Here is a 72,089-nt window from a genome sequence, read left to right on the forward strand (position 1 = left end):
GACACAGATTTCTAGGATGAATAATGAGGGAAATAAAATTTTCTAGTTTAGATTCTCTGTAGAAACATTAGTAACACAGGAAAGAAGCAAAGTAATAAGAACACCAACACACATACAAAAATATAATTCTCCATCTTTGGAGTTGGCAGGTGTTGCCACCACTCACCATATGCTCAGAGACACATGTTACCAAATTCTTCCAAGCTACACAGCAAGTGGATTGGACTGTGAAAGACCAACCCAAATTGTGTTTGCATTTTGACAACTTTGTAGGGCAGTACAATATCTCAGAGAGGAGTTCAGGTCTCCTGCTCCCCTGGCGCATTCACTATAGCTGCCCAATTTCCCTGCTTTTTAAAGTTTGGTAGAAATATCTGTGGGCTATAGGTACATTCTTAAACCGCAAGGTTTTTTGCCTATTAGTGAATAGTCCTTATCTCTCTTACCTGTCCTACCCCCTTCTAATATGTAATCCACCCTTTTCCACCCAGCTCACTCCTACAACACAACTTCCCTCCTTCCACTCCAAATTCCAACCACAAAAACTCCAAACTGTCAAAACCAACTCTCTTTTATTCAAACCTCCCTTAGAACCCTCACACACACCCTCCCACCTGGCAGTCTTACATCACTCATACTCCCAGGCATTCCATTAACTCCTTCAAACCATATTTAATAACAGTTCCCAACAAGTGGTTTCATTACAAGGGTTTATAAGTGTGTTTAACCAAATGCACTTAGAAGCCCCTTCGGACTTTATGCTCGACATGGGAAGGTCAGATGTTGAATGTGACTGGCTGGCACGTCCAGGGTTGTTGGGGCTGGGGTATACAGCCTGTGCCCCCAACTCATGTTGGAATTCCCTGTTCAGGCATAATACCTGGACAATTGCCTCTGTTGCATCCATAAGATATAAGGAAACCTGAGAACTGCAACTTAACTCTAGAAAGCTGGGCTCCTCATCCTTTCCCCCTCCAGTGCCATTTAACAACATTTTCTTGGCATCACGAGATTGTTCTGCTCTAAATTGAGGAAATCAAATTAACTGATGACAATAATTGCTTAGTTGTGTCTTTAATTTATTTGGCAATGCAAGCTCATTTCAGTAATTGCCCTTCTGTGTTCGCTTTCAATGGGAAGGCAAGAATCAAAACGGAATATATTTTCCTTGCCCACTGAGCAGTTTCTGATCATATTTGCATGAGATTTGCCACATGTGTATTGGATCTTTAATTTTGTTTTTCTTCTAATACTTTAGGCTTAAATCTCATGACATGTACCTGCGAGTCCTACTGAGCTCAAGTGGGATGTATGTTTGTGTAAGCACTCATAGGGTTAGGCTGATGGGCCAAGAATACTGAGCAAGAAAACCACACACATCAGTACTAGTATGTTAAGAGTCCAGATTTGGAACTAATGAAACAGAAAAATCAGATTATAAATGAAATTGCACTTCTGTCTATAAATGCTTATCTTATTGATTCACATTGCTCCTCAGTATTAATCATAGAATTATTCAGAATGTTTATTCCAGATCTTTAAGATCAGTTCTCTTGGATTGTTTTCCCCAAGGAGAGCACATGGCTAAAGGGGGAAAGCATAGGAGAGCCTGAATCAGCAGAATTCCCCGCTTTTTACTAATCTTGCTCCTACTCGATGGTTTTAACAGCAGCTCAACACCAAGAAATTAAGCAGGCAAAACATTTCCTCGGAGGTGGAGCTGAGGACGGCTTTTCCATCTGTTAAGGTCATAGGAGCAGTACAAAAGTTGGCAACCTCAGACCCAGTTTATATGTTCCCAAGGATCAAGTAGTACAACTTTTCCTGGACAATAATTCTCTGTGAATAAGTTAACATGTCAAGAAGAATGGTTTAAATGAGGAAGCAGTCAAATGTGCTTACCCCCTACCTGTAGCATGAAGTGGTACTGTCCAGGAACTTCCATAACTCTGCTGAATAGATGAACAGGCCTAAATGTCAAGGTAGGACTCATGCAGGTGACTAGCCTTGTGACAGCCACTGTAGAGACGACTTCCTGGTAACTGCAAATATGATCTGAAAGTCAACGTGGTGCTGTGGTTAGAGTATTGCACTGAAGTCCTGAGTTTAAATTGCCATTCAGCCATAAAGCTCACAGGGTAACTAAAGGCCAGGCATGAGCTCTCTGCTTAACCTATCTCCACCGGGTTGTTGTGAAGATAAACAAGGGGTGGAAGAACCATGTATGCTATCCTGAGCTCCTTGGCGGAAGGATGGGATGTAAATATAATTATTGGGTTGCTTAGAGTAAACCCACTGACTAGCTTAAGTTGCATTGATTTCAGTGGGTCTGAAAAAAACCGCTATTATCACCATTAATAATATAGTATCTTGGCCAGAGAACAACCATCATAAGCAAAAGAAAAACCCAGCCATAACAAGGAAAATGGCTGTGCTCAAGTCTTGGTCTCAAGAATTTTATATGTATTTGTAAGTACTCACTAGATTATTTACCAAAGGTGGATTCAGATGACCAGTTTGACATGTTAACCAAAGACCTAAAATTGATTTAAAAGCCAAAGCAAGCTTTAAAATCTGAGAAAATAAAGCCATCTTTATCTGGCACCCAAAGGATATCAAAGGTGGGCCTCCCTGGGGATGACATTTCATACTCAGTAGTGGCTGGTGGATTGGAGTGCAGCATTGTTTACCTGGTTCCCAATGGCAAGGTTGCTGCCAGTAGCCGAGAGGGGGAGGGGCAAGGCAGTGGGGAGACTGGTGCTGTGTGGCCGCATCCAGTGTTCCTGATGCTGTGCCTGCACCAAGCTCCCTGCTGCCTCCCCATCTCTCTTGGTTACTGGAAACAACCTCTGTGTTGGGAAGCCAGGTAAGCAACACCACCCCACCCCACCAGTTGCTACTGGTGCTACTACTGAAAAGGCCCTCTTACTTTAGCCCATCAAATTAATTGTAGGCTTCAATCCTACACTTACCTGGGGATAATTTCTATAGAACTCATTGTGGCTTGCTTCTGAGTAGACATGCAGAGGATAGCATGGTTAATCTAAAAATCTATTCTGAAAGATGCCTGAATGTCACTTATCTGCAGGGTAGGTATGAAACTCTGCAATTTGAATTTAAGGGCTGACAAGAAAGAATTTAGGAGGGAAATTGCAAAGGACTTGCTATTTCTTACTGGGATTGATTCCCTTTTCGGACTAGAGCTACCTGCCTATTTGCTTCCTACCTTCTCAACCTGTATATTTGCAAATATATATAAAATAGTAGAGTTGGAAGGGACCCATAAGGCCATGCAGTCCAACCCCCTGCTTAATGCTAAAACTCCACAAACAATCCCTCTTCATAAAGGGCGACTCTGAATTTTTTGAGGAGCTAGCAAGTAAAGCAAAACACAGCAATAATAAATGCCATTTGCAATCAGAGGTAAACGCTGAACTATTTCCTATACTAATCTTTTCTAGGACTCATCTGAGTGTCATCTTTTAAAAAAATTGTGAAATATAGATAATTTATGTTTTGTCCTTTTGCTCCTTGTTCTATTTCTCTTCTCTATCAGTTAGGATGATCAGGAAGCTGCTGGAATTCCCTTTACATCTCCCATTTATATGAGAACAATGGATCATCTTTAGGGCAAAACAACAGGAAGGCTTTGCAGAGCCTAGGAAAAGCTCATTCGGCTCTTGGTCAGCAGAAAAGGAGGATCCCCCAGGTCAAGGTGAAGATCATTGGCCAATTGTAATGGACCTCAAAGTTTGATGAATGGGGACTGAACATGGGGCAGTCTGAAATTGAACAGCAGAAGTGATTTATGTTATGTGAACACAAATAGTTACTGCTCGTGTAAATAAAACCCAGGTCATAAATTATTAAAAAGCAACACCAGCATAATTTCTGCAATTGTGCTATTCAATGTCTTCCCCATATGTATATAGTTTTCTGTTCAAAGACAGGCAATGATAAGGACAGGCATGCATCCTTTTGCAGAGAGAAATCCTCTATTTGAAGCGCTGTCAGAGGACAGTCCTCTCTTTGAAAGACATCTTCTGTTTGATAGACTGTGCTGTCCAAGTCTGGTTTTGAGTTAAAGAACCATAAGAAGGGAGAGCGAGGGCCCTGATGTTGTACATCAGCAGTTAGACCCAGACAGCAGGTTGAGCAAGCAGACAAGTCACCTAGCCCCTGTCTTCCCCATGCAGAGCATTTCTTTCTAAATTTTCCTTTATGCATATACAGTAGCCCATGCAAATGTTATGCAATTCCATGTTGTCCTTCCTTTTTTGGTGATGCATTTCCTCTTTTTGGGGTGATGCATAAATGGCCGTCCTAGCTGTGATCTAAAGCATCTTGGAGGGTATGGGGAGAATGGATTTCAGTCAGTTTAGAGTTAGAAAAAATGTATTTCTAAGGATACATTCACTTGAATGTAGTCAAACTACAACCTAGTTCTTAACAAAGGTGATAAATCTGCATCTGAGCTGAATCACTTCAGACTGCTCACATGAAAAAAGAATAAATCATTTACGTAAGCACTCCAGATGTTGTTGGACTATATCTCCGATCATCCCTCACCATTTGCCATGGTAGCTCGCATTGATAGGAGTTGGAGTCCAACAACATGTGGAGGACTACAGGTTGCTAAACCCTGATATAGGTGACATGATTGTACAGAAGAACAGTCCTATAAACCCCCATCTTCAGTGTGAAGGAATACAACCTAAACACAACCTCAATGAGAATTAGGCAGCATTAGTAAATTGAGCTTGTCACTCACAAACAGACCAAGATTCCCTGTTATAGAATGGAAAGAATAAGAAATTTCCTTCACAAGATGAGGTTTCTGTGCAGGGGGGGGGGATGACAAATGAAAAGTGCAGTATATTTGCTTGCGAAGAATCAGAAGCATGCTTAAAATGCACTCCCAATTCTTCCTTTAGCTGAGGCTTGAACTTTCCTATGCCTGCCATCAGCCCTGGGAAAGGTGGCAGTGGTCAATTGAAAATGGCCTGGTGGACCAGCCACTGAAGCCTGGCAGTCCTAATTACTAGGCCCGTGGGCTGGAGGTTCTCCTTCAATGCTCTAGAGCAGTGGTTCTCAATCTTTTTTGGTTCGCGGCACACTGTAAAACATATAAAAAATTTCTGGCGCACTTCGTGTACAAAATTAAAAATATTAATGTATTTTAAACTATGAATTAAAATATCTTAATAATAATAATATACTTTCATAATATTTGCGGCACACCTAGCCACCTCTTGCAGCGCACCAGTGTGCCCGGGTGCACTATTTGAGAATCACTGCTCTAGAGCCTCTGCCCAAGCCACCCAAAGGACTTGTTGAGCACCATGCCTGGCTGACAAATTGGAAATTAAAATTTTATTTCAATATTCAGCCCAATCAGAATGTGGTTTCTTTACATGAACCAAATGAAGAGACTGAGTGCCATCTAGATGCAATGCCATTTACATGATTAGCAATGGAACCAATGACATTTAAAAGGTTAATAGCAGGAGCTTGACTTCCAAGACCTTGCCATGATGTGTGTGTGTGGGGGGGGTAAGTTTTTGTTAAAAGCCTTGCCTCTAATTGTGATCCCAATTCCGATTGGTCTTGATCAGTCTTCCTGTGCCTCCTATTTGCATTGGAAGGAAGTTTCTAATTTTCTCCAATGGGAGCTTTTCTTTCAATGAAAATTAAGAGGCACAGGAAGACCCAGTTCGGAATAGGACTGCAGATTAGTTTGTTAACAATCCAATAACAAACTGACTGGATCAGATTGTTAATTGCGTGAGTGGTGTCTCACCTAGTTTGACCTGAGAGTTACAGTGGGCACTGTGAAAAGTAAGGAAGGTAATGCACTTTTTTTTAAGGTATTGTTTATAAATGACATAGGAAAGAGTAGGAAGAAAGATAGTAACATTGATTCTAAGAGATTTAGGTGGTCATCCATTAATTTAAGAACTTCAAGCAAGCCAAACACCAAACAACATTATGGCATGGTTTTTATATAACGGCTAATACAATAACATACTAAATACAGAAAAGAAAAAGTGAGCAGCCATGATTAACATGCAGCAATCATGCATGTGATGTGCACACACATACACACACATACTGAATAAACGTGAAAGAGCAGTAACATACAGATCAGATTGAATTTCTGAAACAGCCACTTCAGCTTAACCTTCTTTTGGTGGAGAAAAGTGCCAGGGAGTAAGACATGCTGCCCTGCCAACATAGGCTGCTGTCTGTCATTGATTGTTCCTGTGGCCTGTTTACTATTCTGTATGGAGCACCCATTCTCCCCATGTCTCCTTACAACATACTCATGATCAGTCAAGGAGAGAAAGGAAAGAAAGCCTTTGAATTTTGAACATGGAGTATATAAAAAAAAAGAAGAAAGAGAAAAATGCAGCATGGTATTAGAATGCTTTCTTTTTTAAAACACACACACACACCCCATCAACACAACAAAAAGTTTTTCTGCTTCCTTTGTATTGAAAAGCAAGTCTTAGAAGGCTAAAGCAAATGAAAAGTTGCATCTCTAAGAACCTTCCCCCCACACACACACACTTTCAGTCAACTCAACTTTCAGTGGAGTTGGAGTAAATGTATTTTATCCATGAATATTTGTTATTGGAAGTACTGAATAAAAGAACAGCCTTGGAGAAAAGAAACTGAATGCACAATAGGGGAGCAAGAGGGCATGTGTGATCCCACAACAAAAGACATACAAGAAGAAATTGTACTCAGTAAGACTCGGAATTCATACAACAGGCAGGTGGTTAAAAAACAAGAGTAAACTATATAGAGATTTATAAATGTAGGAAGACCTGCTATATCTCATATGTTCAAACCCTAGATGATCTTGCAGATCTGTGTGAAGGAGACAAGGCTCTACCATTTGTGAGTGTGAGTTTGGACTTTCACATAAAAATTTGCCCTTTTGACAAGGTGGAACTTTTTGTCAAATCACAAAGGAACTAATTGCAGAAGATTTAAAAAAATGTTTTTGCTCATTGCAGTTCCATAGTCAGTCCAAAAGGGGCAAAATCTCAGTTGCGACCCATGGGTGAAATAAGACACAGACACAATATGATGGGTTAAACAACGGGCCACTTTATTAAACCAAATTCATATTATGATAATGAACCTGCAAAGGGGAACATAAGTGCGGGATTCAACTGGTGAGTCAGGCAAAGCCTGCTTGCAGCTATTTGGGTGACCCAAACCCCTGTCGGGCAAAGGGGTGCAATCTGTCAACCCCTTGCCCTGACCACACTCCAATTGTGCGTAGGGAGGCCAAACTGCGTCACCACCCCCCGGTGCCCTGAAACTCCGGGTGGATGAGACCTGTTGGCCCCAAAGGTGACCTGTATCCTGCCCTCGGGCCGTAAAAACCGGAGCTGCAGGCCTCCAGAACCGCCTATCACCTCCAAAGGTGCCTAAAGGTGTCACCTAGCTGCCCTTCACCTTCAACCTTTCCCGCACTTCCTCGCCACAGAAAGGGGACAAACCTCTGTTTAGTCACCCTTTACCCCACATTCGAACAAGATGTCCTTCAAACCCCTCTGCAGCTCATCTAAAAGGGTATCATTACCTACATCGGTCATATGAACGCCATCTGACCGATATAGCTCAACCTTACTGCGCCTTATCTCTGGATGGTGAATAACAAAACCACCAGAGTCCAATAGAGCAAGACGGAGCTGCCTATTTACTTTTTTGCGGGTCCTATTTATCCCCCTAGGGTCACCCATACAATTCCATTGTCTACGGGGTAAAATATCGGACCAAATCAAGTGTACCCCCGGCCAACGCTGCATAATGGCCCGGAAGTCAGCAGTCGCCTGTTCAATAAGGGCTCTACCCTTCAACATACCAAGGTCATTTCCACCCAGGTGAATGACCAAAAACTGTGGGGCATTCCGAACTATTGCCGTCTGGAAGAGCGCTGGAAGGAGCCCGTCCCAGCGCATCCCACGGCGGCCCAACCATTGCACAGTAGCCCACCGGCTAAGCCCAAGCTGCGTGCCCCAACGTGACTTCGCCGCCCTGCGGCCTGCCCAAAAGACCATTCTATGGCCGCAGAGGAGGATGTGCACTCTTTCGTCTCCCTTCCAGCGGCCTGTCAAAACAAGCAATGAAAACTCATAACAGTGACAGAAACAAGTCACAAACTGGTTTTTGGAACCCCTCGAAAAGGCTGAATATAAGACCTATAGGCTGTGGAACGCCATCTGCCCAGGGACTGTAACTGGCCTTGGGAAAAACCCAAGCAGGCAGCCGTAGAGGCTGCACCAATACGAAAAGAATGTGTCCCAAACATGTTGAGATCGAGTCCCATATGTCCAAGGGCTGACCTAGTAACCGCCCAAAACTGAAATCTAGAAAGGGGGAGGCCGTCCTTATGTACAAATAAGTATCCAGGTTGTTGCCCACGGACTGTTAAGAACTTGGCCAATGCGGCTACAGGGCAAATTTTGAGCCGCTGTGAGGGGGAGAGCACCACCATACGTCCCCTCCTGTGCTGGTCCATCTTTGACCAGCGCAGCTGGAGGGTAGCCTGTCCCTCCCTCCAACTAAAGTCAGACAGCAAAAGGGCACGGGAGGATAGGTCAGTCCTAGACCCCGCCAGCACCTCACTGATCCGAAAAGCTCCGAAGAACAGTGTAAGTGCGGCTGCATGAAAAAACAGGGTCTCAAAAGACGATGAACATAAACGTTCAAATTGGGCCAAGAGCCCTGGCAAAAGTTCTGGGTGAATAGGGGAGCGAGGAACAGAAGTGGCGGGGTGTTCCCTTGCCCAGCCTTCCAACATCTTACGAAGTCGGAAGTCGTCAGAAAAATCCCGCAAACCCCGGGACTTGGCCAAAAAGGATAGGCCAGAGAGCTTACCTCGAATAGTCTTAACTGCAAGGCCCTTCCTCCAGCCTTCCACGCAAAACTCTATGAGGTGTTCCACCGGGATGGGCCACTGCTGTAAGTAACCCCTTTCTACCCTGAAAGGCAATAGCTCCCTACCTGCTCTCTGGTAGCTGGCCATAGTACTGGGCGCAATGGACAGGCTTATCGCTCTCTCCGACTCAACTTGCCAGTCTCCCACAGATCTGGCGGGACCACATCCGGCTGAGCCCTGGCCCACGGCGCCAGGTGGCGAAACCTCTCCATCTGGTTCCGTGACAGAGCATCAGCAATACTGTTATCAATACCCGGTACGTGGTGCGCCAGGAACAGAATGTTTATTTATTTATTATTTCAATTTATATACCGCCCTTAGCAAAATAGCTCTCAGGGCGGTGAACAAACAAGATAAAATACAATATATCATAATAAAATACAAAAACATATACAAACAAACAACAAAAAGCACAGCAAAAACAAAATAAATACTACAAAAATTAAAAATACAGATTAAAAGATTTAAAAAGATTAAGAAGATTAAAATGCCTGGGAGCATAAAAAGGTCTTTACCTGGCACCGAAAAGATGGAAGTGTAGGCGCCAGGCATACCTCTTCGGGGAGGCTGTTCCACAACTCAGGGGCCACCACAGAAAAGGCCCTAGATCTCGTAACCACCCTCCGGGCTTCCCGATGGGTTGGTACCCGGAGGAGGGCCTTAGATTCTGAACGAAGTGAGCGGGTAGGTTCATAGCGAAAGAATGTTAAAGTGGAGACATTGTAAAACAATGCGCGCACTAGGTGCATAACTCTGGGGTTCTTTGATGACAAGGAGTTAATAATGTGCACAGTGGACAGGTTGTCACACCAGAAGTGGACTGTGGAATCCCGTAGCCTGTCCGGCCAAAGATGCGCTGCCACCACGATGGGAAAAAATTCCAGGAGAGTTAAGTCCTTAGTCCAGCCCTCCTGAACCCAGGTCTGTGGCCAGCTGCCATGGCTCCAAGAGTCATTAAGGATGACACCGAAACCAAATGCCCCCGAGGCGTCGGAGTGCACCTGGAGTTCAGCCTCCAGGAGGCGGTCCCGCCTCCAAAAAGAAATCCCACTGAAGTCCTGTAAGAACTTAGCCCAGACCGACAGATCGTCTTTGAGTGCACCCGAGAGCCTAATGTGATAATGAGGATGGGACAAACCTGACATGGCATCATATACTCGTCTGAGGAAAGCCCGTCCCAGCACCACTACTCTGCAGGCGAAGTTCAATGAACCCGCCAGCTCCTGGAGGGTGCGCAGAGTTACACTCCTGGAAGTCCGAACCCGGGATAACTTTTCACGTAGCAGTTGTAATTTAGCCAGTGGGAGCCTACATGCCTGTGCTAAGGTGTCTATCTCGATCCCCAAGAATGTGATAATCGGGGACGGGCCCTCCGTTTTTACCACTGCCAGGGGAACTCCAAGTTCCCGTGACAGCTCCATAAATTGATCCATAAGATCTTTGCACTCCCCCGTGTGTGCCCTTCCCGCAAATAAAAAATCGTCCAAATAGTGGACAACAGAGCATGATCCAGACCGCCTCCTTGTCGCCCATTCCAGGAAAGAGCTAAAAAGCTCAAATACAGCGCAGGAAATGGAACAGCCCATGGGTAGTGCACGATCAATGTAATAATGATCTGCGAAAGCAAAACCCAATAGGTCAAAATCTCCTGGGTGGACGGGGAGGAGGCGGAATGCAGACTTTATGTCACACTTCCCCATGAGGGCACCCACACCACACTTCCTCACCATGTTCACTGCACAGTCGAAAGAGGTGTAGCACACCGAACATAAGTGAGGTGGAATAAAATCATTAACTGACTGCCCATGCGGATAGGAGAGGTGGTGAATGAGGCGGAACTCTCCAGGCGTCTTTTTAGGCACAATGCCCAGTGGAGAAACCCTAAGAGACGGAACAGGAGGGGAAGTGAAGGGGCCCAAAACTCAGCCCGCTTCCCTTTCTTTGTTAATCTTATCCAGAACGACCTGTCCCATGCTCAAGACAGACCTCAGGTTCCCAGACCGGAAGGCAGTCCGGGGCCCTGAATAAGGGATCCGAAAACCATTTGAAAAACCATCTAAGAGGCAACGAGCTTCTTGTGTTAAAGGGTAAAAACTTAATAAACTTTGCAAAGCTGATAACTTAATTGGGCTGGGGCCCTTTTCCCTGAGTTGTACCAGGGGGTCCTTGCCTACGCTGCCCCTGGAAGTCTCTATTGCCACCTCTATAAGGTCGGTTCCTAGGGCAGGCAGCGGGTGTGTGTTGGCCCCCGCATAGTGTACACTCATCCCTGTACTGGCAAGGGTTCCTACTACAGAAGCCACGGGAGCTAAAGTCCCAGCAGAGCAGGCGGGGTTGAAGCCCCTGCCCCGCTAGCCCGTGGGAAGGAACTTGTGTCAATTGCCTGGCCACGAGGTGGCCACTATCAGTCCTGTCTCCAGCAACAGAACATGAATGAGACATGAACTGTAACCACAGTTCAGCCTCCTTCCTATCCCATGGCAAGGAGGAGTCATATGCCGCTCTCATACGAAAAGCCTCATCGTAAGAGAGCGACGCAAACCCCATGAACTCTGTGTAAGCCCTATAGATAATGTCCAGATACTTAATCAGGACCAAACCGCGCTGTGGCTGCTTTTGTATGATAACTCCTATGTATGTAAGGTAGGCGGGAAGCCAATTAGCCCAAGTGCGCTCAATCCGACGCCTCTTGGGCCGCTCTACCTCCTTCTCGTCCCCTTTTTCCCTGTCCCTCTTAATTGGCTCCCTGTATAAAAGGGAAAAAAGGTCCATGTATTCCCCATTCCAGATTTTATCTTTTGTGGCTGGGAGCAAATGAAAACCTAAAGGGGCAGAAGTCTCGCTGAAAGGAATGGCACCCTCTTTAATATGCCCCATTGGGTCACTAACGCCCTGAGGGACCACTGAGACATCCAAAGAAACTGTGGGCTGGGGGGAGACGGTTGTCTCAACCACTGCACCCGCTCTAGAAGAAGCCCAAACACGTTCACAGGCCTCCAGCGAGGAGGGGGGGTGACTGTGCGTCACTTGTCTGGGCAGCTGTAAGAGCAGCCTGGGTGTCAAACTCAGTGTTATGTGGGAAAGAGAAAGGCCACACCTGCCCAGAGCCCCAATATGGGTATCCCCATGGGGGCCAGCCCCACGTAGGGGCCGTCCCAGGTGAGCTAGCCACTGCGTACTCACCTGATTTTCCATCCGCCACAGTCTCCATAGCCAACTGTTCATTAGTAGTAGCGCGCCGTTCCTGCATTGGAGCCTCCCTTATCGACCCGCTGGGACCCGCCTCAAGGGCATCCAGACGAGCTAGAATTAATTCCAACATTGATTGGTTAGGAACTGATGAAGGCGACCCCATAGCCACGTTGGACTGACTGACCCCGGATGAAGCTTGGGCTGCACTGGATGCCTTATTAGCCTGCCCCCTAGTGCGTTTTGCCTGGGGGATACTTGCCGCAGCGGCAGCCTCCCGTTCTGGCTGAGATCGGTGAGAGGAAGTTCCCTCCAAGGCTGTAAGACGGGCCAGTATAGCCGCCCATGGTGGCTCACCCACCCCCGCCCCAGAAACCCCCTGAGGAAGAGACCCAGTATTTTTTCTATGGGCCCTCCCTTTTCCTTTAGGCCCTCCCTGACCCTTTTTAGGTGCCATGACCAAGTTAAAGTATTTCTTTATTTACTTATTTAATTGCTATTATTGTGATTTATATGTATGTATGTGTGATCAGAGGCTACCCAACCGTGGGCCCGCTCCCTGAAGCTTTATTATTATTGTGTGTGTGTGGGGGGGGGGGTTGTCTCCACCCATTTTCTCCCAAAACCCTAAGGGAGAAACGAGTGTGAAAACTAGGCGCTACCGCGCCAAGACCTTCCTGGCCACTGTTAAGGCCGTAAGGGAAGAAAAGAGCGAATGAGAGGGGGGGTGAACTGTCAAGCCGCAAAGCAGCTGTCAGACCGCCAAACAGCTGATATGAAAGCCGCTCAACGCCGCCTCTCCAATCGCCGTGACCGTAAGAAGAAGAGGGGGGCGGGGGGGGCGATCTGTCAAGCCGCTGAGCCACGGCAAGCCGTTAGGCTGCGGTGAAGCCACCAAGGCTGCCAACATTGCCCGCCGCAAGTCGTCGAAGCTCTTCAAAATGGCGCCGTTGCAACTGTCTCCCGCTCTCAAATGGCGCCGCAGGCCACTCCAGAAGCGCAGGTACTCTGCTGCCAAAATTATGAAGAGGGAGAGGGGGCAGACAGCGCGAGCCTAAAAAAGCTCATACGCCCCGCCCCCTCTAGAAGTGCGCTGTGACAGCATCACGCCACCCCGGCGCGCTTGCCCCTTCCAAACATGGAGGCCGCAAACATGCCCCGCAACCCAGTAAGTCCCGGGTGCGAAGCGGGGATGTTTCTAAACCTTGCACAGTTAAAAGCCAGACAAACATGAGCAAACAGTTCATAAAGGATATTTGTTTTGTTTTATTTTATTTTATTTTTTTTATATTTTTACTCAGAAGTACAGGAGGAAATCAATCACACACCAAAACAGGATGTGCTGATAATTATGGGGCACTGGACTGCAAAAGTAGGGAACAGAGAAGAACTAGAAATTGTGGGGAAATGGGGCTTAGGAGATAGAATGAAGCAGGAGAGAGACTTACTGAATTCTGTGAAGCCAATAATTTGTTTCTCGCAAACACATTTTTTGAGCATCCAAAAAGATGACTGCACACATAGGCATCACCAAATGGTCAATATAGGAATCAAATTGATTATATAATTGGTAGCAGAAGATGGAGAAGTTCCATACTTTCTGTGAAAACAAGACCAGGAGCAGACTGCAGTACAGATCATGAACTGGTCGTATCGAAAATCAGAGTAAAGCTAAAGAACAACAACAAAGCAATCATAATGCCAAAATACAATTTAAATAACATCCCAGAAGAATATAAAGATCAAATAAGGAACAGATTTGAGGTTTTAACCTTAGTTGATAGAGAACCAGAAGAACTATGAAGTCAGAGACATTATATGGACTCTCCAGTATGGAGTTCCGCAGGGGTCAGTTCTGTCCCCCATGCTGCTCAACATCTACATGAAACCGTTGGGTGCAGTCATCCAGAGCTTTGGAGTGTGTTGCCATCAGTATGCTAATGACACACAGCTCTATTTCTCCTTGATAAGGAGATAGTCAGGAAATACCTAGTTAACCTAAATGAGTTCAAATCTCCAGGGCCAGATGTATTGAAGGAACTTGTGGATGTACTCTCGGAACCTCTTGCCATCATCTTTGAGAAATCCTGGAGAACGGGAGAGGTGCCGGAGGATTGGAGACAGGCAAACGTCATCCCGCTCTTTAAAAAGGGTAAAAAAGAAGATCCAGGGAATTACAGGCCGGTCTGTCTGACTTCAATACCGGGAAAGATATTAGAACAGATAATAAAAGAGTCCATTGGCAACTATCTAGATGACAATGCTTGATTAGTAGGAGCCAGCATGGGTTTGTCAAGAAAAAATCCTGTCAAACTAATTTCATCTCTCTTTTTGATCGGGTCACTAGCTTAGTAGATGGTGGAAATGCTGTAGATGTCATCTATCTAGATTTCAGCAAAGCGTTTGACAAAGTCCCCCACGACCTTTTGATTAGCAAACTGGTCAAATGCGGACTACATGGAAATACTGTCAGGTGGATTCACAACTGGTTGGAAAACCGTACTCAGAGTGGTCATCGGTGGCTCTGCTTCGGATTGGAAGGAGGTTTCGAGTGGAGTGCCACAGGGTTCTGTCCTGGGGCCGATACTCTTCAACATTTTTATCAATGACTTAGATGACGGGGTGGCGGAAAGCCTTATGAAGTTTGCGGATTATACGAAACTGGGAGGGATAGCTAACACAATGGAAGACAGGAATAAAATCCAAAGGGACCTGGATAGACTAGGAAATTGGGCTGAAATTAATAAAATGAAATTCAATAAAGACAAATGCAAGATTCTGCATTTAGGCCACAAAAACAAAATGCACGGGTACAGGATGGGAAATACCCGGCTTAGCAGTAGTGCGTGTGAGAAGGACCTTGGAATTGTAGTGGATCGCAAGTTGAACATGACCCAGCAGTGTGATGCTGCGGCAAAAAAGGCAAATGTGGTTTTGGGCTGCATAAACAGAGCTATAGTTTCCAGGTCGAGGGAAGTAATAGTCCCACTATATTCTGCATTAGTCAGGCTTCATCTGGAATACTGCGTTCAGTTCTGGGCGCCTCATTTTAAGAAAGATATAGACAAGTTGGAGCGGGTTCAGAAGAGGGCGACAAGGATGATAGCCGGTATGGAGAACAAGTCTTATGAGGAAAGGTTGAAGGGACTTGGCATGTTCAGTCTGGTGAAGAGAAGGCTTAGGGGTGACATGATTGCACTCTTTAAGTACCTGAAGGGCTGTCACATAGAGGAGGGTACAGATTTGTTCTCTGCTGCCCCAGAGGGTAGGACTAGGTCTAATGGTTTTAAGTTGCAGGAGCGTAGATTCAGATTGGACATTAGAAGGAACTTCTTGACAGTAAGGGCAGTTCGGCAATGGAACCGACTGCCTAAGGAGGTGGTGGGATCCCCTTCGCTGGATGTCTTCAAGCAGAGGCTGGACAGCTATCTGCGGGAGATGCTCAAGCTGTGGATTTCCTGCTGTGAGCAGGGGGTTGGACTCGATGGCCTACAAGGCGCCTTCCAACTCTATGATTCTATGATTCTATTATTTTCATCCTCTTCAGGTGAGGCTGTCAATGTGCTGAACCGGTGCCTGGCTGCGACAATGGACTGGATGAGGGCTAATAAACTGAGGCTCAATCCAGGAAAGACTAAGATGCTGCTAGTGGGTGGTTCTTCTCACCAGATGGTGGATGTCCAACCTGTCCTGGATGGGGTTGCACTCCCCCTGAAAGAGCAGGTTCGTAGCTTGGGGGTTCTCCTAGAATCATCTCTGTCACTTGAGGCTCAGGTAGCCTCAGTGGCACGGAGTGCCTTCTACCAACTTCGGTTGGTGGCCCAACTACGTCCCTATCTGGACAGGGATAAACTGGCTTCAGTTGTCCATGCTCTGGTAACCTCCAAATTAGATTAGTGCAATGCACTCTACGTGGGGCTGCCTTTGAAGACGGTTCGGAAACTGCAGCTTGTGCAAAATGCAGTGGCCAGTTTGGTAACAGGGACCAGACGGTCCGAACATATAAAACAGATTCTGGCCCGCTTGCACTGGCTGGCTGTATGTTTCCGAGCTCGATTCAAGGTGCTGGTTTTGACCTATAAAGCCTTACACGGCTTGGGACCGCAATACCTGATGGAACGCCTCTCCCGATACAAACCCACCCATACACTACGTTCAAGATCAAAGGCCCTCCTCCGGGTGCCTACTCCAAGGGAAACTTGGAGGATGGCAACAAGGGAGAGGGCCTTCTCAGTGGTGGCTCCCAAATTATGGAATGATCTTTCTGACGAGGTGCACCTGGCGCCAACACTTTTATCTTTTTGGCGCCAGGTCAAGACTTTCCTCTTCTCCCAGGCATTTTAGCATGTGTTTTATACTGTTTAAATTTTTAAATTGTTTTAAATTGTTTTTATAAGATCTGTTTTAAATTGTATTTGTTTTTAATGTTTTTAGTTACTGTAAACCACCCAGAGAGCTTCTGCTATGGGGCTGTATACAAGTATAATAAAAGTAATTAATTAATTAATTAATTAATTAGGGAAGAATGTAAAATGACAATATCTCTAATTAAAAAGAGACAAAAACCTCAATGGATGACTGATGAAACTCTTAAAATAGTTAAAGATAGAAGGAAAGCAAAAGCAAAAGGAGATGGAAACATGGTTAGAACCCTAAATGCAATTATACAGTGACTAGTACATAGGGACAAAGAGAACTATTACAATAGTTATTGTATAAAAATAGAAGAGGATAATAAAAAGGTAGGACAATAGCCCTATTCCAAAAGATTAGAGAAATGAAAGGGAAATTTAAACCAAGAATAGGGATGTTGAATAATCAACAGGGGAACACACTGACTGACCAAGATAAAATTAAAGGAAAACAGAAGCAATACACTGAAGAATTGTATAAGGATGACAGAAACATTCACAGAGGAATCTTGTGATGAAGAACCAGAAATTTTAGAATGTGAGGTGGAAGCTGCTCTTAAAATACTGGGAAGAAACAAATCACCAGGAATAGATGGCATACCAACAGAGTTGTTACAAGTTACTGAGACTGAATCTGTCCAAATTTTGACAAAAAATTGTCAACAAATATGGAAAATAAAACAATGGCCCACAGACTGGACTGGAATATACATTTCAATATACATCCCAATTCCAAAGAAAGGGGATCCCAGGGAATGCAGTAATTATCGAACTATTGTCTTAATATCCCATGCAAGTAAAGTGATGCTCGAGATTCTACAACAAAGGCTCTTACCATATATGGAGCGAGAAATGCCAGATGTCCAAGCTGGATTTAGAAAGGAAAGAGTACCAGAGATCATACTGCAAACATAATGGAACAGACCAAGGAATTTCAGAAGAAAATCACCCTGTGCTTTATAGATTACAGCAAAGCATTTGATTGTGTAGATCACGAAAAACTATGGAATGCTTTAAAAGAAATGGGGGTGTCACAGCATCTGATTGTCCTAATGCACAACCTATACTCTGGACAAGAGGTTACTGTAAGGAAAAAATATGGAGAAACCGGTTGGTTCCCAATCGGAAAGGGGGTGAGACAGGGGTGTATTTTATCACCCTATTTGTTTAATTTATATGCAGAACATATCATATGGAAAATGGGTTTGGACCAAGATGAAGGAGGTGTGAAAATTGGAGGGAGAAATATCAATAATTTAAGATATGCAGACGATAGCATACTACTAGCAGAAACCTGTAATTATTTGAAACGAATGCTGATGAAAGTTAAAGAGGAAAGCACAAAAGTAGGACTACAGCTGAACATCAAGAAGACTAAAGTAATGACAACAGAAGATTTATGTAACTTCAAAGTTGACAATGAGGACATTGAACTTGTCAAGGATTATCAATACCTTGGCACAGTCATTAACCAAAATGGAGACAATAGTCAAGAAATCAGAAGAAGATTGGGAATGGGGAGGGTAGCTATGAGAAAACTAGAAAAGGTCTTCAAATGCAGAGATGTATCACTGAACATTAAAGTCAGAATCATTCAGACCATGGTATTGTTCGACCCAGAGACAAAAGAACCAGGCTGAGATGAGATGTGATCTGTTTCTCATTTTATTACTGTGACGGTCACATCCAATGCGGTGCGCTTCATAAACCTGTCTACCCTATCTCATTACTTTCTGTAGCTATTCTATCTAAGCCGTCTCTGCAGCGTATGGGGAGAGTTGACTCAGCACTAGAGTCTTGGGAGGCACCTTCTTAAGTAGGGAAGGTCTTTGCGTGTAAACGATATGTGTGACGCCCTTCCCTGGTTCTCCCTGTCATGTTCCCACCTGCTTGTGGCTACTGCCTTTCACTAGGCACCACCAGGGACACCACCAGTCCGGACCGTCCTTTATATGGTTTCTCACTCCGCTCTAGCACAGATCTCACTAGATCCCACTGCTAGGCAACACCACCAGTCACGTCCTATAACCAATACTCCCAGAGACTTTGCCTGAGTCTCTCTCTAGCTGGTTACTTTTGTGACTGCGTGCTTATGCTGTTCCCAACCCCCTTGTATCTTTATATATAAAGCATACAACTCTGGGTTGCTCTGGATACTTGACTTGTTACTATTTCTCCCTTCACCGCTGCCACCATTAGATACTGCTTCTGTTCAGCCTTGGTAATTACCTTGCCCTCCCTTCTGGTCTGTATATTCCCCAGCCAAGGATCAGGCCTTTGGTAAACCAAATAAGTATTTATTTACTAATAACAGGAAATAACAAGATTACTTTAGGAATGTTTCACAAGCGTATGGTTTCATATATGGTTACTCTTTATGTTTCTGTTCATATATATCCTCTTTAAATATCAGCCAAATCCAATCCAAACTTCCCTCAGAACTCTGCCAACCAACTCAACAATCTCTCTCTAACCGACTCTCTCAGCCAATCATCATCTCTCAGCCACTCAGCCAATCATCATCCAGCACACTTCAGCTTCTCACCCATGTACTCCCCCTTTCTCTCTCAGTCAATTACCGTACATCACCCAATAGACCCACACTTACCATATTTACAGATGCTAACTTACAGGAACATCACAGATGCGTCCCTCTGAAAGTCTCACTTCTTGCACCTCCTCATGCGGGGCGAGGGGGCAAGCCTCTGATGGCCCATCTGACAGCGGGGCTTTGCTTGGTGACAGTGCGGACTCTGGAAGTGGAATGCTCATTGGTGGGGAAGCGTTTGAAGTGCCAGGCAGGAAATCCTGCATGGGCAGGGTTGGCACAAGTGAAGGGTCGCTTCCCAATGGTTCGGGTGGGGAACTTGCAGGTGGGGCTGGAACTGCCTCAATAGGGGTGCCGGCCATGGGAGTCGGTGGCCTGTCCGAGCCCTCACTTCCTCTGACGCCCCCAGGAACCTCGTCTTCATCTGACTCCTGTCCCTGATCTAACTCTCTCTGTATCTGGGGCACAACAGGTATTCCTGATTTCTATGTATGGATGTGAAAGTTCGATAGTGAAAAAAGTAGATGAGAAAAATCAACTGATGTTGATGTTGGAGAAGAGCTTTGCGGATACCATTGACTGCGAAAAAGACAAATAATTGGGTGTTAGAACAAATTAACCCAGAACTATCACTAGAAGCTACAGTAACACCCTTCTTAAAGGAACTGCACAGACTACCAATATACCACCAGGCCAAGCTTATTTCATTTCATTTCAGTTTGTTTCCAGTCACAATTCAAAGTGCTGGTTTTGACCTTTAAAGCCCTATATGGCCCAGGTCCAGGCTATCTGTCAGACTGTATCTCCCTATATGAGCCTGCCCGGGCCCTGAGATCTTCAGGAGAGGCCCTTCTCTCAGTCCCAACACCCTCGCAAGTGCGATTGGTGGGGACGCGAGATAGGGCCTTCTTGGTGGCTGCTCCTAGGTTCTGGAACTCCCTTCCTAGGGAGGCATGAATGGCCCCCTCCTTGCCAGCCTTCTGTCGGCAAGTAAAGACTTTTTTATTCCGACAGGCTTTTGGGATAGAAGGTGTTTAGGATTGGGCTTTACAAGGCTTGTTATATTGTTTTATATTATTATCTGTATTATTTTAAATTGTTTTTAGATTTTTACGTGCCTTTTACGGTTTTAAGGTTGTGCATAGTTTAATTGTATTTTAATTGTATGTTTTTCTATGTTTTTAACTACATGTAGTTTTATTTGTAAGCCGCTCTGAGTTCCAATTTGGAAACAGGGCGGGGTAAAAATAAAGTTTCAATTTCAATTTCAGTTAATTTATATCCCACCCTTTCTCCCAGTAGGAGCCCAGGGCAGCAAACAAAAACACTAAAAACACTATAAAACATCATAAAATCAAAGTATATTAAAACAAAACATCTTTAAAAAATATTTTTTTAAAAAGCTTAAAAACATCTTAAAAAGCAATTCCAACACAGACACCGACTGGGATAAGGTCTCTACTTAAAAGTCTTGTTGAAAGAGAAAAACTGAGGTACTACTTGTGGGGGACAAGAGAAGGTTGGGTGACATCGACCTGAAGTTCAATGGGGTGAGTTTACCCCTAAAGGACCAGGTCCGCAGCCTTGGGGTTGTGCTTGATTCCAGGCTGTCCATGGAGACTCAGATTTCGGCAGTGAGCCGGGCAGCCTGGTACCAACTACACCTCATACGAAGGCTGCAACCCTACCTTCCTGTTCATCAGCTCCCACTGGTGGTACACGCCCTGATCACCTCTCGTTTGGACTACTGTAATGCGCTCTACATGGGGTTACCCTTGAAAACGGTCCGGAAATTACAACTGATACAAAATGCGGTGGCTCGACTACTTACAAATAGTCGCCGCCGAGATCACATCACACCAGTGTTGTTCGACCTACACTGGCTTCCAGTTGTTTTCCGAGCCCAATTCAAGGTGTTGGTATTGACCTTTAAATCCCTACACGGTTTCGGCCCAGTTTATCTCACGGAGCGCCTTCAACGCCACCAATTATGCCGCCCGACAAGATCGGCCACACAGGGCCTTCTCTCAATCCCGCCAACAAAAACAGCCAGATTGGCGGGTACAAGAGAGAGGGCATTCTCAGTGGCAGCCCCCACTCTTTGGAACTCCCTCCCACAAGATCTCCGGCATGCCTCTTCCCTAAATGTATTTCGGAAAGCCTTAAAGACCTGGCTTTTTCAGCAGGCCTTCGGGGTATCCAGGGAGGGTTAATTGATATAATTGTAATGCCTCCTACCCAGTTTTAATATTGTTGTTGCAGATCTATTGTTTTTATTGTATTACTGTAATTTATTAATTGTATTTTAATAATTTTGTAAGTCGCCTAGAGTGGCCATTGGCCAGATAGGCGACGAAGAAATTAAATTTATTATTATTATTTATTATTAAAGGTCTTCAATAGGTGCTGAAAAGATAACAGAGATGACGCCTGTCTAATAGTTAAGGGGAGGGAATTCCAAAGGGTAGGTGCCACTACACTAAAGGTCAGCTTCCTGTGTTGTGTGGAACAGACCTCCTGATAAGATGGTATCTGCAGGAGGCCCTCACCAGCAGAGCATTGTGATCAACTGAGTATATAAAAGGTAAGACAATTTTTCAGCTATCCTGGTCCCAAACTGTATAGGGCTTTGTACACCAAAACTAGAACCTTGAACTTAGCCCAGTAGCTAATGGGCAGCCAGTGCAATTCTTTCAGCAGCAGGGTTAGGCTATCCTGGTCCAGAAATGGCCACAACGGTCTTACCAGCCGAAGCTGGTAAAAGACACTCCTAGTCACTGTGGTCACCTGGGCCCTAGCGGCAAAGATGGATCCAGGAGCAACCCCAGACTACAAACCTCCTCTTTCAAAGGAAGTACAACCCCATCCAAAGCAGGCAACTGGCCAAATATACAAACTCAAGAATCATCATCCCTCACTGGCCCTCATCTAGCCCACCACCAAGTCCAGGCACCAGTCCAGGTCTTGCATGGCCTCTCCCGATTGAGATGTTACAGAGAAATAGAGCTGGGTATCATCACTGTACTGCTGACACCTCATCCTAAATCTCCTGATGATTGCTCCCAAGGGCTTCATATAGATGTTAAACAGCATTGGGGACAAGATGGTATCCTGTAGCACCCCACAGCACAACTGCCAGGGGGCTGAAAGACAATAGCCCAATGCTATTCTCTGAAAATGACCCTGGAGGTAGGATCGGAACCACTGTAAAACAATGCCTCCAATACCCATCTCACCAAGTTGGTTCAGAAGGATATCATGGTGAATAGTATTAAAAGCCACTGAGAGATCAAGTAAGAATAATCACACTCCCCCTGTCCTTCTCCTGATAAAGGTCATGCCTCAGGGCGACCAAGGCTGATTCAGTCCCATAACCAGGTCTGAAACCAGACTGGAATGTGTCAAGATAATCTGTTTCATCCAAGCACTTGCAATTGCTGCACCACAACCCTCTTGATCACCTTCCCTAAGAAGGGGGTATTTGCAACCGGGCAGTAGTTGTCAAAAGCAAAGGGTCCAGGGTGCGCTTTTTGGGTCAGGTCACCGCCTCTTGCAGGGAGGCTGGAACCTCTCCCTCCCGCAACAATGCATTGACCACAACTGGATCCACTTGGTCAAACTCCCTCGGCAAGCTTTAATAATCCAAGAAGGGCAAGGGTTGAGAGGACATGTTACTGGCCACATCATCTCAAGCACCTTGTCCATGCCATCAGGCTGCATCAACTGAAACCGATCACAAGACGTTGCAGCAGACATTGCACTGGACACCTCGAGAACTTCCGGGACCACCACTTCCGGTAAGAAGCTTTTCTGTTCGCTCTTGTAGATAACAGAACACAATAACAAAAACGTGATTCAATTTTCCATGACTTGGAATTCTGATCCTCGCATATTTAAGCTGTTTCGGTCTAGCATCTGCAGCAAAAGGCAATAAATCAGGCAATAAAACAGCGGCAGTAGGGCAAACAGAATCCCTATAGCAGGACTAATTGCCGCCATTAAACTGTGCGTTCGCTACTTTCTCTGCTACCCTTAAAGAGCAGCTATTTAGTAACCTGATCCAAGACGTCCTTAGGACAAAGCTGAAAGCAGGCTGAAACTAGGCTGACCCCCCTTTCACTCACTCACTCATCCATCAATACGTGTTTTTCTTGTTGAGTTCGCTGCCGTCTCGCTGCCGTCTCTCATTAACGCTTATATATTAAGTTGTAAAGCATTAAGCTGTCTAGCAACAACCTCTCTAATACTGACTAAAGGAGTCAAATAACAGGATCTTAATGGCTCTTTCAAAGAGAAACCTTTATGTACAGGGAGCGATGCACGGAACGGATATTCCTCCAGCTGGCGTTCAAACAAAAATAACAAATTTTTTTTCGAGTGAAGATAATACTCCACAATTGAGGCTGCAGTCCCCAAAAGCTCAGAGAGCACTTACATCATCGGAATCGACTCATGATTGGACACTTGAACACGGGTTTTTCACTAATCCTAACTCAGTGGATAATGCTGCTAAAAGTCTTGCTGAGGAATTAATAGATGCAGGCTTTCACTCTAACATGAACTCACTTTACTCAATCTGTGAAGGCCCTCCTTTGGAAGTGTTAACTATTGATTCCTATCAAACTTTGGATGAACAACACTCGCCCCCTAGTGGTAATATAAAGCAGTCAATTTTGCCTGTGGATGACGTGCATTTAAAAAGACATTTGGCACTATTAGAGGAAGTCAATTGCGTTAAGACTTATATCTTAGAGACTAACAAACTACTCACCACTTTGGTACATGCGATTGGCCCTATCCTAACAAATCACCAGGAAGTACGAAATCCTGATGGTCCGACCAATGCTAAATACAAAAGCAATGACAAATTGGCAAAGAGGACCCCTCTGGTGCATGCTGTCAGTAAGCAGACTAAGAAATCCAAAAACATCAAGAACCCCAAGCCTGCCAAATGCAAGAAGTTCAACTTTAAACCACTGTTCAACTTATTAGACTCACAAACAAAAGTAAATAACTCCAAATTTCATCAGAAAGATGACCAAAGGAAACCTGCTACTATGCATTCTCCAATAAGATCTGCTCCAAAATGTAAAGATTGTGCTATCGGCACCGGAGATGACAGCGATCTTCTCACCATTAATAATATGGACAACTCTACAACATCGTCACTCTCAACAGATATTAGACCGATTTCACCTTCAGTCTACTATAAAACTCACTCCTTTTCGTGGAACTTAGTCCTTCAACCTTCTAAATTGGTATTCTCCTACAATAGATACAAACGTGGGAACACTATAGACCATCCAAGTATTTCCTTCTTAGACAGATGTATCGAAAAGGCTCTACATCCAGGACTACGTACCAATTATATCAAATCTATGAAGGACATTTCTGCCAACTCCCATAAGCAGCGCTTGATTGTGACTGTACACTCGCAACATCATGCCAATCAAATCTATCATACAAGAGATTCCCTTTTAAGGAGAAATGGCATCATGATCCAGAGATACTATCTTAACAAGGCTCCACCTGGACCATTGGTTGCCCTATATGCTCCTGTGAGACAAGAGGGCAAACAGTCTGTACTAACTCTGAACACTGATTCCGCTTGTCAGCACTCTACATCTACATCCTCAGAGACAACTTTACGTCATTCGGGGAATGGCAAGGATTCCAAATCGACAAGGAACCATATGAATGAGCTGGAACCAGAGGAGACTTTACTCACAGATCTGTATACCCAGTTGCCGGATACTGAGCGTTCAACCCTAATTAACAGGTTCTATCGACTGATTGCACATTGCAAAGCAACGGCATCTGAGGTGGACTTACAAAACAAACTGTTGGAGACAAAAATCGCTGGAGGGGAGCCACTGTGTAAATCCCCTTTAGCACAGGATGCCATCATTAATTCCGATGACATACCCAGAACAAGCACACTCCTTAAGCCTATTTTGGTGGGAGATAAATGGGACAACGTGAGATTTTTATATCCGGAAGAATTAGGTTCCCCTTCCCATTCAAGCGAGATAAGTCAGAAGAATAAACTCTCTCAAAATTACAGAATAAACGGAGAAACGTTGGAGGACAGTGCTGTCCTCAAAAGGCGAGCCAATTGAAATCACACTACATACGGAAATCATAAACCAGGCAATGTGCCCACCGCCCTGACTGCTCCTCTGACATATGCAAAAAGCCTTCCCCCCAATAATGAGGCCCTACATTTACTCTCCTGGAACATCTCAGGATGGAATTCTAAATTAAGTGACCCAGAATTTCTTGATTTTCTAAATCAACACGACATAATCAGCGTACAAGAGACCTGGTCAAAAGAATCGCCTATACTAAATGGATATTCTGTCTACCATTTACCTGCTCAGCACTCAGGCAAAATGAAAGGCAGGGCCAAAGGGGTCTGACAACATTTATATCTACCACGTTGACGGCCCAACACATGGAATTACAATCACTGGATAACATAGCAATGGCAATACTCTTAACTTTTAAATCTTTGTCCATTGTGATCATCAACGTCTACATGCCACCCTCAATCATGAGAGCACAGTTGGACATGCGCTGGGGAGAGTTGGACGTGTACATAACGGAGATTGTGCATTCCTTCCCAAACGCGGAGCTAATTTTGACCGGCGATTTTAATGCCAGGATTGGGGCCTCTGTTGACTCGCTTTTTGCTTCCAATCTATGGCATGGAGTACAAGCTGAACAGCATGATTCTGTACACGATAGAGTCTCGAAGGACGCTAAGATAAATTATGGGGGGATCTGTCTTGCTCGCCTGGTTGGCAGTCATGACCTTCTAATACTAAATGGTCTCAGGCATTTTGTGGATATCGGGAAATTCACTTTCATTTCTACCCGTGGAAGTAGCGTGGTAGATTATATTATTGTAACAAACCATCTACTGAGGTCAATAACTGAATTTGGAGTAGGAACCAGACAAAACAGTGACCATCTCCCTCTCAATTTTTCATGTCACATTCCTGAAACAACCCATTTAAACTCAGAATACCATCCCACGCTGAATAATATATACTTAAGACTTAAAAGATCGATGTGGACGGAAAACTTAAGCTCCAAGATTGCAATTTTCCTTAAGTCCGCATGGGCTATGGATATTCGTGGACGGGTTATGCAAGATAACAATTTACACTCATGCCTTACTTATTATGGGCAATTACTTGCACACATAACTTCTATTTTGACCCCCAAAATTACTAGAGTTAGGAAGAATTTAACCTCCAATCCTAGATGGTTTGACAGCGAATGCTTAGAGCTCAAACGCAAACTGAGGAGTATATATTTACAATACCGCCTAGATAACGCTGAATCCCTTCCCAAGGACTATTATGTCATAAAAAGAATATATAAACAGATTTTGACCAGTAAGAAAAGACAGGCCACTTGGGATGACTGGAACTCGCTCATCGATGCAGCTAGATCCAAAGACTCAAAAAAATTTTGGTCCATCATCTCCGCTTCTGGCAGATTTACATCACACTCCTTTTGTAATATACCGCCCCATAAATGGGAAAAATACTTCAATGATCTTTATGAAGACAATGGTGTTACTAACATTGATCCCAACATCTCTAATCTCCCACAGTGGCCCCCCGTTACGAGTAGAGAAATAATTGACCTAATTACAAGGCTCAAATCATCCAAAGCCCCTGGCCCAGATAATATTCCCCCGGAACTTCTGAAAAATTTCCCTGACTGGTGGGCACCGATCCTTTGCAGCTTATTTACCAAAATAAATAACACCGGTCAGATTCCCAAGGCTTGGCAAGAAGCAATAATCGTGCCTATATACAAAAAGGGCAACAGAGAGGACCCGTCCAACTATAGACCAATTAGCTTGCTTTCTGTAATAGGCAAGCTATATACATCCTATTTAAAAGCTAAACTTACTAGTTGGATGGAAGGAGAAAGCATATTAGGCGATGAACAGGCTGGACTTAGGAAAGGTCGATCTGTGATAGACCACTGCCTTCTCCTAAATCATCTTGCAGAGAAGTATATGTCACATCGAGGCAACGGTGTATGTGGCATTTGTGGACTTGGTCCGCATTTGGCTCTATTCCAAGAGACATTCTTTGGAATAAATTAGCACGCTCCACCATAGATAAAAGGCTGTTATTACTAATTTATAATCTACATCAAAACACCACTTTAAGAGTCCGATGTGGAGGGGATGGAGGCTTAACGAATTTGATCCCTGTCAATAAAGGGGTAAGACAGGGATGTACGTTAGCCCCTCTACTGTTCAATTTATTTTTGAACGATCTCAAATCCAACTGCATATCTCAAGATCATCACATGCCAAAAATAGCGAACCACTTTTGTCCTCTTCTCCTTTATGCTGATGATGCTGCACTCCTCTCTCTTTCGAAGATTGGCCTAAAAAGGTTATTACGTGTCTTTATGGCTTACTGTACCCAGAACCAGTTAATTATAAATTATCAAAAAACCAAAATTCTAGTTTTTTCAAGACGACGTCATTCAGGGACCTGGACAGTTAATGGCCAGCGTATAACCTTAGTGTCACAATTTAAATATTTAGGCATCATCTTCCACTCATCTTTGAATTGGTCCTCCCATATAAAAACTGCTGTTTCACTTGCACGAAATTCTGTTAATAAAATTCTCCGTTTCTTTTATCACAAAGGAGGGAGATATTTACCAGCAATATTTCAGGTATTTCAGACAAGAATTATCCCCCAACTATTATTTGGCACGCAACTTTGGATACAGGCATTTAATCCCTTAATAGAATCGGTCCTTTCCACCTTCTTGCGTCAGACACTGGGTCTACCAAGATGCGCGCCGGCGGCTGCCCTCAGACTTGAAGCTGGTTTGCTCTCCATGGAATGTCATGCGTGGCACCTTGCTACAAACTACTGGGCTAGAGTATCGTATGATCCACCCCCGGGTTATTTAACCCATATCTGGGGAGATACGTACTCCTCAAGTTGGAATAATAACATAAGAAACAAACTCCGCATGATAGGTTTATCACCTGAATATCTCTTGTCCCAAACTTTATCCTCGGCTAAACTTGCCATCCGTACGCAGCTTAGAGATATAAACTTCCAAACAACCATTACACAAGCTACCAAAACTTGTTCACCTATATATTTCCAATTGAAATTTGAACCTCTTAAGCAAGCCTCTTATTTGGATTACCTTGAAATTCCAAAGCTTCGCGCAGCTTTCACTAGAGCCAGATTCAACTCTCTTCACTCTGCAATACTCCTGGGGAGGTACAAGGGGATCTCCTATAACCAACGCTTATGTCCATGTGGGAAAGATTCTGTGGAATCACTTGTTCATGTTATCTTAAACTGCCCAATGTACGATTCCATACGCTTTAAATACTTAGAGAACATGCTGCAGAGCATTGATTTGCTGACTCCTGATAACAAGATACGCTTTCTTGTTTCAGGAAATAACAGAGAAATCACATTGAAAGTCGCTAATTTTATATTTGCCGCTCAACGAATCCGCTCTAAGTTCCCCTAGGAAAAGTACTCTTTTATTTTTGAAATTCCCTGTATATATATCTATATTTGAAAGTTTACTCTGTTATTTTATCTTATCCTTCTGTATTTTAATCCTGTTGTATTTTATGTTCATAACAAGTCGGGTCTATGACCGCAATAAATATTCATGAGACACTGGACACCTCACTAGGGACTACACTAGATGTGGATGAGGCATCAAGATTGCTAGGGAGGTGAGCAACTCTACCCTCAAAGTGCCTTGCAAACAATGCACAGTGGACCTCCAAAGAGGCTAAAACTCCATTTCCTGGAGTTGGTGTCAACAGACCTCTGATAATATGGAAAAGCTTCACTGGATGGCTACTTGAGGATGCAATGTTGGCAGAGAAGTGGGCCTTTTTCACTGCCCTCACTGCCACACAGTAGGCACAGTTATGATGTTTTACACATGCTCAATCAGCCTCACAGCATGTCTTTCTCGACTTGCACTCTAGCCGTCGTCCAGCCTATTTTATTGCCCTTAGCTCATTGGTGTACCAAGCTTAAAGTTTTATTATTGGCATGCATGTTCAATACAGCTCATGACCTGGTTACCTCTGTCTACATCCCTGTCTGGTCACTATGGCCTGCTGAGGAGGCCATGTTGCTGTATAATGTGCCTAAGTGGGTTGGCTTACCCTTACACAAGACAGGGCCTTCAGTGTGGTGGCACCTGTCCTTTAGAGCTCCCTTCCTCTTGAAATAAAGCAGACACCTATAATCCTGGGTGTTTTGCATTTCTGAAAATCTTTCTTTTCACTTAGACCTTTCCAGCTGAGTATTAGTATTGCTAATTTCTGTCCTGTGACTAGCATTTTGATCACTTGGATTCTATTTTATATTATTTTAATATTTTGCATTTTTCTCTTTCTTTGTACACCACTTTGATATTTTAATGTTGTCTATAATTTTTGTTAAATAAATAATAAACGTGTATATATACACACACATAATTTTTTAAACTTTCTCTTTCCAAGGATCACATTTTATCAGAAAGTGATTTTTGTAGTTATATGTTTTTTTTAATGACAGCCATCTTATGTCCTAAACGGTGGCCTAGAAATATTGTAAAGAAATAAACCACTGAAAGGGTGTGAGGACCCTATTTACCAGTCACCTCAGCAGGACCTGGTATGGAGTCAAACCCTTTGGTAGTCTTTATTTATTTATTATTTTATTTATACCCCGCCCTTCCTTCCAGCAGGAGCCCAGGGCCTCTATAGCCCAGAAGAGCCTGTCTTGTGGCTGTTCTCCTGGAGACTCCTGCAGTTACTAATCATATTCCCACGCCTCAAGCTATGAGCCACATAGGATTTGCTGTGTTCTCAACTTTCTGTAATTTCAGTGGGAGGCCATTTCTTCTTCTTCCCATTCCTCCCATCCCCTTTCCTCACACAGTCCTAGTGCAAAGAGTTTTAGGTTCATGGCAAATGTTTCACAAGAATGGGTCACTGCAGGCCACCTATACATTGTTTTTCCCTTCCTGTCAAGTTGAATGTCAAAGAACTGTTTGAGCATTTGTGCTGCAGGCTGCTTGATAGCATTCCCTGGCAGAGCTTTACAAGAGTTGTAACTCAAGGCCACCCGTCTCATTGCTCTTGAATAAAGAGTTTGGTTTTGGCAACTTCATTCAATGTTACAATTTCCACCATTTCTCTTTTTCTTTCTGGTGAAGAGCTGTGAAGGCGGGAACAAATACTAATTCTCTTATGGTGATCATGAATGTTATTAATGCCAGTTCTTTAGGCACAAAGACTCTACACATTTGTATCAGCAATATTCTGTGTGTGTGTGCATGTGTGTGACTGCCAACTATAAAAAATTGGAAAGTAATAGTAAAGTGACTCATGAAGTAAACCTTGCTTCTAGTCTAGTAAAACAAAGCATTGCCACTCATTGCATGCTCTTTAGTTTAAGTGGTTTATGTTTTTAAAGGCTATATAAAAAAACAGAGGGAGAAAACTTTGATCAGGTTTATGGAAGCTTAGCCAAATGAATGCCCCAAGTAGATCATTTGAGAAGCTCTAATAGCTGTGAAGAAGAGGGAATTTCAGCTGATGCACCATTTGTACTATTAAAGTTGCAGGAGCCCTGTTATCTTGCATCTAGCCACCTTACATGAAGTGAGTGGTTATGCAGCTTTGACAGTATATGCAACGCTATACACATCTATTCAAAGAAGTAAGCCCTACTCAGTTCAGTGGGACCAATTTCCAGGTAGGCATGTATAGTATTGCAGCCTAACAGCACAATCCTGTGTATTTCTACTCAGAAGTAAATCACAGAATCATTGAGTTGGAAGGGGCCTATAAGGCCATCAAGACCAACCCCCTTCAATGGGACTTACTCCCAGGTAAAAATTTGCATATGATTGCAGCCTAAATCTGCCAAATAATCCCATTACATTCCTAGAAATGCTCAGACATGGTAGCTTATTGCTAAAAAATATGGGGTTACCAAATCTATGGTTGTATTCAACTAAATCTTAGGGCCCGTCCATACCTAACCGCAAAATCCGCATTTTCCATATTAGGTTGGTAGCTTCGAGATCCATGCATGTCCTGTTTGTGGTTGGATTATTGTGAAAACCCGATTATCAAGCATCCATACGTGTGCAATTTTTCTTGGTCTAAATTGCTTTACCATTGGCCACTCCCCTAACTCCATAATGGTCATTTACTTTTTGCACACTTTTTCGGAAGAGCGCAAAAATGTGTATCTTTTTGTTAATTCTCACACATGCACAGGTTTTTGATTGTGCTATTGGGTGGGAAGGAGACAAGGGCCTTCGCATATGATGGAGGAACGCCCATGGACCACCTATTGCAGGAAAGTCCACGGCATTGCGTCTGAGCGCATGGACATTAATGTGATTGATTATCAGTTTCGGAAAGCATATCAGGTTTTCAGTAGTATTTCTAATGCAGATTTGTGAACATGAAAATCCACACTAGCTTGCAACATCATATGGACAATGGTCAATTAATGACACAAAGCTATAACACTGCAGATTATACAGTCATATGGACAGGCCCATAGACATATGAAAACTCCCCAGACACCTGTGTACTCATTGCCCCAAAATGTCTTGGAACCAATTAACTATTTTATTACCATATTGAAATGTACCTGCTCCATATCCGGGGGATATAGCTAAGGTATTGTAAAGGCTGATTATGTAGTTTCCTCTTTCAGAATATTAGCATGATACATAAGAAATAGAAGAGATACAAGAGTGAGGAATAAGAATTTAACTGCAGCCTGAACTGCAAACAGGCAGATGTTACTGTTGGAAATAGGCAATCTTGCATGTCAACATGAGAGGGCAGGGTTATACATTCTTTAGTACAGTTAAAGGAAGAAGGAAAACTCTTCTGGTTGATGGTTGTTTTGCCTTCCCGCTCTCCTTCTTCCTGCTGGGCTGCCTTGTTTTGAATTCTCCATTACCACATAAGCAAGCAGGTGTGGAGCTGCTTGTCAGAAGCTAAAATCATGGACTGAAAGTAACCTCCATTTTTTTCTTTCTGATTTCCCAAGCTGTGCCTGTATTATCGTATACATGAAGAGGCTGTGAGTAAACTAATTGTATGTATTTTACTGGAGAAAGCTTGTTTGTTTTATTCTACTAGACTGTATGAGTTAGGAGAAAGAGTGGAGAGTGGGGCTGGTTATTGCTCATTCCATTTTAGCCATTTTTACTCTGTTAGAGATAGAACCACATAATTGTTTTATCCCATATTTATTTATTTAAAATATTTCTATCCCGCCCTTCTACCCTGTAATAGGGCACTCAAGGCGGCTTACAAAAATAAAATCAAACCCATACATAATAAAATTGTAAACAATAAAATCACAAAAACATTAAAATAAGTTAAAATACATAAAATGCAATTAAAATACATAAAATACCACACACACAAACACATATATAGGCAGTGGTACTAAAGGGAACTACAAGGGTAAAATTTAACATAGAAGGCATAAATAACATCAGTGTCAGGCTCTACCTTCAGTCCCTCCCAAAGGCTCTCTGGAACAAGATCGTTTTCAGAAGTCTCCAGAAAACCATCAGTGAGGGAGCAGAGCAGACTTCTTGGGGTAGGGTATTCCAAAGCTTGGGGGCCACAGCAGAAAAAGCTCTCTCCCACGTGCCTGTCAGTCTAAAGTCTTTCACTCCAGGCACGCAAAGGAGACCAGAGGCAGATGATCTTAAATCCCAGGCAGGTACATATAGGCATAAGCGGTCCCTCAGGTATATTGGTCCAAGGCCATTTAGGGCCTTAAAGGTCAGAACCAGCACTTTGAATTGGGCCCGGAAGCAAATTGGGAGCCAGTGGAGTCGATAAAGCACAGGGGTGATATGTTCCCTGCGCCGTGCTCCAGTTAACATTCTGGCTGCTGGATTTTGAACCAACTGTAATTTCCAAACCGTTTTCAAAGGCAGCCCCACATAGAATGCGTTACAGTAATCAAGCCTCGATGTCATCAATGCATGTGTCACTGTGGCCAAGTCAACTGCCTCCAGGAATGGATGCAGCTGGTAGACCAGTTTGAGTTGGCCAAAAGCACTCCTGGCTACTGCAGCCACCTGATACTCAAGCAGCAGGGCAGGATCCAGGAAGACTCCCAAACTGCGGACCTGCTCCTTCAAGGGGAGTGCAACCCCATCCAGAACAGGTTGCAACCCCGACCCTGGTGCAATTTTTCCCCTGACCAGCAGTACTTCCATCTTGTTTGGATTAAGTTTCAGTTTGTTAGCCCACATCCAGCACTTTACAGCCTCCAGGCACCGGTTTAGGATGAGCACTCCCTCCCTGCCATCAGGTGGTAGGGAGAGATAGAGCTGAGTGTCATCAGCATATTGATGACATTGTATTCCAAATCTCCTGATGACCTCTCCCAGCAGTTTCATATAAATATTAAAGAGCATGGGAGACAAAATGGAACCTTGCAATAGCCCACAGGCCAATGGCCAGGGGGTCGAGCAGTAGTCTCCCAGCACCACTTTCTAGGTCCTGTCCGTCAGGTAGGACCGGAGGCACAGTAAAACAATGCCTCCCAATCCCATCCCAGCTAGATGGCCCAAAAGGTTGATCATATTGAAGGCTGCCAAGAGGGTCCAGCAGCACCTACAAGTATGCACTCCCCCTGTCTGATGCCCGGCATAGGTCATCAAGCAGGGCGACCAAGACAGTCTCTGTCCCATGACCAGGCCTGAAGCCTGATTGAAAAGGGTCTAGAGATAATGCGATTCATCCAGGAAAATTTGGAACTGAGCAGCCACTATCCTTTCAATCACCTTGCCCAGAAAGGGGAGATTAGAGACTGGGCGAGTACCCCAACAGTTAGTGCTCTGTTGACTAGGCAAGAGTAGAAGGCCAGGTTACTAGTAGATAGGCCAGACCTGGTGCATGACTGGTGCAGCTATCAGGGGTTGACATTGTAGAGGGACTGACTTCCAACTTATGAAAGCTAGTTACATCATTAGTTCAGCACGACTGAGGCTGCAATCCTTATTATTATTATTATTATTATTATTAATAATAATAATAATAATAATAATAATAATTGCATTTATACCCCGCCTTTTGGCCAAAGGCGGCTTACAAAGAAAAATAAACACAGGCATAAAATGCAATTAAAATACAATAAAAACAATATAATTTACAAAAATTAAATAACAAATAACAGTATCATAATATTGTTAATTAAAAGCAGGGAGAGCCCAGGGTTCCATTCTGAAGAAGTTATTAGTGGTTACGAGATCTAGGGCCTTTTCTGTGGTGGCCCCTGAGTTGTGGAACAGCCTCCCCGAAGAGGTACGCCTGGCGCCTACACTTCCATCTTTTCGGCGCCAGGTAAAGACCTTTTTATGCTCCCAGGCATTTTAATCTTCTTAACTTTTTAAATCTTTTAATCTGTATTTTAATTTTTGTAGTGTTTGTTTTGTTTTTGCTGTGCTTTTCGTTGTTTGTTTGTGTATGTTTTTGTATTTTTATTATGATATATTGTATTTTATTTTGTTTGTTCACCGCCCTGAGAGCTATTTCGCTAAGGGCAGTATATAAATTGAATAATAAATAAATAAATAAATAAATAAATAAATAAATAAATCGAAAGTACTGGGGATCCCCAGGTTCAAGTCTCCACTCAGCTCCCTAGATGACCTTGGGACCATCATCTTCCCTCCAGCTAACTGACATTGCAAGGCTGCTTTCTTGTGGGGCGCTTCGTACTGTGGAGGCTGGAGGCTTGAACACTTGCAGGGGCGCCTTCTGCTGCGGCTGGGTCTTACCGGGCCTGCTGCGCTCAGCCAAGTACTGCTCGTGGTGTTGGTGGTGGTTGTAATAGTAGCAGTGGTGGTGGTGCTGCGGCAGTGACAGCGAGTGCTGCTGCTGCGGGCTGGGCTGCTCCTCCATTGAAAGCCATGGGGCCTCTGGATGGTGGTGGCGATGATACTGCCACCACCGGCCCGCAATCCTCTTGCCTCCTCCTCAGAGTTGCCCTGTTGCTGGCTCGCTGCACTGTCCGGGGGGGGGAAGGAGGCGGCTCGCTGGCTTCTTCCTCCTCCTCCTCCTCATGCTGCTGTAGGTCTCCTTCTCCAGCAGCTGCAATCGAGAGACTCGGCCCAGGCTCATTCTCTGTAGCGGGTGGTGGCTCCTGCTGCTCCCCCAGTAAGGATAGCTGTGATGGTTGATATCTGTACATGATTGATGTATAGTAACATGACCGTGCTGATTGTCTGTCATTTGTTTGGTAGTCATCACTCACTTTACTATTTTGCCTGTCAGTGATTAGTTCTACAGTTATAGTTGCACAATATAGATACATAAACTCACAACAGAGGTTCTGGGTTGATTCCGGGGTGGAACTCAGGGAAGTAATGATGCTTACTTGGACTATATACTTGGAACAAATATGAATAAGATTGAGCTCTGCCTGTTGCATCTTTGCTTAGGCCTCAGGGATGAGCACAGGTCAGTGTAATTAATTATCTAAGTGGGATAGAAAAGGATATGTTTTGTTTTGAAGTAACGAGTCTCTTCACATTCTTATTTTCTGCTGGTAGGATTTGGGCCTTCACAGTCATGTAGACAAATATCTGTGTCTACATCTGAGTTCTCCTAGGTTCTCCTAGGTTCTCCAAGTTACAGCCAATACCTGACTGTTCTTAGCCTACAAGATCCAGCAAGATCAGAGCCCTATGATTTCAGGGTTTGCTTTACTCATGGTTGTCATGTTTACTTTACTCATTGATGGTCCATCTCTGATTTAACTCCAACCATAGGAAGAAGAAGACAGATGGCTCCTACTGTCTCTTTGGCTTCTGTTCCTAGAGAAGATTAAATACTTTGCTGAGAACATGAATGCTTCTATGCCAATAATAAAATCTTACTCATATGTCATGTCCATGAAAGATATGAACAACATACTTAAAAAAAAAAGTAGGTAGCGGCACAGGTTTATTTATAGGAAATCCAAATGCCAAACATTGGGACCAATTAAAATTACTTTATTAGGGCCAATTAAAATGTCACAAAGTTGTGAACTAGTTATTGGGTTCTTCAGAACTCTTATTCAGGTTGAATGTTAAGGAAAACAACAGAGTGGGAGGGTAGAGAAAAAGTTGGTCAAATGTTGAAGAAGCCCTAACACCTCCAGTCTGTAACAGTCTTAAGGCGGGGCAAGGGGGTTATTATAAAATCAAGAGCTGGCTTTTACATTTTCAAAAACGACATCTTAAATCAAATGGACAGAATTACTTTAAGTAAGAGCAATGGTGAAATGCAAACCTAACAGCCTTTTAATCATTTGAAGGTGTGTGGGGTTTTTGCACCTGAAACAGGTGCAGGAATGCAGGCATCTTAACTTAATGATGCTGTATCAAACTGATTTCTTCACTGCAAGCACAAATGACTTTGTGATCGTGAGCAGGTGTTTGAATATCATCCAATAGACAGGAACACATAAAACAAGCCTGCCTTGAGGACATTAAATATTTTATGAATTCTGTTGTGGGTGCTAGAGAGGCCAGAATGGGAAAGAACCTTACCTTCTCAATTTTGGGAACCTCTGCCCATGGAATACAGATAACAACTGCACACACCTCCAATGTTTATGGGATTATAGATAAACCTTACTTGCTCTCCTGCATGATCTATATATGCATATCTGAAATGAAGGTTGGCTTCGTAGGACAATTTCTTTCTATAAGGGTATTCAGGAAAACTTGTCTGGACCCAGTAAGTCACCACCAATACCAAAAGGGGCTTTCACTGACATTGTGAAGAGAGAGATAAAGATAACCTTTTCAGCTCTTCTTGAAGATTCACTTTATTTGTATTGTATCATTACATCAATTCATATTTGTTGAATTTGCAGCTTCTCCCCTCCTTTTTTTTTTTTGGAGATCAGGGCACAAGGCAGATAAAGCAAAAGAAGGCACAAGAAGCTCTAGAACAGGGATAGCTAACATGGTGCCTTCTAGATGTTATAAGACTCTTCTCTCACATCAGCCCCAGCCAGCATGGCCAATGGTCAGGGATGATGGGAGCTGTAGTCCAACAACCTCTGTCTGGGGAGGCACCACATTGACTACCCTTGTCTTAGAAACATGATTCTGGAATACACTGCTAAGCAGGGATGAAGGAGAAATTTGTTTAAAATGGATTCATACATGGAATTTGGTGGTTCCAACCCAATTAAGCTTTGCTCAGATTGGACCATCTCTTGTATCAAGCACTCGCTATGTCTGAGTTGCTTGTGCATTGTTGGTTTGTTTTTAAAAAAGCCCAATTAACTATATGGAAAAATACATAATTACATGCAAAATATAATATGTATATTATACAAATAATACATAGAAAAGAGTCAAGCCCCATGTTTCTGCAGCATAATTTTATATTAATTCATACATATTTTAATACAGTTACATGCATTGTACTTATGAGAGCATGCTCATGGTTTTTACTTAATTAAGTTAAGGGAAAACGTAACCTATCTTTATAACAAGAGGGAATTTACCTTTCTTTAATTTTACTAGTACCTATATCTGCAAGCAACTTTGAAGTGATTCAGAAACAGAGAGCAAACCTTGCTAGCCACACAGCTGGAGAAACGGGGCAGAAAAGGTGTCTCTACAATAGTTAAGCAGTCATGCCAGAGAGGCATCTTCAGGACATAGGAATGAGCCCAGTTCAGAGAGCTCTGAATGAAGGTTATAATGTTATAGCAAATTCTGATAGGAATTACTTTCTGTGAGCAAGGGGCATGATCCAGCTAAAAGTCATCCCACTGTTTTTGACTGAAGACTAAGGGTGCAGTCCAACTCAGGGGAAGCTGGCATAAAGTTCCACCACATCCAGTTGCCATTCAGGAGCCTCTGGGTTGGCTGAACACTAGCTCAGCCAGGAGCTGTGTCGCAGAGACCACAAAATAAAAGCCTGCTTCCCAAATACCCCTACCGGGGAGTAAGCCCTCTCCATTGACTTCTATTGCAATTATTTTCTTAGACTGACCTTTTTCCCATGGTAACTTTTCCCTGGATTGGCACCTGGGGGAGCTCTCTGAACATGAGTTAGATGTGACCTAAGTCCCCACACCTTGGCCCTTCCCCTGACATACCTCCAACACACCCCTTTTTCAGCCTTACGCCAGCTCTGTTTGCACTGGTCTTGGCTGAGCCAGCTGGCTCCTGGCTGAGCCAGGCTGAGGGACTTACACTGGTGCAGCCCAGCGAGCCAGGACCTAGCCAGCTCAGCTGGAGATCTGCCACATCCAATGCCCCTCAACCTGGCATAAATGCAAGTTGGATTGTGCCCTTAGACTGTAATCTTGTACCTTACCAGGACCTAAGCGCCATTGGACTCAATGTGACTTACTTCTGAGTAGGGATGGGTGAATCTGTCAATTTTGCGTTCTCTCATTTTCTCCTTTTTTCAGTCTTCTCCACATGAAAGTTCATCAGCATTTTAGCACAAATTTCTCTTGATATGCACATATTAGTAAGCAATTGTGCCTAATGTATTCATTTTTACAGATTAATTTTCTCTAATATAATGCATTTCTGTAGGTTATTTTTACTATTATATACATTTTTATGCACACTTTATCCCAGTATTTGCATTTTTGTGCACATTACTTGGCAGGAGAATTACATCACAAAATTTGGAGAAGTGGAAATTTCAAATCGCTGTGTTTCAGATCTCATATGGTTTCAGAAAGTGTTAATTAATCACCTTTCAATGTGAACTGGATCAAATTTCTCCTCATTCCTACTTCTGAGTAGACATATATACATGAGTGCATTGTAGCTTGGCATCACTCAAATCAACAGTATTTTTAAAAGCTTTGTTGCAGATCTGTACCTATGGTTCAGCTAAGATGAAGATTTCAACATTTGTCAAGGTGAGGTTTCTTGGGTGGCTTTGAACTGCTACATTTACACAGTAATTTAGTCCTAATAATGTTGTGGAGGGTAGTTTTGCTGCCTCAGGAAGAACAGAAACTGCCCTCTGCAATGTGCCTAGTATCTAAGACTGGTCAGGTTATTTTTGTACCTAAGGCACGAAATCCCTCACTACCACCTCACCCCTCCCTCTCTCCATCCTGGTTTTGACAGAGGTCAGCTGGATAGAGATCAGGGGAGAGAGGCACAGCCCCACCATACAATCCTCTACTGCAGCCTTTTCCAACCGGTGTGCCTCCAGATGTTGTTGGACCACAACTTCCATCAGCCTCAGCCAGTATTGCCAATGGTCAGGACAGATGGGAGCTGTGGTCCAACAACATCTGGAGGCACACCGGTTGGGAAAGGCTGCTCTACTGTCTGGTCCTTTGCATAATGAAAGACAGCACTCTAGCTCATGTGCTTTTTAGACACTAGCCAGCGTGTATTGTGGCATGCAAGGATCTGATTGGGATCACTGGCCCATCCTGAGTTAATATGTTGAAAAGTTTATTATACAGCCATGAGAGTGGCTGTATACTATAGTCAGCATGGATTTTTCACATTGCGCAATGTTAAATTGAAAATACCCCAATGCCATTCTGATGCTTCCCATAAGCTCATTTCAAAACAAAACATTACAAAACTTATAGTCCTGAACTCAGAAATGCTTGCTTAACAACCCTCTAAATTTTCATGGCGATACACAAGACAGAGAGAATCGAGAATCTATGGATGGATGTGAAAGTTGGACAGTGAAAAAAGCAGGTAAGAGAAAAATTAACTCATTTGGAGTGTGGTGTTGGAGGAGAGCTTTGTGCATACCATGGACTTCAAAAAAGACAAATAATTGGGTGTTAGAACAAATTAAACCAGAACTGTCACTAGAAGCTAAAATGATGAAACTGAGGTTATCATAGTTTGGACACATAATGAGAAGACATGATTCACTAGAAAAGACAATAATGCTGGGAAAAACAGAAGGGAGTAGAAAAAGAGGAAGACCAAACAAGAGATGGACTGATTCCATAAAGGAAGTCACAGACCTGAACTTACAAGATCTGAACAGGGTGATTCATGACAGATGCTATTGGAGGTAGCTGATTAATAGGGTCACCATAAGTTGTAATCAACTTGAAGGCACATAACAACAACAACAATTCTGCAGAATAGCTTCCAATGGACACGAGGAGTGTCTCAGTTAGCACAAGATAAAACAGTAGGAGGTGAAATGTATTCTGGCAAAATTCTAGGTGTGCTGTATGTTTTTAATTGACCATGCCCACCTTTCCTTAAGCAGAGTAGTTTAAGCATAGCAGACTGAAAACATGTATCTTGGGCAGGCCAAGGTTGTTTTTTCCAACAGCTAGAGTCATTGCTTAAGTAGCAATATACTGTAATCCATCTGATTTTACATCAAACTGCAGTTTCAGATTCAACTGTTAATGCACCTGAAATAGTAGCATAACTTCCAGTTTGAAAAACAAAAGGCTGTCTTCGCCATCATATGACATCAACCAATAAAAAGGCTTTGAAATTAATAAAAATAAATTGGACACAGATTTCTAGGATGAATAACGAGAGAAATGTAATTTTCTAGGTTAGATTCTCTGTAGAAACAGTAGTAACACAGGAAAGAAGCAACGTAAAAAGAACACCAACAAACATACAAAAATCTAATTCTCCATCTTTGGAGATGGCAGGTGTTGCCACCACTCACCATATGCTCAGAGGCACATGTTATCAAATTCTTCCAAGCTACACAGCAAGTGGATTGGACTGGGACAGACCAACCCAAATTGTGTTTGCATTTTGACAATGCAGTAGGGCAGTACAATATCTCAGAGAGGAGTTCAGGTCTCCTGCTCCCCTGGTGCATTCACTATAGCTGCCCAATTTCTCTGCTTTTTAAAGTTTGATAGAAATATCTGTGGGCTATAGGTACATGCTTAAACTGCAAAGTTTTTTGCCTATTAGTGAATTTATTTATACAATTTTAAAACAACCACTCATCAGTTAGGATCCTAGAGCAGTTTACGACACAAGATCAATACACTGAAGCAATAAAACTGTAAAACTATAGTTAAAACAAAAACACCCATTACAATACAGCAGGCCATTATCAATGTAGTGCTGACCTTGTTATATCAGCTGCCTCCAAAGGCCAGAGGGCTGAGTTACATCTTTGGCTGGTACTGAAAGCTAAACAGTGAAGGTGCAAGCCACCCCTCCAAAGGAATGGACTTCCAGAAATGAGAGGGCAGTACAGAGAGGTCCCCATCATGTGTCACCACACCAGGGCTGGCTCCAAAGTGCGGCCAGGTGGGGCCCTGACCGACAGCCCGTGGGGCTACAGAGGCCCCTTCTTTCCCCTTCCATGATTTGCAGCAGGATTGCTGCTGCGGATCACAGAGCGGGAGCTTCGGAGCCCCCACCATTCCCTCGTTCAACCTACCTTTCTCGGCTGCGTTTTGTGGCTGTGTGCATGTGTGCTACTGCCATCAACTAAGATGGCGGCAGAGACTTCAGCCCTTTAGGGAAACCTCGGCCGCCATCTTGGTTATGGGCAGCTCTGCACGCACAGTCACAAAACATAGCTGAGAAAGATAGGTTGAACAAGGGAATGGCGGGGGCTCCGAAGCTCCCACTCTGCGATCCGCAAATCATGGAAAGTAAGCAAAGGGGCCTGGGGCAGGGTGGTGCCCAAGGGCCCCGGCATGCCTGGGGCTGGCCCTGCACCACACAGTGGGTTTCACTCAGCAGTGTGACATCAAGAAGAGTCTCCATCAGAGATCTCAATATATAGGCCATCTTATATAGGGAGTCCTCAATCCTGTTTCAAACATCCTTTTAAATGCTTGAGAATTCATACATACACATTGCTTAATTTTCTTCTCTATAGACTAAGCAAACCCAGTTCCTGCAGACTTTCATTATGGGACTTGCCTCTAAGACCTTTTGTACCATTGTGCCCTAATGAAGATATGGATATAGATATAGCTGGAAGTGACTTTACAGTTGCTCTGTACAGCAGGGAAGGAATCCCTCCTTATTCCATCTGCTGCTCTTACCTTTCAGCACACGCTCTGCTCGGCTACCATTCCACAGTTGCAGGAAGAGATATATCATCTGAAGAAGCAGAGACAAATATTTAATTTGGATGATTACCCTGCAGGTGTCTCATCATCACCGTAGTGCAGAGATTACTAATTCTTTCCCCTCAATTTGTGTACATTCTGCAGTAAATACATATATAGGGTGGCCCAGATCATTAAGATTCTTATACATATGGCCAAAGCCACTCATTCAGAATTTCTCATTCAAGGTGAGCTACTGACATTAAAGATCACCTTCTGGAACTCTTCAGATGGTCTTTAAGATCAAGCTCTGTGCAGACTTTAACTGCAAAGAGAGCAACTCCAACCATTTTTTCAAGCCTCCCAAGACAGAGTTTGGAATATTGATATCTGTTAAGCATATTGATCATTCTAGTTAGTCTCCTTAAATGTCACTTGTCATGCAGCTTGTTTGCATGGGACAGATGGTATCATAAAACTTTCTTCTTTTCTTATGTCCAATCAGTTTTGAGGCATCAAAAGGTGGAGAAGAGTTCAGTTGTGGAGTACTACCACTGATATTTGTCACTACCAGTAGATAGAGCATGAAACTACGCTTCTGGATGTTTCTTCTAGACCAAGAGTATGGAACCAGTGGTCCTCCAGTTGCAGCAGCAACTTGCCTGGTGGGCTGGAGCTACAGCAATAGCCTTCTGGCAGTTGCATCATTGCCACTTACAGGGAGAGCTGAAGTGGTGGAGATGTTGAGACTGCACCTGCACAACCCCAATCTTGTAGCCACTTGTCCTCTCCTGGTAAGCAGCACTGGCGCTGCTGATGGGGGGCTATCACTCCAGCTCTGCTTCACAAGGTGAGCCATTCCTGGCCAGCTGTTGTTGGGAATCCAACACCACTCAGCCCTAGCCAGTATAGCCAACAATCAGGGATGATGGAAGTTGTGGCCCAACAAGATCTAAAGAGCCACGCATCGAGCTTAATCATTGTCATCAGTATAATTTATAAAATGTTTTAGCATGTTCAAAGTGCTGCATATACATTACCTTGTAATCCTTACTACAACCTCGTAAAGTAGGTCAGTATTATTTGTCCCATGTTGCAACCAGGGAACCAAGGCTGAGCTAGTAGTTTGCCTAAAGCCACCTAATGAGATCATGGCAGAGGTGAGATTAAAAACAGGGGCATCTCCTGCTTCATAGTTCAGTTTCTTACCATTTTCTGGCCAAAGGTAATTGTTTATTCCAGAATCAGCCATGAAATCTAGAATGCTTAGGTTTGTGAGTAGCCTGTTTTTCCCAATGAGGTGGAATCTACTCTGAAGACACATTCTTCTGGTCTCTTTCTGTTCTTCTCCTCTTAGTTTTGTGTCCATTTATTTCTTCTAAGGCTAGCTCTGGTACCAAGCAAGCAGGAACCTTTGAGACCATCCAGACTATTTATCTCACCACCCACAGGCAATATAGAGTGTAGGGAGAAGTAATGCATAACCAAGTTAATCCCCTGCCACAATATTGTTAAAAGTTTCACTTTTATATAATTTAAAATTAGATATGTATATTTCTCATCATGGGAGATGATGAGTAGAAATGTATAGGCAAGCTAACCCTACCACACATGTAGAATATTTCAAATGTTGCTTAACTTACATTTATATTTCACCACACGTAGCAGAAAACCACAACAATTGTGTATTAGTACAGCTCCTGTTTCAAAAGAGATTCATGCTAATAATGGGACTAAGGATGGCTGCATCAGCCTATTTCCATTCTGTGTCAGTTTCACATTTACTCACTCATTCTATCCTATTTTTGTAGTTTTTTAAAAGGCAAATTACAAATTACTTTTAAATTGTACACATTTTATATGCATTTATATGCATTTTATATGCATTCTTTCCCTTAAAAATGCATTTTGTTTGCTTTTCCAATATATTTCCCCATAAAATACCCATTTTTGTATACATCTTTCTGTAAAGTATGTGTTATGTGCACATTTTTTTTCAACCAAAACTTCTTCACAAAATTTGGAGAAGCATATATTGTGAATGTGATTGATAACTGTGTCCTTCTGATCGTCTGATACATCTGTGACTGGTGAATTAGATCAGTTTGCTTTAAAATGTAGAACAAATTTCTCTTTGTTCCCTAAAAAGACCTCTGAACTCCAGTTCCATGGCAGAAGTGATCACAGTCTGCTGAGTTTTTTTCAGTGTAAGCAGCAGCATTACTCCTTGCCCAGGGTGTATGTGTGGAGGGGGGAGAGAGACTCTACAGCATAATAATATGTTGTGTGATTATTCTCTTACTTATAATTAAGCTGTTACAGCATAGACATATTACTGCATTGTAATGTCACCAACAGGAACCTCTTTGCTTTGAATGGAAAGTGACTCACTCCAGTAATTAGAAAAAAAAGTTCCCTCCATGACTCTATATTGAGACCTCCCAGGAGCTCAGATCAGATCATTTGAGAAGTATCAGCATTACAAGATAACCTATAGTTTCTTCCCAGCAGCCCATGGAATATCCAGAAATTACATGTTCAGTCAATCAACACTTGAACACATTGCAAGGAAAAGACATGAATGAATACGTACAGTATAGAATCTAGAAGCCCAGAAGAGGAGCAAAAGCAGGTTTCCCACCTGCTAGACAAGAAAAACCACAGGAGATGGAGGTCGGGTAAGAACATCAGCCATAGGTGGAGGAGTATGATACTGTTCATTCTGCTCCACCTCAGAGTTGACTTTTTTTTCATTCTGGTGTGATATTATAACCTGTGTGTTGAGTTGATAATTTGGGCTGCAATGCTATGCATGCTTCTGAGTAAACACGCATGGAGTTCTGCTGTTGGTCAGTAATTAAAAGCATGTTAAAATGTCTCTAACTTGGGAAATGAAAGTGTTCTGATGCTTGCAGTCAAGTGGGTGAGCTGCTTCCACCCCACTCCACTCCCAGGGAACGAGGGTGCCATCCTGCCTATTGACTTTCTGCAATGACAATAGAGGTGTGTTAGGGGGGAAAAGATACTTGCTACTGCATCCAACTGGGAGTGCAAGCAGTAGAAGCCTGGGGAACCCTTCAGCCTTCTCCTTATGGAGCGTAACTAGTCTGTGTTTATGTCTACCTATCGCTTTAATTGGGACTTTTTGCCCAATAACGTTTGCAGAGTTGGAGGGGATATTTAGATTCATAACACTTGAATGAAACCAAATAAATTGGAAGGATAAGTGTGAGTGTATGCAGGGCTGGTGCTGTCATTAGGCCAACTAGGCAGCCGTCTAGGGCGCAAACCTCAGAGGGGCGCAGGACTGACCTTTGAGGGGCACAGTTTTATACAGATTAGTTTTTTTAACCCTTGGAAAAAATGCAACTGAAATAAATTTAGCAGTTTCAAGTTTTGTGCTTTTGATTTTTTCTACAAGACATCTGTTTTTGAAAATTGAAGTTAGCAATTTTTTGGGGGGGTGCAAGTAGTTAGCCTTGCCTAGGGTGCAAAATAGTCTGGCACCAGCACTGAGTGTATGATATATTCTCTCTGTGTGTGTATATATATCTCACTAGAAAATTTTGTTCAGCTCTGCTACATACTCATAATTGTTCAAAAACAGACGCAACAACAAAAAGGAGTAGCGTTCTGCATCTCTGAGAAGCCAAAGCTAATGTGCTCATTCAGTGTAAAATTGGAGGGAAGAGGAGGGAGAAGGACAGAGAGAACAAGATCTAAAAAGCTAGGCTCAGGCAATCAGACCCATTACAATTTAGTCATGCTTTGAAGGAAATTTGTAGAGCCTACCTAATTTTGGAAAGGCTGGCTCTCCCTACCTGCTCGCTACATCCAACAGCTATTCCGCACTCAATTAACTAAGGACAACTGATCATTCTGAAACTGTATCTGTTTCTTTTCATAAAGCAGAGGCTGTTGACAGCTGACATGATTGTGTGTGCCGCTGCTGGCTGAGGCACTCCGTTGTTGGCTGTGTGGCTGCCAAGAGGGAGAGGCCAGTAATCTACTCTGACTAGCTTGTCCCCTTTTCCTCCATTCTGTCACTGTGCCTCTAGCAGGCTGTCTTTTGTCATTGCTGCCACTGGGAATGTTCAAAGGCAAGGGCCTCTTTTCCTTTGGCTGGCTGTTACTCTTCACGCATGTACAACTGATTTGATGTTTGGACACCAAACAAATGCTTGCACTCAACAAACAGACGTAATCCTAGACAAAAGGAGATGGTGGTTGGGTTAAAGAATGTGAGGCCAGGGAGGAAGAGAAAGTGGAGGAAGGTAGTGGGGAGGATTAATTAAAAAAATGTTTAAATCCAATTATGTAAGCTGAGATATTGAGCAGGCAGAATGTTCAAAGATGGTGAGATCCGTCTTTATTTCTAAAATGACTGTTGGTTCCACATTTTCCTAGAACATTGACATTTGTACTTAATTTCTAAAATGCGAGGTACTGGCTCCCAAACTTTCCTGGAATAATAATAATAATAATAATTTAATTTATGTGTCACCTATCTGGCCAATGGCCACTCTAGGCGATGTACATCTCTGTTACAATAAAATACATCATAATAATACAATACAACGATAAAACTATAAAACTATAAACAATGACAGTTCAGAGTGATAGGCAATTTGTCAGAGAGATTAACCCTCCCCGGAAGTCCCAAAGGCCTGTCTGAAAAGCCAGGTCTTCAAGGCCTGGCGGAATACATTCAGGGAAGGGGCATGCCGGAGATCATACGGGAGGGAGTTCCAGAGAGTGGGGGCCGCCACTGAAAATGCCCTCTCTCTCGTCCCCACCAACCTAGCTGTTTTAGTTGGCGGGACTGAGCGAAGGCCCTGTGTGGCTGATCTTGTGGGGCGGCATAATTGGTGGCGTTGGAGGCGCTCCATCAGATAAACTGGGCCGAGACCATGTAGGGCTTTAAAGGTTAATACCAACACCTTGAATTGGGCCCGGAAAACAACTGGAAGCCAGTGGAGATCGAACAGCACTGGAGTAATATGCTCCCGGCGGCGACAGTTTGTAAGTAGTCGAGCCGCCGCATTTTGTATAAGATGTAATTTCCGGACTGTTTTCAAGGGTAGCCCCACGTAGAGCGCATTACAGTAATCCAAACGAGAGGTGACCAGGGCATGTACCACCAATGGGAGCTGATGAACAGGAAGGTATGGTTGCAGTCTACGAATGAGGTGTAATTGATACCAAGCTGCCAGACTCACTGCCGAGATCTGAGCCTCCATGGACAGCTTGGAATCAAGAACAACCCCAAGGCTGCGGACCTGGTCCTTTAGGGGCAGTCTCACCCCATCGAACATCAAGTCAATATGTCCCAACCTTCCTCTGTCTCCCATGTGTAGCACCTCGGTCTTATCGGGATTCAGCTTCAACCTGTTCCTTCCCATCCATCCACTCACAGATTCCAGGCACTTGGACATGGTCTCCACAGCCAACTCTGGTGAGGATTTAAATGAGAGATAGAGCTGAGTGTCATCCGCATATTGGTGACACTGCAGCCCAAATCTCTTAATGATTGTCCCCAGCAGCTTCATATAGATATTAAATAGCATGGGAGAGAGGATAGAGCCCTGTGGCACACCACAATTGAGAGGCCAAGGGTCTGAAACCTCTTCCCCCAATGCTACCTGTTGATGCCTATCGGAGAGGAAGGAACGGAACCACTGCAATACAGTGCCTCCTATTCCCAACCCCTCCAGGTGATGTAAAAGGATACTGTGGTCAACAGTATCAAAAGCCGCTGAGAGATCGAGGAGGACAAGAAAGGTGAATTCTCCCCTATCTAGTGCCCTCCTCATATCATCCACCAGAGCGACCAAGGCTGTTTCAGTACCATGTCCAGTCCTGAAACCTGATTGGTATGGATCCAAATAATCCGTTTCATCCAAGTGTGTCGACAGCTGATTAGCCACCACTCGCTCAATGACCTTGCCCAAGAATGGTAAATTTGAAATTGGGCGAAAGTTGTTCAGAACTTGGGGATCCAAGGAGGGCTTCTTTAAGATGGGCTTTACAATTGCCTCCTTGAGGGCTAATGGCATTACACCCTCCTCCAGGGATGCATTCACCACCGCCATAACCTCTGTCTTAGACCCCTTGAAATCCCACATGTGTGGGACTGATTATGTTAACTCATTTTACTCTGGAAGGAAGTTTCATGCCTAGAAGTGTGTCTTCTTTTCCAGGGCTAAGCCCCCAACCTGGAAGAAGAAGTGCTGGGGTTGAGTCGTGGCCCATATTAGTCCATGACTGTGTGATCTGTCCCTTTGCAGACCATTTCAAGTAGGCTAATTTAATGGCAGCAATACTTAGAAGAAAACTAAAACTAATTGTTGAAAGGAGATAGATACAAGCTAATCTAATTGTAGTAGGTTTTTTCCATATATAAAAATCAGTTCAGATTGGATCAGACAGTGACTTTGGAATTACAGCTCACATTTCAGTATTTTCTCTGACTTGTGCTGATCTCATTTTACCAGTGTTAATTTAGCAAGAGAACGTACAAAACTCCCATTCTATTCCCTTCTGCTCTGCTGCATAGGAATGTTGCCAAGGGATAACAGTTATGGACCAAATATTTCCTGCACCTTCTTTATTTAACTTTACCAACGGGCATTGCAGGTGCCATTTATTTATTTATTTATTTAGCTATTTATTTATTTATTTAGCTAGTTAGTTAGTTATTTCACATATAGTCTCCCCAAGCTGAAAGGCTTTGAGTGATATACAATTTACACACAAACAATATAATCCATCTCTAAAATAAGTTAAAAGCACATAATCATAGAAACAATTAATTATATCAAATAAATTCCAATCAGCTGTGTTCCTTAAAATAATCAATTTACACTCAAATTCCTTCTCCTTCGAATGCCTATATAAAGAGATGTGTATTCACTTGCCAGAGAAAAAGCATCAGGGAAAGCCAAGAGTGTCCACAGAAATATTCCTTGGGGGTGGAGAGATTATGAGAGTATCACCTCCTTGACCCCCACCCCCACGGATACCCCTGGGGAGAGCACCAATCAAACCTTCATAAGATAATTCCATAAACGGGCCCATCATGGAGAAGGCCCTATTTTACAGTTATAGGGCAGCCCTGAGAATATTCTGAGACAAATCACATTGACAGTCCTTAGAGAGGGGTCACAGTCCAACATTTCGCAGTATTTTATATGTTATACATAGCAAAAATTTTGCCTGATTATAGCCTTAAACTCTAAATCAGTTATCCCAGCATTGTCCCTATTGTTGATCACATTGCTCCAGTATGGTAGAAAAACGCTATCACAAGAGTTAAGGGGACATATGCACCCCAAGGGAAGAAGCCAAAGGAACTTGAATCACTAGCGGGTTCTGGCCTTGCTCACACCAGGCTTTGTTCAAGTTAACCTTGTGCAAAACTGGAGGAAGCTGCTAGCCCAGGAGGATAATGAGGTGGGTGAGATGCAAAGAGACAGAAAGAGAGGGAAAGAGAAGGAGGGAGAGAGGAAAAAAATGAGTGCAAATCCAAATGTCGATTTGTAGACATAGTGAGGAGAGCCTGCTGGCTGACAGGCTGATTTATTGGATTCTTCCAGTTAATCACTGCCGGCCTGTGGCCAAACGGATCTCCAGCAAAGCTGAAAGGCAGCCGAGGGAAACAGGCTTATAAGCATAAAGCCGCATAATGGTGTTCAATGAAGTGTGAGACTTTTAGTTCAGTCTCACTGAGCCGGCCGCACCACCGGAATGTCAAAGAGGAATTGTGGGTGGAAAAATTATGGATTTAAACTGCTAGCTGTAAATGAGGTCAATATGTCTGGTTCATAAACAGTCCGAGCCTATTCCAAGAATGCAGTGAGGGGGAAAATTAGCGTGAAGCCAACGCTGTAGACAAACCTCATTGAGATATAATTGTGGCTATAAATACAAGCGAAAAGCTTACCAAGTGCAATAAAATACAGACATGCTTTTTTATCTCTCACTCTCCCCCCCCTTTGCCACATTCCTCCTCCTTTGAATCTATGCATTTGTTAAATGCTGTGCATCTATAATGCTCCTTCCCAGCCCCCCTCCCAACCACATTTCCTTCTCGTGACACCCAGTGTTGAAATTAATAGAGTGTTCTTGATCTCCCATTCCATTTTATTCAGCTGGGATTGGAAAAAATCAAAAGAGCACATCTAAAGCATTTTCTTCCCCTTTGCTTTTCTGTTTGAATCAAGTTGAAATGTGTTTTTCAGCCCCTAAAAAAAACCTGCACCACATCTTTTTTTACATATAATTTAAAAAGAGTCTTTTTTTAAAAAACAACAACACCACAACCAGATACATCTGTTAGATCATTTGAATCTCAACATAATGAGGTGACATCAAAGACAAGGGCTGGTTCATATAGAGTATCTTTTTTTTTTTAGATAGTTCGTCTTTGCTCATGACAGATTGATTTTAAATTAAGATGATGTTTCCTATTTTTAATGGAAAACATCCTCCCCTTCTCCCCCAATCAGCTGAAGTTTATTACTGTTTGTTATTCCTGAGCTAAAAGGGACTTGTTGGGAGGGGAGGGGGCGGAGACAGATGCTTGCAACTTGATTCACTCAGAATCCAATACAGTAATAAATTAGAGACTAATCGCTGCAGTCAGGTGGTATTTCCCCTAAAGTCAATTGATTTAAATGGCAGTAATTTGGCTAGTAAGGCTAGTCCTGTTTAAATTAAACCCATTAATATAATAGCACTGGCATTGGAAGGAATCCATCTGGTAGCACAGCCTTTCCTGGTCAGTGGTTTAATAACTGGCTGGGGATGCCCTGTAAATACAGCATCCAAATAAATAGGAATTGGTGATTACACTCAGCACTGAGCAAGGAAAAGGAAAAGAATGCCACTGAATAGAAGATAATATATCTTTCTTCGTTCAGACCATGCAACACTTGTCCTGAAATGCATACATTAGCTTCCCATCCATTTCCACATCTAAGACAAATTTCTTCTCATTTTCTCTGATGTTCTCTATGGCCTTGCTCACCCACACCCACCCTGTATTTCATTCCCAACTTCCTGTCATAGCCCTCTGTTCCCCCAATTCTACCACCTTACATCGCTTCTCAGCCACTCTGCCTATACTCACTAAGGCTGTTCCTGAATGCCTACATCCCATGTTGCAAATAAATTTTGGCTATGGGTGGTAAGAGGTAAAGAGAAACATATCTATTCATCCTCCTTCCCTACTGTGCTACGGATGCAGGACTGCCCTCCACAGTCCTTTTCATCTTTACCATCCCAGCCTCCTATATAAAGTTTCAGCCATGGTAGTTCCTTTCACATTCCTGGTTTGCCAGTTAAAAATAAGTATACACTATCTGTTGTGATGGTTAGCAAGCAGTATTCTTCAGGCCAAATCAGGCCTGTATAAACTACCAGATGATGATGATGATATAATAACAACAACAACAACAACAATATAATAATAATAATAATATAATGACTTGCCATTCCCCTGTGTGTCTCTTTTTCTAATGCATCTGACTACATTGCATCATCTCCCTTGTACCTAATATCCTGATACCTCTTCTGTGACAAAGGAGACAAAAAATGACAGTCAGGGAACACTTCCTTCCCAGGAGAAAACGGATAGGCTATGCCCTTTTCAGGAAGGAGACAAAACGTCATAAAATGTGTGGACTAATTCACTAGTGGTTTTCCCATGTTTATTATCCTATCCCCTGGCATACCAGTATCTCACTAGTCTGGATTTGTTTAGTTCTGGTTAACTGAGATGGGGGCACCAGAGAGAAAGAAAAAAAGGGGGGGGAACAGCTGTGGACTTTTGGGTGGAGAGGCTTGGCCTCCCTCTCCACTGGTATAGCTTGAATTTCTGAGTAAAATTTTGTTCTCCCATAGATTGTTCATTTTCTTCTGTTTGAGGTTAGGTAGAATTAAATCTGCTTCCACAGAAATGACATCAGATGCTTTTTGAGAGTAGGAATCATGGACCAGTGGCTAGAGCACATGCTTTATGCAGAAGGTTCCAGATTCAATCTATGACATCATCTCTGCTTTAAAAAGAATCACATAGGTGGTGATATGACAGAGACTGTGGAGAGCTGCTGCCAGTCAGAGTAGACAATAGTGGACTAAATGGGCAAATATCTTGTCTTGGTATAAGGCAGCTTCTTATATGAATGATTACTCAGTGATCTAGGAAGACTTTTTACAGGCCTGAAGTTAATTTTGTAGCAAATCTCCATTTTCCTTCTCCCTACTATCTCTCCTAAATGATTGGCTCCATCATCAGCACCAAAGCTAAATGTTGGCAGTCATGAACACAACATACCTCTCAATTACTATGAAATAGCAGCACATTTTCAGCATGATGTGTACTCTGAAAAATTAACAGAAAACTGATGCAGGAAAGATCTGGCACTGGAGGGAGAAATCACAGCCATACTGTGACCATTTCATCCAACTACCTACATGTCTTTCCTGCCTTTCCATCATACATTCTAGCAACGAGCCCTTTTACTAAGCTGACCCTTCAGCCTTCACATGATGATTATGTCTACAAGAAAATGGTCCCAGGCTATGGTCTGAAGGCACATAAGGCCAGCTCCCTGCTGAAGCTAAACAGGGTCAGGTCTGGTCAGTGCCTGGATGGGAGACCACCTGGGAACCATATGTGAGCTGCCTTGGGTTTCAATCATGAAAAGAAAGACGGGGTACAAATGTAATAAATAAATAAATATATAAATAAAATAGTAATTTATTAATGCAGTGGCTTTCAAACTTCCTCCCCTCAGGGAACCCTTCCAAATCAACTTGTCTGCTGAGGAACTACTCTGTGAGTGGCAAGGTACAGTTGCCACTGTTGTCCACACACTGGTAACCTCCAGGCTGGATAACTGTAATGCACTGTATGTGGGGCTACCCTTGAGGTTGGTCCGGAAGCTGCAGCTGGTGAAAAATGCGGCAGCGAGACTGCTCACTGGGGCACAATATTGCCAACATGTCATCCCACTGCTGAAAGAATTGGACTGGCTACCTATTAGCCAGCGGACTAATAAGTTCAAGATTCTAGTTCTGGTGTACAAAGCCCTATACAGCTTGGGAGCAGGATACCGGAAAGACCATTTTATCCTTTACATACCCAGTTGATCACTGCGTTCTGCAGGTGAGGGCCTCCTGCAGATACCATCTTATCAGAAGGTCCTTTCCACACAACATAGGAAGCGGACCTTTAGCGTAGTGGCACATACCCTTTGGAATTCCCTCCCCTTAAATTTTAGACAGGCACCATCTCCATTATCTTTTTGGTGTCTACTGAAGAACTTCCTCTTTCAACAATCCTTTTAATTTGAGACCTTATCCCAGTCTGCGTCTGTGGTGGAATTGCTTTTTAATATGTTTTTAAACCTTTTCTTTTTTTAAAAAAAGATGTTTTTAAAGCTTTTAAAAAAATGTTTTTAAAATGTTTTGTTTTAATATATTTTAAAGTCTGTTTTTGTGATGTTTTAAAGTGTTTTTAGTGCTTTTGTTTGCCACCCTGGGCTCTTTGGGAGGAAGGGCAGGATATAAATCAAATAATAAATAAATAAAGGTACTCCTGTGCCTTGCAGAGGATTCTGAGGCATGTCCTAGAATGCACCCTCAGTTTACATGGGACATAGGTCAAACCCATTAGGCTTTCTTAATGTCTCCTACATATTGAAGAGTATTCCCTCAAATGAACTTAAATCAGGGATGTGGAACCTCAAGCCCTCCAAGCATCTGTCTGGCCCTGAGAAGTCTCCTCAGCTCTGCCCTGTGCCTTTTCACCCCCTTCTGGTTGGAATGTGTCATTTCATTATAATAAAGCCTCTTGCTTGTCTGGATGGAGAGGGGTGTGTGTGTGTCTGTGTGTAGAAACCTGACTTTTGTATGGCTGGAATGTAGCCAACTGTACTACAGTAAGAGTCACATCTATTGCTTCTGCCCCCACCGGCTTTTGCCTCTGTCCCCACACACCACTGCCCCAAGTGGGTTACCGATGAGTGAATTGGATTTTAAAAGGTTCCCCACACCTGTACTCATTTTTTTATTACTGTTGATTTTATAGTTTATATTTTGTTGTTCACTTCTGCTTGTTTTGTGCAAAATCAACAAAAACATCAAAAAAGGTTTCCCCTTCCCTCTCCTGTGATTGTACATTGAACAAGAAGGTCAGTAAATACTGACCAATCTTTATTACAGAGAACCTTGTCTACCATTGCTGGTTTTCTCATAAAGGAACTCCTAATAAGCACTCCTTGAAACACTATTTGGAAATCACAGCATTAACGGGTAGGGTAAAAGCTATTGGAGGAGAGTTACATCCTGTGAGCAAGTCAATGGATGGCACAATGGTTGTTGTGGCGAAACTACCATGAGTCTATTTTTTCACACATCTTTAGCATGGTTTTGCTTGTGAAAGTGTAACATATCAGTTTGTTATGTGACCCATTTTTAAAAAATGTTTTCTAGAGCATGTAAGAAATCATGTGGCCACATCAAATCACTGCCACACCACAGTGGAGAAGACCAGGGCAATCGCCATGATGACTTCATCATCTCAAAAACAGTACTACAATTCAAGTCAATATTGCCCCTCCTGTTCCACCCATGCCCACTAGGGTTGCCAGGGGTCCGGTTTTCACCTGGAGACTCCGGTTTTTGGGGATCCTATCCAGGTCTGGGTGACTCACCTTAATCTCTGGACTCGTCGCTTTCATTTTTAAAAAAAATAAGTTTATAGATGGTCTGGTTCAAAAGATATAAACCAAAATGTCAGTCCCCTCCCCCCGCAACTTCTGTTACTACCTGCTGCTCTAATCCCTGCCCTTTCAGGTTTTTAGCCAATAAGTGAAGTTGGGGTTGTGATTGACAAGATTAGCAATAGCTAAACTCACAGTTTCCTTTTCCTGTTTGTCTCGCATCAAGAATTCAGTAAATATATAGCTTTCAGCAGCATAAAAAGTACTTTCTTGGCACAGGATTGGGACTTGCTTCTGAGTAAACATGCATAGGATTGCACTACAACAGAAGATCTCCGAAGGATCTTGGTAGGGATAAAAGTGTACATGCAGGGTTTTTTTAATTACTTGCAAAAATGGCATATTATACATTTTATCTTTCAAATAATTTTTGAACAGAAGTTTTAAAAAGTACATGCTGCACTGTTATACTTTTCTAATTAAGGAGTGAAACAAGTTTAAATTTTACTGGAGGAGGGCAGTTTATTTGTCTTATTCATGACCTGTTTTGAAAACCTTCCCAGTATGAAGCTTTTCTGGGAGTAAAGCTGTAGTGCAAATTCAACATACCTGGGAGCTAACCCCATTGAATTCAGTAGGGCTTACTTTTGAGTAAGTATGGTTAGGATTGTGCTGAAAATCAATGGGACTTTTGAGTGAACATGGAAAGGGATTGTGTTGTAAAACTTTCTCTCCCTCTCTGGTCCTTTTTTTTAAGCAGTTAGGCAGGGCTTACTTACGTGTCACTGCTTTTATCTGGCAGGAAACAAATACATTTTTTTAAAAAAATGTTCTGCACTGGCCAACTGGTTTTGACAAGAAACTATTATATGGGGTCTATGTATTTTTACATCTCCAGTGTGTGTGTATATGGAATATTTCCAACAACCCTGTGAGGTAGGGTTGGAAACCAAGGCAACTCACAAGAATTAAAGCCATTTAAATTCAATAACCATAAAACAAGTATAAAACAGTTGCAAATTAGCTTAATGTGGCATGATTCTGAATTTGGATTGAGTGAGTGAAGTTATCACTGAATTGCAGTCCTGTGCATGCTTCCCTGTCTGAGTAGGCCCCACTGAATACATTGGGACTTGCTTCTGAGTATACATGCATAGGACTGCACCATGGGGTGGACATGGTCCCCCTTTGTTGTTTTCACCCTGACGGGCAGATTAGACCAAGAGATGATACATAGCCCATGGTCACCCAGTAAACTTTGTAGCTTATTTCCATTTTAAAATTTAATTAAAATGATCTATATGCAGGCAAAGTGTATGAAGTAATGGAGATCCACATAATACATTTAAAGCACATCCAACCAACATATAAACCACATGACTTCCCCCACAGAATCCTGGAAAGTGTAGTTTCACCCTTACAGTTATAGTTCCCACCACCCTTAACAAACTAAAATTCCCAGGATTCTGTGGTGGGATTAATGTGCTCTAAATGTTTTATGTGGATCTGCCCTAGTATGCTGTGCATTCATTAGTTAAATGAAAAGAACAATTTTAAAAGCTACTTTTTAAAACAGGTCTGTAGTTCAGTGGTAGGGCACATGCTTTACATGCAAATGTCCAAAATTCAGTCTCTGGAAGAGACTATTGCCTAGAATCCTGGAGAGTCAATGTTAGTCCATATAAGCAGTACTGAGCTAGATGGTACCAAATGGCCTGACTCGGTATAAAAGAGGAAAGAGACCCAAGGGCTACAGTGACTCGGAAATTTATTTCTATATATTATTTACATCATTTATATACTGTTTTATTGTAAAAATGGTTTATAGAAGGAAGTAAAACAATAAAATGATTGGGAAAAACAGTTAAAGATGGGTATTTAAAAACATTCAGAATAATAAAACCAACAATGAGTTAAAAACAGAAAAAAATAGCTTCTAACATGCCTAGGTAGGCTTGCCTAAACAAAAATATTTTTATCAGGTGGCAAAAAGAGTACAATGAAGGCGCTTGCCTAATGTAAATAGGCAGGGAATTCCAAAGTGTAGGTACTGCCATACTAAATCATCAATTTCTTACAAGAGCAGAACAAGTACTATGTGGCACCTGTAACATGGAAAGCACACCTTGAAGTTGGCCTAGTAGCAAATCAGCAACCAGTGCAGAGCAGAGATATTATGTGCTGATAGGGTCTCAGTCATGTCAGCTATCGTGCCTCAGCATTCTGCACTAACTGCAGCCCTTGGGTCAGGTTGTGCTGCATGGGGATTTCTGTGACATTGGCTGACTGGCTGCCAGATTTTTTTAGTTTTGGTTAGGAATCCTGACTGGTTGTGGGATGCTGAGTTTTCTGTCTTACTCATGGCAATCTTGTTGTGGTTGGTATAGTATTCCATCTAGGAAATTATCATTGTCTTTTGTTTTTCTATTTGCATTTCATTTACCTCTGACCTTACTCCCTTACATCCATAGAAGCAACAATAGTGGTTCCATGTGGTCAGCTCAACCCCTTAAACCCACTGATGATGCACCTTGTTATTTGCATGATGGTTTGTTTCTTGCCCAATTGTGGTAAAAGAGAATTCACATACTAAGAAGCGTGGCTTCAATTGCTGCTGTTCCCAATCTACTGCCTGTGAAGGTAGATCAAACCATGTGTGCTTTCTCTCTGTCAATTATTACTCCCTGGAACTGAGTTGGCTGTCAAAGTGAGTTTGTAGCAGCCCACAGAGTAGGCAGGAAAAAATTGAGAATCTTCTTAACTCTTTCTCATTTCTCAGACCTCTCTCTGCAGTGAAGGATCAAGTCTGTAAAGGAGCTTGGAGCAGCCACGTTAAAACTCAGACAGGCATTCCAGGCAGTGGTTGGCAACCCTGCTTTGATATGGATATCGTTGCAGAGGATTCCTAGTCAAGCCTTACCAACAGCACAATCCTACTTGCATCTACAGAAGTAAGTCCTGGAGTTCTCCCTTAGTAAGCGTGTTTAGAATTGCAGCCTTCAGGCATCTATCTTTACCCCTCACTGCTCCCATCTAACGTGTTCACAACACTAGGCTGTCTTCTTACAACAGCCTTCTGGTGATTGGCTGGCCTGTGGGCACTTAAACCCTTCTTGCCCAAAGCAAGCAGGCTAGATTAAATGTTCCTTACCCAGGATTTCCAAGCAGGTAAGAAGGAATGATCCTGTCACTTCAGCTGGACCTGGAAACACCCTCATTTAGCTAAGATTTCTATCAATTTCCAGTCAGAGATTTTTTTTGTTTGATTGGTATGTTCCAAGCAAGTGTGGTTGATGTTTGATGTATCATGCTTAATGATATCACTAGGGCCTACTCCATGACATCACTATGGTCTGCCCCACGACATAACTAGGACAACCCCCCATGATATCACCAGGGTACACCACCACGACATCACTAGGATCCTTCTCTGAAATCTCAGGGTTTGCGATGCTTCTGACCTGGCAACCCTAATGCACCCCTATGGAATGGTTCTTGCCATGATGAGGGGTGATTTGCTACATTCTTCTTCCAAGAAGCAGTTTTTAAGTCTCAGAACAATCCTCTGAGATAGGTTAGGCCGAGGGATAGTAACTTGACCAAAGTGATATGATGAGCTGTGAAGATCAGCAAGATTATGAACCTGGGGTTGCCTTCCCCAAGTTCACACTCCACCCTCTGTACCACTGGTTTAATTTATGCCTCATGGCCAGTCATAGGGAACACTAAAAGGCAAAGGTAATCTTTTGAGCTTTTTTGAGAGAGAGGTATCTATGAGAGAAAGAAGAGGAGTTTCAAGTAGGTAGACCTCTCACAGGGAAATAGTTCAGATTCAGCTGTTTTGTCTCCTGTCATGTTCTTAATTTTTAGCAAGAGCGGATCCCTTTCCAAGTGGATACTGGGAATTTATTCCACCCCCAGCCCCCACAAACACATCATGTGGAATCGTCATAAAATGGCTTTTCACTTAGTGGTATCTTTTCTTGCCCCCCTGGATTTTTGGGTGTTCATAGCATACTAAATTAACTTCTACCATGTGTAATCAAGTTCTGGCTATATCTAAATGATCTTTCATATTTTTTTGGCTTGGCTGAGTCAAAATTCAAATATTTGTTTTGTTTTTCTTGTTGTGGTTTGCAGGGGCGTCACTAAGCAGGTGTAGGGTGTGTGGACCGCACCCTGGTGACACTGAGAGGGGGTGACACCCAGAGCTGCACCTACCTTAATCTCCGGACTCTCAGCTTCAATTTAAAAAAACCACTAAGTTTCTAGGTCGTCTGGTTCCCGAGATATACACCAAAACTTCAGCCCCCCCATGACTGTTTAATTTGTTTTTTAACTGATCTGCATAGCAGCTTTTAGCCAGAGCTTGGAAAAGTTACTTTTTTAAACTACAGCTCCCATCAGCCCCAGCCAGCATGGCCATTGGATTGGGCTGATGGGAGTTATAGTTCAAAAAAATAACTTTTCCAAGCTCTGGCCTCTAATCCCGCCCTTTCAGGATTGTAGCCAATAAGGGGAGCCAGGCTTGTGATTTGTTGACCCAGGCAGTGCTTAGGCTTCATTACAATGTCAAAATGGTGGTTTGGAGGTCTTCACTTTGAGTAAGTAAGAATATGGGTAAAAGTTTTTTTTCTCTTGTGTGTAACATGCAGCCAGACCCTGGGCTGTTGGAGAGGGCAGTGCTTTGAAAACCAGTTATAAATCTGTTTGATTTTTACATTTCATTTTGTCACTAGAGTGGCCAGATCCAAAATAAAGGGCAGGGTTATGTCACCTTTAAAAGTTGTGTAAAAGAAGGAATTTCAGCAGGTGTAGCTTCAAGCCAGAGCAGCAGGAGGGAAAGAAGTAAGACCAGCCGCCTGAACTGAGAGACTGTGCTTGTTATTTGCTTGCTACCTCTTTGTGGCATCTTCTTCCTCTTGAGTAGACTTACTGAACTGGTCAGAGGGCTTCTGTTGGAGGGGACTACAAGTGAATCAGCAGTTTCCAGCAGCCCTCTATATTGGGCCATTGTTGGAGGCAGGGCTGTAAGAGAGACACAGGTGGGGGGCAGCTTGCTGTTGGCTATGAGGGCCTGTACATGACACTGGGGCAATGAGACAGACTGGGGATGCTGTTGGTGTACTGCCCACCCTAACTGAGCAGTCAGAGATGGTCTCAAGCTTGAGAACCCCATTACCTTTGTTTTGAGGGACTTCAGTATCCACACTGAAGATGCATTGGAATTTCATGGCCTGCAACGATGGGGCTGTCTGTCTGGGCCAAAGTGTAAGGAAGGGCATACCTTTGTTTTGGTCTTTGCCTCAGTGTGTGAACAGGGCAATCTGAACACTGAGGGGAGCTTAACTCACCCCATTGTTACTGTCAGACCACTCTCTGGTAAAGCTTGGACTTATAGTACTAGTCACCTTTGGTAGAATTGGGGGACCTATTAATATGGTCTGCCTTTGGAGACTTATGGAATCCAAAACCAAAGCCGGTGGTGATCCTGTTGAGGTCTTTGTGTCACTATGGAATGGGGTTGGGCACTTGACATGATTGCTCCCAATTGTCCTGTCCTGCACTGTAGAGCCCAGATTGCTTCCTGGTTTTCTGCGGTATACCAGGACAACGAAAACTAAAGTGCAAGTGGTGTAAAATTCAAAGTGAAGCCAACTGGACATGTGCTAGAGCGCATAATTGCACCTACTGCATGGCAATGAAGGCTGCAGAGAAGCTTGTTTTGCTGCTTCCATCACAGCCTTGAGTAGCCATCCAGCATTGCTTTTCCGAGTGGTGTGGTGATTATTCTCATATACCCCAGCAAACTGAATGCTTGCACTCTTGAGTCATGCTGTGACAAATTTTAAAACACTTTGAAGATAAAACCTATGCCAACTTGAATTGATACTATTGATACAGTATCCAATGGATGTCCAATGGAGTCTTACCTAGTTTTATGGGATCTGTTTCAGTTTTTGAGGCTTGAGGGCACGGACAAGATGTTTGTTGCAATCCAGTCGTGCACATGTTACGCCTGTGCTAAAAGCACTGTACTGGCTGCCTATTAGCTATTGAACCATTTTAAAAGTTTTGTTGCTGATGTATGAAGCCCTAAAGAACTCGGGACTTGGATACCTAGAAGAGCACCTTACACAGACCTGCTAGGACATAAAGGTCATCAGAAGAGGCCTTGTTAGGGTCATCCCACTTTATGATGTGTTGCTTGTTGATGACATAGAAACAAGCCTTCTTTGTAGTGGCACTCATTCTTTGGAATGCTTTTCCCCCCACTCCTATAGGGGAGACATCCACAGTAGAGTGCTTCTGAAAAAGTGTGAAAAACATTGGATTGCTCAGGCTTTCGCCAGCTGGGTCACTGGCCCTTTTTAGATACTGTGCATATCCCTGGCATTTGTTTGTTCTTTGCTGTTGATATTTTAATATTATGTATATTTCAGTACTTGTTTGATTTTATATGTTTTTAACATTTTAATGTTGGATTTTATTCTGTATGCCACTTTGGGATCCTGGATGGGAAGTGGTCTACAAATGATATTAATTAAAGGTACAGGAGGTCTGTCCTCTTTTTCATCTTTATCTCCCTCATTGTTATTGCTTGTTTTTTATCCTCAATATTCAAGGCAGTTTTAAATGGACATACATTCAGACAAATTAAGGTGCAATCCAACTTGTATTTATGCCAGGCTGAGGGAACTAGGATATACCTACACCAGCAGTAGCCCCTCACCCCAGCTGAGGTACACCCTGCCAGCTTTGTATAAGCATGGTCCCTCATTGGCACCAAACAAGCACTGTCCTTTAGCCAGTGCCTTGGGCTTCTGCAGCTACATATCCTCTTGCTAGGCCACACCTCTGAAAGCTGCAGGTGGAAACAATTCTGCCTGAACTGACAAGCAGGTAGGCCGATTAAAAACAGGTAAGTACTCGCAGGGTACAGCAGATGGTTGCTAGGCACTGCCTTGGGCGTCTGCAACTTAATAGTCTCTTTGCAGGGCTACACTTCTGAGAGCTGCAAGTGGGCCATTATGAGACAGCACTGCAGGAAAGAACATGAAAAAAGAAACGAACTCCAAGCTTAGCTCCAGACATCAGTACATCTTAAGAAGAAGTTCATGATTGAGGCTGTCTGAGGTGCTCTGACCCCAGAAAAACTGATGATTGTTTTTTGCTTGCTGGCTGGACAACAAAAGAACATATGAAGAGCCCTGCTGGATCAGGGCAAAGGCCCATCTAATTCAGCATCTTGTTCTCATAGCAGCCAACCAGATGCCTGTGGAAGCTAGGGTTGCCAGGTCCATGGCCTGATCCTGATCCTGTATCTTTAGGAGAAAAGAAGGTTAGCCAAGTGCAGGTCTTCTTGCAACTCTGTAATGGGAAAAACCACAAGGTGGAATTCTCCCTCCGCCCTCCACAACTTTTAAAGATACAGAAGACCTCTTGGAGGCTGGGCCTGGCAACCAAGACATCTTCTGTATCTTTAAAAGTTGTGGAGGGGAGAGGGAGACCACCTTGTGGTTTTTCCCATTGCAGAGTTGCAAGAACACCTGCACTTGGCTGACCTTCTCTTCTCCTAAAGCAGCCTTTCCCAACTAGTGGGCCACCAGATGTTGTTTGACCGCAGTTCCCATCTTTCCTGACCATTGGCAATGCTGGCTGAGGCTGATGGGAGTTGTGGTCCAACAACATCTGGTGGCCCACTAGTTGGGAAAGGCTGTCTTAAAGATACAGGATCAGTCTCAGGCCATGGACCTGGCAACCCTAATGGAAGCCCACAAGCAGGACCTAGCTGCAGTAGCCCTCTCCCCCTACTTGTGATTCCCAGCAACTGGTGTTCAGAGGCATACTGCCTCTGATACTGGAAGTAGTAAATAGTCATCAGGACTAGTAGCTGTTGACAGCCTTATCCTACATGAATTTGTCCAATCCTCTTTTAAAGCCACCAAAGTTGATGGCCTTAACTATATCTGTGGGCAAATTCCATAGTTTAACTGTGCACTGAAGAGGAAGTCACCACTTTTGTCAGGATACTTCAAAAACAAGGAGTAGAAGTGACTACACAGAGACACACACCTCCAAGTTCTTCACTGTCAAGTGCTGCCCAGTTTTCAAAGTCAACTTTGACAAGCATTTTTCAGAGTCCCAACTCAGCTTAACAAGGCAATAGATCTTCCCAGGGCCACATAATAAGAATATGGGTTAAAGTTTTTTTTCTCTTGTGTGTAGCACGTAGTCAGACCCTGGGCTGTTGGAGAGGGCAGTGCTTTGAAAACCTTTCCAATTTGAAAGCTTTAATCCAATACTTGCTTTTCTGGGAGTAAAGGAATGCTGATCCCATGTACCTGGAGTAAACCTCATTGAATTCATTAGGACTTACTTTTGAGTAGACATGGTTAGGATTGTGCTGTAAATTAATGGGACTTCTGAGTAAACATAACAAACAATTGTGTTTGTGTTAAAATGAACATAATTTTGATGTAGTTCTTAAACGTTTTTACTTTGAATTCTATTGTTTCTTACCGAATTTTCACTTTAACCACATGAAACAATGTATAAATGTAAATACATTTAGGCTGTGCGTATGATATTGTAATTTAAAGGTGTAATTTTAATTTTGCTAGTTGTTTATGTCACTATTATTGCCATTACATTCAGTGATATACGGGAATTACGATTTATGAGTAACATTAGTACAAAAAACATTACTAAGGATTCTGTATGGTCTGGTACGGGAGGAGGTCCATGGGGGTGACACCATGAGTTACTGCACTGGGTGACACCAACCCTAGTGACGCCACTGGTGGTTTGTTCTTTTAAAAACCAGTAATTTTTCTTTGTTCATGTACTACTGAATACCTGTTGACAAAAACAGCATTCTTGACACGTCCAATTAAAATGAGTTGTTTCTTCACAATTTGTCATCCTTTTACTGAGCAACATCTCTAACTTTATTTATATAGGCTTTAAGATATACACATGAATATATACATACATAAGCAGTATAGCTTTACATGTATATATGCAGATGCACATGCAAGCCGACAGACAAGCAAATAAATGCTATATGTGCATTAATATATTCTGCATTGTGCCCTTTCATAAATATAAACTTGTGATGAGGGAAAGGGTGGCATACTTTTTCATGAGTTAGGAATGACTGCATAACTCATGAGTGGCAAAGCAGAGCCACACAGCTAATGGATTGTGTGCAGGCAGCCTTAGTGAATGAAAATAAAAATCCATTATACTGCCCATCATAACATATTATATATACACCATACCAGAGGGTTATGTCTGCATAGTAACTAAATTTTTTGTTAGAGCTAGCTGAAATAATTAATACAGCTGAAGAAATAAAAAGATTTATAGCTGGTTTTTATTTCCCACTGGTGGGCTTTAAATACATATTTCACACACAATCAACACACACACACATTCATAATGTGGTGTGGATTAACCTGTTTCTGAGAATGACTTAGATGGAATCCCATTCCTTGGATATTAAAGAATATTCATCATTAGATTTATATATCTTCTCTCTTCCCCCCCCCCCGGCCCCTTAATATTTGAGAGATTGCTGTGGACCAGAAACACACAACTGAAATATGAAAGTAACTAAACATTTATTTATTTATTTGAAATATTTAGATTCCACCTTTCCATTTACCAAAATAATGTTCAGGGCAGCTAACAATATTCAAAGCACAAGAAACAAATCAACAATTAAACAACTAAAATTAAAGCCCCAAATCCCAGACATAAATGTCACAGCAGATCATTTAAACAGACTCAGCATAAAATGCTAAAATGAATGAAAAGTACACCTGAACAAAATAGTCCACCTAGTGGTGGAAACAGAAAAAAAAAGAGGGGATCAAATGAATCCCCCATAGAAGTCAGATATGCAAACAGGGGTGGTGGGGAGATACATAAAAAGCCCTCTCACGTATCCCAAGTAACCTGGCATCTACCAATATCAGGAGGGAGAGAAGGACCTCTCCATCAGTTCGTTGGGTGCAAGAAGAATGATGTGAACTTGGGATGGAATTTGGATAGGGATACCCAATATCAGTCCATCAGCTTGCCATGGGAATTGGCTTCTCCAACACACCACCACCACCAGTCATAATGCCAAGCACCACTAACTGCATGGTACTGGAAAAGGAGATAGTGGGTTCTCTTCACCTCTTCCAGCCATCTGGTATGAATGACATGGGGTGGCAGTGGTAAAGATAAAACTCCCTACTTGATGGTCCTGATGGTATGGCTGGGATAGGTGGTGGTGAGCTTGCCATAGGAATGCATTCCATGTAGTGAGTGCATTGTACATCCTGGGCCTCATACAACACCTCCAAGAAAATGAAATGTAGGTTAAGTAGATACCATTGGACTTTTCTGTTTTCTTTTCATCACACACTTAAATCCATATTTCTCATGATATGACCAGTGCTTTGGAAGCTTTGTGGTGGTGTGGTAAAACGCATCCATACAAAATGCATCTTAAAAACACATAGACATAGATTGAAAGAGTCAACACAACTGCTTCAGCACCAGCCAAACAAGATCTATTTAACACACTCCTTACCATGCCAAAATAAATACATATGGGTGGATTGGCAGATGACAGCGCACATATGGCTGTGATCACATCATGCTGAAAATTGTATTTTGGGGATGTTTGATGTGGCCATTGTGTGTTCATGCACATCTCTGATGTGGTTATTTTGGGTCACATCAAAAATCAGTTGTAACCCTGAGCACTGTGTGGCAGGAAGCCCCATCCCCAATTTGGGGCAATGAAACAGAGGTTTTTCCAGGGCACAAAAAGTGTTAGTTTTACCCTTGGAAGCATTCCTAAGAGTGTCACCACCTGAAATGGCCCTTCTTCCATCTGCCTGTAATAATGGATTCTGTATAAATATATGGACCAACGTTATAGATCTGAATGTGCACATCTACTCTAAATCCTTATGCAACAGAGGTTCCAGTGAAATGAGAGAACAGTTCCTCATTGATATTGTGCCCATGGCTCATTGCCTAATGCATGTTATAGTTATGAGTTTAGAGCCTTTAATTGGTGTAAAGCATTCAATATTTTTTCCACTGGAAGCATTGATGGAGCATCATTTTAATTACAGTAAAATGCAGGTGAGTTAGCGGGAACCAGAGATGCTGTAATGATGTTTTTCCTCTAGATATAAAAATATATCTTACTGACAATATTAAAGGCTTAATTAGGATGCCAGAAAGAGAGATAGCAAAAGTCACTTGAAAATTGTAGGTTTGATTCTGGCACTGCAGAATGCAGATAGTGATATTTAAAAGAGATTACGCTGACTGCAAAAAACATATTTTAAAGCATTGTTTGTTTTGATGTTTTCTTGCTAATTTGTTTCTCTCTCCCTGTAATGGTGTTGTTGTAACACCAAACTGTACTCCCACTTTCAAAATGTCTCCCTACCTGATTCCATCTGTTGTGACAACCTGGAGTGATTGCCTCAGGTTAGACATAGCAAGTTAGCAAGTATGCCAAAATGCCAAAGAACAATTATTGTCTTTTTCTGGTGGAGAATGTGGGCAGATTTACTCTCAACACTCTTTTAACAATGTGAAACTTGCCAACGGGAAACAAGAGCAACAGATCAGAAATCAGGTGGGGGCAAGATATAAATATAGCTGTGAGGAGATATGCTATAATTTTGCTTTCTGTTATGACTTTTTAATCATATAGCTATAAAAAGACTTTGGAGAAAGTGGATTTTCATTGAGTAATTTCTCTCTATTTACAATTTAGCATTTCCATAGCACCTTTCTTGTTATAAAGTGCATTCTTTTTTCATTATCTTCACAGCAACCCTTTGAAGTAGGTCACATTGAGCAGCAGTGTCTCATCTTGTTGTTGTTCTTATGTGCCTTCAAGTCGATTATGACTTATGGCGACCCTATGAATCAGCGACCTCCAATAGCACCTGTTGTAAACCACCCTGTTCAGATCTTGTAAGTTCAGGTCTGTGGCTTCCTTTATGGAATCAATCCATCTCTTGTTGGGCCTTCCTCTTTTTCTACTCCCTCCTGTTTTTCCCAGCATTATTGTCTTTTCTAGTGAATCATGTCTTCTCATTACTTGTCCAAAGTATAACGTCAGTTTCATCATTTTAGCTTCTAGTGATCGTTCTGGTTTAATTTGTTCTAACACCCAATTATTTGTCTTTTTCACAGTCCATGGTATGTGTAAAGCTCTCCTCCAACACTACATTTCAAATGAGTTGATATTTCTCTTATCCACTTTTTTCATTGTCCAACTTTCACATCAATTCATAGAGATCGGGAATACCATGGTCTGAATGATCCTGACTTTAGTGTTCAGTGATACATCTTTGCATCTGAGGACCTTTTCTAGTTCTCTCGTAGGTACCCTTCCCAGTCCTAGCCTACTTCTGATTTCTTGACTATCATCTCCATTTTGGTTAATGACTGTGCCAAGGTATTGATAATCCTTGACATGTTCATTGTCCTCATTGTCAACTTTAAAGTTACATAAATCTTCTGTTGTTATTACTTTAGTCTTCTTGACGTTCAGCAGTAGTTCTGCTTTTGTGCTTTCCTCTTTAACTTTCATCAGCATTCATTTCAAATCATTACTGGTTTCTGTTAGTAGTACGTTATCATCTGCATATGTTAAATTATTGATATTTCTCCCTCCAATTTTCACACCTCCTTCATCTTGGTCCAATTCCGCTTTCCATATGATATGTTCTGCATATAAATTAAACAAAAAGGGCGATAAAATACATCCCTGTCTCACACCCTTTCCGATTGGGAATCAATCGTTTTCTCCATATTCTGTCCTTACAGTAGCCTCTTGTCCAGAGTATAGGTTGCGCATCAGGACAATCAGATGCTGTGGCACCCCCATTTCTTTTAAAGCATTCCATAGTTTTCATAATCTCACAGTCAAAGGCTTTGCTGTAATCTATAAAGCACAGGGTGATTTTCTCCTGAAATTCCTTGGTCCGTTATCCAATGTATGTTTGCGATATGATCTCTGGTGCCTCTTCCCTTTCTAAATCCAGCTTGGACGTCTGGCATTTCTCACTCCATATATGTAGAATCTTGAGCATTACTATGCTTGTATGGGATAGTAAGGCAATCGTTTGATAATTACTGCATTCCCTGGGATCCCCTTTCTTTGGAACTGGGATGTATATCGAACACTTTCAGTCTGTGGGCCATTGTTTTGTTTTCCGTACAAATTTTTGTCAAAATTTGGACAGATTCAGTCTCAGTAGCTTGTAGCAACTCTATTGGTATGCCATCTATTCCTGGTGATTGGTTTCTTCCAAGTATTTTAAGAGCAGTGTCCACCTCACATTCTAAAATTTCTGGTTCTTCATCATACGGTTCCTCCATGAATGAATGTGTCATCATGGCATCTCTTTTATAGAGTTCTTCAGTGTATTGCTTCCATCTTCTTTTTATTTCATCTCGGTCAGTCAGTGTGTTCCCCTGTTGAGTATTCAACATCCCTAGTCTTGGTTTCCCTTTAATTTCCCTAATCTTTTGAAATAGGGCTCTTGTTCTACCCTTTTTATTGTCCTCTTCTATTTCTATACAATAACTATTCTAATAGTTCTCTTTGTCCCTGTGTGCTGGGCGCTGTATTGTTGCATTTAGGGTTTTAACTGTGTTTCTTTATCCTTTTGCTTTTCTTCTGTCTCTAACCATTTTACGAGTTACTTCAGTCATCCACTGAGGTCTTTCTTTTTAACTAGAGGTATTGTCTTTTTGCATTCTTCCCTGATAACGTTTCTGACTTCAATCCATTGTTCTTCTGGTTCTCTGTCAACTACGTTTAAAGCCTCAAATCTGTTCCTTATTTGATCTTTATATTCTTCTGGGATGTTATTTAAATTGTATTTTGGCATTTTGATTGCTTTGTTGTTCTTTAGCTTTACTCTGATTTTCGATATTACCAGTTCATGACCTGTACCGCAGTCTGTTCCTCGTCTTCTTTTCGCAGAAAGTATGGAACTCCTCCATCTTCTGCTACCAGTTATATAATCAATTTGATTCCTGTATTGACCATTTGGTGATGTCCACTTGTACAGTCATCTTTTCGGAGGCTCAAAAAATGTGTTTGCAAGAAAAAAATTATTGGCTTCACAAAATTCATTAAGTCTCTCTCCTGTTTCATTTCTATCTCCTATGCCCCATTTCCCCACAATTCCTGCTTCTTCTCTGTTCCCTACTTTTGCATTCCAGCCCCTCATGATATCAGCACATCTTGTTTTGGTGTGTGATCAATTACTTCCTGTACATCTGTGTAGATTCTCTCCAATTCCTCTTCTTCTGCGTTTTCCATTGGAGAGTAGACTTCGATGATGGTTGTTTTAATAGGTTTCCCATTTAATCTCATTTATTTAGCTCACTCAGACCTTGCGTTATAGCTCCTAATTGCTTTTGCTATGTCATCTCTTACTATTAAAGCAACTCCATTTCATCTTAATTCTCATTTGTAGTTGCCTGATTGAAAATGTCCCATTCCCCATCCTTTAATTCACTCACGCCTCACTCACGTGAGGAAAAGTCAGAATAAGGCATTGCTAAGAAAGAGGAGAGGTGTGTGAACAACATCCATATTTCAATATATTGCTATTTGACTTACACACACACACACAAAGGAAGCCACAGACCTGAACGTACAAGATCTGAAAAGAGTGGGTCACGACAGATGCTGTTGGAGATAGCTGATTCATAGGGTCGCCATAAGTTGTAGTCAACTTGAAGGCACATAACAACAACAACAACATTCACATATATATCATTTAAATGACAATAAGAAGAGGTGTTAGGAATATTAGGGTGAGGCACAAAGGTGAGGTGTGTTGCACCCCAGACACAGGGAGAGTTAGATCAGGGAGAGAAGTCAGATGAGGACTAGGTCCCTGGGGGCATTGGAGGAAGGGAGGGCTCTGACAGCCCATGGCCGGCACCCCCAATGAGTCAGTTCCAGCCCTGCCTGCGAGTCCCCCGCCTGAACTGTTGGGAAGTGACCCTTTGCTCGTGCCAACCCTGCTCGTGCAGGAGTTTCAATGTGTTTTATGCTGTAAGTCATTTTGGGACACTTCTGTGTTTGAAAAGTGATGACTAAATATAACCAGGGCTCTTTTTGTGACAGTACTCATAGAATACCAGCACCTCTTTTTTTCTGCCCATAGGAGCCATTTTGTGCTGGCACCCATGGCACTTCTCTCAATATATGAGTACTGGCACCTCTATTTTTCAACAAAACAGCACTGAATATAATAAACAAATAGAAAAGAAAAAATACTTATGTAGTTATAGAAACATACACAACCTAAGGTGGTACTCTCAGTCTGTGTACATGATCAATCATGACTATTGATCAAATCATTACAGCAGAAATGTACAGAAGCCCCTTGCTTTTCATGTGCCAGAGAGGCCACTTAAGATCCTTTAGAGCTGTGGGGATCAAGAAAGGTGCAGTGATACAGCCGTTGCATTTGTGAAGGGCAAAGGGAGACAAAATATTTGCTCCATTGATGGCAGAAGAGGTATAAAACCAGACTGACAGAAGTATTGTTGTAGTAGGAGGAAAATCGCTGGGATTGTATACAGATGTATGGAGGGATAGAAAAGAATTTAGATTTGGCATTAAGACCCAGAAGATTAAAGAGATTATGATACAGAATATAAAGCCTAGGTTGCTTACCAGAGAGGTCCTCTCTATAAATCAATCAATCAATCAATATTTATTTCGGTCACAGACCAGCCAGATAAATAAATCCACAGGCACCACCACTAGTTCATGCATCTCTGAAAGTTCCCAAAATAATAGAGCTGTACAGAGAAAGTAAAAGTGATGATTGAGGCAAAAGGTCTTACAGAGTGGGTCAAACAATAATTATTCAGGACAAACTTGGCAGCAACCCAATAAGAATATGTTTGGAACCAAAAATGGGATGGGATGCTAGTTTGAAGCAGGGGGTGCTTAAGCAGGTGAGCACCTTTGCTCAGATTGTTGCAAGCAGAATCAAGGCAGGCACAGTCAGCTTAAACAAGCTCTCACCTTGATGCTGCTCACAGGTTCATCACATCAAAGCAGCCGCCCCCTGGACAACTCACAGACACTCCTTCGAAGGGCTGCTGGTTTGAAAACTGCTGCCATGGGGCAAAAGCCCACTCCACTGGGGACAATTAGGGCAAGAGTGTCTGCTGTGAGGGGTAGGTATGGGTGAGAATACAGCAGTTTTGGTTTCTCTCTCTGTTTCTTGTCTTAAGTTTGATCCTCCACATTTCCACATCAGCTTGGATTTTTTTTTTTAAAAAAAAGGTCTCATGAAAATTCATCAGAATTTTAGTGTGAATTTTCCCCAGAATACATATATTTGCCAAACAATTTCCCAGGGCTGGTGCCAGAGGGCAGCCAGGTTGGGCCCTGGCTGAGGGCTCCTGCAGCCCAGAAGGGTGAGAAGGTGGCGCTCCTGTGATCCATGGTAGTGTGGAAGGAGGATGGTCTCGACCCCCCTTCTCAAATCATTCCCTAATCATTTATATGCTTGGAATGATTTCATATCAAAGCTTCATAGTAATCATATTATAATGTTTCAAGTCAGCTGCAAGAGATGAGGAAGTGGGTACTACACAAACATCTGCTACCCGAAAGGGGAAATGCCTGACAGGAAAATTTGCAATCGCAAGGGACTTTTCACTGTTGCTATGAGATTGTCAAAGGAGGGTAGAAGATGTTGAAATTGTGTTCATATGCACCCCTAATACCACCCCTCATGTATTATCTCTGTTGCCCTGTATGGTATAGTTTATAATTATTTGCTGATCAGTGTATAACTTCATGGAACCCTGACACAGGCAGAGAGACTTCCCAAGGTGATCAGGCAACTGTCACTGGGCTCTCTCTCCTGATGGCCATCAGTGTACTTGCATTTCAATAAACTTCTGTTCCCTTGGCATTTCTACTGAATTAGTGTGAAGAGTTTTCCTTCTACAGTAGCGTCAGGTCCTGCAAAGTGACCTTGCCATGGATTGCAGAGAGAGAGCTCTCAGACACACACCCCCCAATACAGACAATGCAGGCTTCAATAAGCCTACATGCACACCCTACCTACCTCTCCCGTCAGTGTGAATGCC

Source organism: Rhineura floridana, chromosome 1 (assembly GCF_030035675.1).
Source record: "Rhineura floridana isolate rRhiFlo1 chromosome 1, rRhiFlo1.hap2, whole genome shotgun sequence".
NCBI lineage: Eukaryota > Metazoa > Chordata > Lepidosauria > Squamata > Rhineuridae > Rhineura > Rhineura floridana.